Genomic DNA, 57,762 nt, shown 5'->3' on the forward strand with positions numbered 1-57,762 from the left:
GTAAATTGCATTGGGGAAAACAAAATTTAGGCTTAACCAACTAACTATAAATGGCCAATTAAGCTCTGATTACATAACCAGAAAATTTACACACTCAAAGTGGAAATTAAGAAAGTACGTGACTGCCTGTAGTCCCAGCTACTCGGGAGGTTGAGGCAGGAGAATCGCTTGACACCGAGAGGTTGCAGTGAGCCGAGATCGCGCCACTGCACTTCAGCCTGGGTGACAGAGCAAAACTGTCTCAAAAAAAAAAAAACAAAAAAAAGTACGTAACTGTACCTAACCGATTATTGAATTTGTTTTTTTTTTTTAACATGGACCTTATAAAAGTCTTTCCTTCAAGTTCCTCCCATGAACCACAAACTAAAACCCATAGCTGGGTACCCTACAATTTTTGAGCCACTCTTTGATTAAATTCTTTAATATTTTTGCGGTGACTCCATAAATTTTTAATAGATGAAAAGAGGGACTAGGAACCCCACCGACCAAAACTCTTCCCATTCATGAACCCTCACCCGAGTCGGGATTCTCCCCTAACTACCCTCCTGTGGTCCCTGCACAATTGGCCAGAGACAAGGCGCTGTGGCTGCAGAGCTGCCCAGAGAGGCCTCCAGGCCAGGGGACCGTCACTGGGTCACTGCGCCTGGACGCAGTGTGGGGAAAAGACAGGACGCCCAGTGTGGGGAAAAGCAAGAGAGATCAGATTGTTACTGTGTCTGTGTAGAAAGTAGACATAGGAGACTCCATTTTGTTCTGTACTAAGACAAATTCTTCTGCCTTGAGATGCTGTTAATCTATAATCTTACCCCCAACCCTGTGCTCTCTGGAACATGTGCTGTGTCAAACTCAGGGTTAAATGGATTAAGGGTTGTGCAAGATGTGCTTTGTTAAACAGATAAGAGTCATCACCACTCCCTAATCTCAAGTACCCAGGGACACAAACACTGCGGAAGGCCGCAGGGACCTCTGCCTAGGAAAGCCAGGTATTGTCCAAGGTTTCTCCCCATGTGATAGTCTGAAATATGGCCTCGTGGGAAGGGAAAGACCTGACCGACCCCCGGCCTGACACCAATAAAGGGTCTGTGCTGAGGAGGATTAGTATAAGAGGAAGGCATGCCTCTTGCAGTTGAGACAAGAGGAAGGCATCTGTCTCCTGCCCGTCCCTGGACAATGGAATGCCTCGGTATAAAACCCAATTGTACGTTCCATCTACTGAGATAGGGAAAAACCACCTTAGGGCTGGAGGTGGGACATGCGGGCAGCAATATTGCTTTGTGTAAAGCATTGAGATGTTTATGTGTATGCATATCTAAAAGCACAGCACTTGATTCTTTACCTTGTCTATGATGCAAAGACCTTTGTTCACGTGTTTGTCTGCTGACCCTCTCCCCACTATTGTCTTCTGACCCTGACACATCCCCCTCTTGGAGAAACACCCACGAATGATCAATAACTACTAAGGGAACTCAGAGGCTGGCGGGATCCTCCATATGCTGAACGCTGGTTCCCTGGGTCCCCTTATTTCTTTCTCTATACTTTGTCTCTGTGTCTTTTTCTTTTCCAAGTCTCTTGTTCCACCTAACAAGAAACACCCACAGGTGTGGAGGGGCAACCCACCCCTTCAGCCCAGGGTCCTGCTGTCAGCACAGCCACCATGCTATGGCTGAAGAGGACTAAGGCTGAGATGGGCAAGGAGAACTCGGGGCGCAGACTGTGGAGCTGACTGACGGGAGACCCGAGTCCCAACACAGCCGCTTGCCACCAGTTCCAATCAACTCCTTCCCTTTTCTCAGGATGTCGGACCCGGCACTCTCACCATTTCTAGGCTTCCAGGGGGTCCTGGCATCTTAGCTGTGGATCTCCCAATACCTGCAGGTCACAAAGTCACGGAGACTGGGCCTCTGAAGACTAGATGTAGAGCTCCAGCTGCAGCCGGAGACAAAGGCCCCCATATTCCGGAAGCTGTCCTGCCCGATCCAGCTGCCTGCCTGATTGGAGGGTTTCCAGCCCAGTGTTGCTGATTGGATAACGCTTAAATCCCCGCCTCCTCAGATCGTGATTGACAGAAGATTGACCAAACGCTGGGCTGAATGAAGAAAGAGTGACCGCCTAAGCTGCAGCCCGCTCAGAAAGGGCTTCGTCCCTGAGCTGAGCCAGGCCCACCCCAGAGGGTGTTTGCATGTAATCTTGTGTATAAGGTTATATGCATTTATAAATAATATACTGTATGGCTATTCACAAATGAAAATAATATAATAATAACGATTTTGAAATTTCAGGTTTTATAACCTTCCTGGCTTTGAGAAGGCAGCATGAGATTTTTTGTCTTTGTTTTTGTTTTTTGATACGGAGTCACTCTGTCGCCCACGCTGGAGTGCAGTGACGCGATCTCGGCTGACTGAAAGCTCCGCCTCCCAAGTTCACGCCATTCTCCTGCTTCAGTCCCCCGAGTAGCTGGGACTACAGGCGCCTACCACCATGCCTGGCTAATTTTTTGTATTTTTCGTAGAGAAACGTTTCACCGTGTTAGCCAGGATGGCTGGATCTCCTGACCTCATGATACGCCCACCTCGGCCCCCCAAAGTGTTGAGATTACAAGCGTGAGACACCGCATCCGTCTGTTGTAACAATTTAATTAAAGCAATATATCCAAAATATTATTTTAATATGTGAGCAATGTATAATTATGAGTTATATATTTATATATAACATATAATTATGTATCTATATATTGCATTATACTATGTATTTTTATCCATATTATATATATTTTTATCTATATGTTGTATATATTTATATTTATGGAACTAAATCTTTGAAACTAACTCTGCATTTTACCTCTCTTGCAAATTGCAGCTCAGACCAGCCACATTCCAGGCACCCAGGAGCCACACATGGTCAATACCTGCCACATTGAAGTGCAGCTCTGTTGTCAGGTCTGTGAAAGGCCTGAATATCCCTTTTCTTCCTGTTAGGAATAACGCTCAAAATCCTAAGGAAATTGAACACTCGAACAAAGGATTCCTAGCAAAGCAATTTTAGTTCTGCACAGAGGGGTGCGTTCTTGGCCAGTCGCCATGAGAGCACACCTGAACAAAGGGGCACAAGAGCCTTTATTCCTGACACAAGTCCTGCCCCTGTACCCTTTCCCCATTGGCTGGGGTCGGGTCGTACAATCTAAACTAATCCTGGTTGGCTAAACATTTGATTTTTTTAGATAAGGTGGGCATGCAAAAGAACGCAGAGAGGAAGGGGAAGGGGTGTCTGCATTGAGCTAGAAAGTTAGTCCTCTTTCCAGATAAGGGAAGAAATGTGAGCTGGTGCTGATGACGCCTGGTACTGTGGCATGCCTGGGCATCTAACAAAGGCAGAAAGGAAAAAGCAGAAAAAGGAAAAAAAAGGGGTGTGTGTGTGTGTACTATGAATTAAAGAATAAAAGATTGATCAGGCTATTTGAAGAGAAACCTCATCATATCCCACATGCCCGAGATGAGGGAACAGCCTCTTTCTACTAACATCTGTCTTCAGTTCCAAGGGTGGAACAGATAGTGGTCATAGAAAGAGCAGAAGGTAACAAGAACAAAATAACCACAGGTAGACCACTGAAGAATGATGGGGCCACAGGAGAACAAAACTCTATGTCTTCAGACCTGTCCACAGTATTGACCTCCAATTTTTAGATATGAAGAAAATAGATTAAAGGCAAACTTTGGCTATTTGGCCGTGGCCATAATGGTCAGGCTCTCGTTTTTGTTTTTTTCCTGTGGTGCGGGGGACTGTGTGCATATAAGCACCAATCACATGCATACATGTCTACAAGTATTCCTGCATTAGTCAACATTGCCTTACAAGAGATTTAACTTTAAATCGGGAAAAATGTCAGTACCTTTAGGGTGCCCACTGTTAGAAGGTGACTAGTAATCAAACTGTCTTTAAATCTTGGCACCCAATCTGCACTGGGTGCATGTATTAGTTAGGTATGGCAGCATAACAAATCATCCAAAACTTATTAGCTCATAATTGAGATGGTCAGCCATTTAGGCTAGGCTCAGTGGGGCCATTCTGTTCCCAGCTGAGCTCCTTCAGACATGTATTGTCAGCTGTTTGTTGACTAGGCAGCTGTGCTTCTGGGAGTGAGCTTCTGCTTCAAGATCTGTCAACAGGGGCACCTTGCTACTCCTCCTCGTGGTATTTTATCCTCTAGGTGGCTAACATGGACTTTATTTATGGAGACAGCAGCATTCTTAAAGAAAAGCAGAAGCATTCAACACCATTTGAGCCCAGGCCCCAAACTAGCCCACTGTCATGTTCACAAGTATCTAGTGCCTTGAGCAAATAAGGCCAGCCAGATCTAGGGTTGGGAAAACAGATTCTGTATCTCAATGGGAACAGCTGTAAGAGCACCTGCCAATAGGCATGGATAGGAGGGATGAAAAATTGCTACCATTTTTGCAATCAATATCGTTATGCCTTTTTTGCATATGTGGTTTATACAACTCTTTCGCATCAAGAAACTTGTCCAAAGACTCACAGCTACTAAATGGCTGGCCTGAGACTCAGTACCAACTCTTCTGACTCTAAAGCCCATGCATCAAACTCTTGACTGCTGCAGACCCTTGAAATCCTGGAGAGAGATGCTGCTACAATAAAAGCCAGATTTTTAAAAAATGTGTGCCCATATAGTACTATTTATGATTGGGAATAATCCTTTCAAGAAATTGCAGAAGCACAGGGTGCCTCACACCTGTAATCCTAGCATTTTGGGAGGCTGAGATGAAAGAATCACTTGAGTTTAGGAGTTTACGTGCAACCTGGGCAACATAGTAAGATCCTGTGTCCGTGAAAAAAAATTTAAAAATTGGCCAGTCATGATGTTGCATGTCTGTCATCTCAGCTCTTCGGGTGGCTGAGGCAGGAGGATTGGTTGAGCCTGAAATGTTCAGGTTGCAGTGAGACATGATTGGTTGCACCACTGCACTCCACCCAGAGTGATACAGAGAGACACTGTCTCAAAAAAATTGCAGAAGCATTTGAATGGACGTATAATAATTTTGAAAAATAGCTGAGGAATGAGTTTAGAAAATCAAAGCCCAAGAACACATTATTTATTTTCATCATAGAAAAAAAAAGAAACTTTAGAGAAATTAAATTTATCAGAATTTAATTGAGAAAAGAATGATTTGCAAATTGGGTAGCCTGTGTAGGCTCAGAGAGTCTCCAGCATAGCCACATGGTGGTAAAAAATTTATGAACAGAAAAAGCAAATTGACATGCGGAAAATGGAAGCCAGGTACAGAAACAGTCAGATTGATTACAGCTTGGGAGTTGCATTATGGTTTGAACAGTTGACGTCATTTTACTGGCCAAAACACAGTGATTGGTACAAGAATGGGTACAGTCTATTTACATATCCAGGTAGGTTTCAGTTTAGTATTTTAAATAAAAACTATTGACCAAAATTAAACGTGAAAGGGGGCAGCTTTATGGTGTAATTAATTTAATAATTTGTCCTTTTGGTCATCTTAATTTTGAGAGATAGACCAAAACTTTAGACATTGGCCGGGCGTGATGGCTCACGGCTGTTATCCTAGCATTTTGGAAGGCCGAGGTGGGTGGATCACTTGAGGTCAGGAGTTTGAGACCAGCTTGACCAACATGGTGAAACCCCGTCTCTATTAAAAATACAAACCAATTAGCCAGGCCTGTTGGTGAGTGCCTATAATCCCAGCTACTCAGGAGACTGAGGCAGGAGAATTTCTTGAACCCGGGAGGAAGAGGTTGCAGTGGGCTGAGATCGCGACACTGCACTCCAGCATGGGCAACAGAACCAGACTCCATCTAAAAAAAAAAACAAACTTGGATATTGATATTACTCTCTCACTATAAAAAAAGTACTTATTTAGTCTGAAATCCCACTGTGAAATAGCATAACTGTGGATTTTTTAAAGTAGAAACAAGGACTGCAGGTTATTATTTTTTATTATTATTATTTATTTTTAAAAGAGTAGAGGGAAATTCCTTGTGTTGAAATGTGCTGTTTACCAAAACAAACAGACAAACAAACCTCATCTGTTTTAGGATGTACCTATTTTCTTTTTTCTTTCTTTTTGTTTTTGAGATTGAGTTTCACTATTGTTGCCCAGGCTGGAGTGCAATGGCGCCATCTCAGCTCACTGCAACCTCCACCTCCCAAGTTCAAGCAATTCTCCTGTCTCAGCCTCCCAAGTAGCTGGGATTACAGGCATGTGCCACCACGCCCGCCTAATTTTGTATTTTTAGTAGAGATGGGGTTTCACTATGTTGGTCAGGTTGGTCTTGAACTCCAGGCATCAGGTGATCCACCCACCTCAGCCTCCCAAAGTGCTGGGATTACAGGCATGAGCCACTGTGCCCAGCCCTACCTATTTTCTGAAATTTTCAATTTGATTATGTCACATTTAGCATGAGTGACTTACTTTTTTTGTTTTGTTTTTCTGTTTGAACCTATTGCAGAAGTTAAGAATGATGGCCTCCGATAAATTTGTTAAAAATTCTCCCATTTTGGCAAAGTTCTCACATAGATCAGAGTGTAAAAAACTCACGATCTTAGTGCCACTGTCAATTTCCATTATTTTTGGGTTTTGTCCATATTATGTCATTCATAGGTTATGGTGTCTTCATAGTCACATATGTCTCAATTGTTGTCATTCTAGTTAAAGAGAGACCATTTGTCATTCTAGAGATGACTCATGCATGATAACATTTATAACTTTTGAGAGAATACAGTGCAGTAGGGAGACTATTATTTTGAGTATCAGGAGGATAATACCAAGAGTTTGAAACGTGCTTTTTAGCCAGGGTCCCCATAAACAACCAACTAAAATTAAATACATCAAATAATTAGCTAGATAAATGGTCTCTCCATTTCAACCAATCAACCTGTTCATTAATCCCCTACAACTGCATCTCTGTAATAACCGGTGTATTTCTCCATGTGCAACTAAAAGTATTAGCAACTGCACAGATACTTCTCTGTTTATTCAGTATGTAATCTAAAAAAATTATTTAGCACAACTTTAGTAAGAAAATTTAAAATCTATTGTGGGGTGGGCATGATGGCTCACACCTATAATTCCAGCACTTTGGGAGGCCAAGGTGGTTGGATTGCTTGAGGCCAGGAGTTCAAGACCAACCTGGTCAACATGGTGAAACCCCGTCTCTACTAAAAATACAAATCAATTAGCCAGGCATGGTGTGGGCACCTGTAATCCCAGCTACTGGGGAGGCTGAGGCAAAGGAATTGCTTGAGCCTCAGCTGCAGAGGTTGCAGTGAGCTGAGATCACGCCACTGCACTCCAGCCTGGGGGATACAGTGAGACTCTGTCTCAAAAAAAAAAAAAAAAAAAAAAAGTGTATAGTGTAACCATAGGCTTTACAGTGTAATCTGCTATAGAACTCTATTATGAGGAATAAATTTCTAACCATTGCCTAATTTACTCTAAACCAAGGGAAAAAATGATGTAACAAATGATGGTTATTCAGAACAGTAATGGCCTCCTAGTAATGCTCTTTATCCTATTCTGAATAAGTTTTCTTTAACTTACAAAGTAGGTTAAAAACAGTGGATCAGTATTGTTTCTAATATTATGAGGCAACAAATGTCCCATTAAAATTTCTCACCCACTTTGGCCCTTCATCTTTATATGTAATGTTGGCTGCAAATTCTTCTACATATAAGATTACCCCATGAGTGCACACAAGAGACCCCTCTTTTATTTCTGTTTGTAGGACCATTTTAAAAATGTGAGCTAACACTGTCATAACAGCAGAGATGTCTTGATTTTTGATCTTGTGAAAAAAACTATCTACATTAAGGTTTTCATCTGCTTTTGAGGAGAAACTTCCCTGGTTAGCTTTAGCTTAAGATCTCCTATGGGTATACAATTGCAAGAGTTTGGAGGGGCCCTTCTAAGTTGTGAGATTATGAACCCAAAGTTCAAGATCTTGAAGTCTTGCTTCAGTGTAGATGGCAGGCAGACTCAACCTCTGGGTTCTATATTATAAAGAGTTTTACTGTCCTCAGTCAGTAAACTATTAAAGGCTTTCTTCACCTGGTGAAAATATGCATTAAAGCCTTGTTGCATTTAGTAATATTAGACTTCAGTAGCAGAAGATACATGAGGTTCTGTTAGGTGCATAGGCCTTCCAATGACTATTTTATAAGGGCTGACATATTTTTTCCACTCTCAGTGAATCTGATTGTCCTCAATCTGCAATTATGAAAGCAATCCAGTAAATTTAGTTAGCGTTGCACAATAATATTGTATCTGTAATACCTTATTTAACAGTTTCACTACTTGCTTAGTGAAATAAGTATCTTTATCGATGGAGACTTTTTAGAAATGTCCCATGAGGCAAACATATTTCCTTATATCCTTTTACATACTGTTATAACATCAGCCTTCTTGCATGAGAAAGCTTTTACGCTACCAGAGAACATGCACTGAAAATAGCAATTGAATACAATTTCTGTATAAATGCTTAAATAGCCCATCAGGTAGCAGAAGTGTACATGAAGTTTGGATTGTCTTCTCAGGATTATATGTTTGACAAGAAAACATTGGTCTTAACCTATTTTAGTAATTTATTTTATAATAATCACCACACACACACACACACACTTAATTTATATTCTTAATTACCTAGTAGATGGGCCAAGAGATATTTCCCAATGCCCTCTGTAGATAGGGCTCAGAATCATCAAAAGAGTCACATAACCTAGGGGCTAGGCCCAGCTGTATGTCACAATTACCCCAGTTGGCAGAGCCTTGATATGAGAGGGAAGTCACGTCACTTGGGTGCTGTGCACAATGATTTGTCACAATTATCTCTGCAAGAAAAGCCCAGGTGTGGGAGACACACCACCTGGTTGGTGAACCCGGAGATGTGTCACAGTCTTCTGTGCGGGCATGGAGCAGCCAGAAGAGGAGAGTCACACCTCCAAAGTGATGGATGCAGAGATCTGTCTCAAGGTCTCCTGTGGGCAGGGCCTAGGCAAGTAACACAGAGTTACTGATGTCATATCTGGCCAGGCTCGGTGGCTCATGCCTGTAATCCCAGCGGTATGGGAGGCCAAGGTGGGCAGATCAGCTGAGGTCAGGAGTTTGAGACCAGCCTGCAACATGGTGAAACCCCGTCTCTACTGAAAATACAAAAATTAGCTGGGTGTGGTGTCACACAACTGTAGTCCTAGCTTCTTGTGAGGGCTGAGGCAGGAGAATTGCTAGAACCTGGGAGCCGAGATCACGCCACTGCACTCCAGTTTGGATGACAAAGCGAGACTCCATCTGAAAAAAAACAAAACAGTCCTATCTAAAAAAATTTTAGTACTGGCTGATTTAGCATAACATGTCAAAATACGTTGCCCATTGGAATACACATAGAGTATTTTTCTAATACTCAATTAATTCTTGTTTTGCCTGGGTTAACAGTTTTATAAGAGTCAGTTTCTTAATTAGGATTCAAACAATGCTTACCTAGTCCAAACAATATGATCCCAAAATGATCAGAAAGCTGTACTCAACTTGTCTGGGCCCTTTCCATCTTTTCATGAACCTTCTTAGAGACACAGTACTATAGGATTTTGCAAGCTTTTCAGGCTTTTAGAAATGAAATCAGAATTAAACCATTAACTGTGGAAATGACTTAAATGATTATAAAGAAACAATGTAAAAAGTTGTTTGTATTTGTGGCCTATAATAATTTATCATAATAACCATAATTAAAATGACTAGCATATACTCAAGTATATTAGATTTTAAATAATTTCATAGGTTTGAAATCAATATTAATCACATATTTATTAAAATATAAGTTGATTGGGAGGCCGAGGCGGGTGGATCACGAGGTCAGGAGATCGAGACCATCCTGGCTAACATGGTGAAACCCCGTCTCTACTAAAAAATACAAAAAATTAGCCGGGTGCGGTGGCGGGCGCCTGTAGTCCCAGCTACTTGGGAGGCTGAGGCAGGAGAATGGCGTGAACCTGGGAGGCGGAGCTTGCAGTGAGCCGAGATCGTGCCACTGCACTCCAGCCTGGGCGACAGAGCAAGACTCCGTCTCCAAAAAAAAAAAAAATAAGTTGAAGAAAGTCAAACATTTTTATTTTGTATTTTTAAATTTTTTCTATTGTTTGAGATAGAAATTTTTTATTTTTAAAATTATTCATTTAATTTTTTATTATTCTGTCACCCAGGCTGGAGTGCAGTGGTGCAATCTCGGCTCACTGCAACCTCCACATTCCAGGTTCAAGTGATTCTCCTGCCTCAGACTCCCGAGTAGCTGGGACTACAGGTGCATGCCACCACATCTGGCTAATTTTTTTTTTTTTTTTTGGTAGACTTGGGGTTTCACCATGTTGGCCAGGCTGGTCTTTAACTCTTGACCTCAAGCAATCTGTCCCCCTCGGCCTCCCAAAGTGCTGGGATTGCAGGTGTGAGCCACCACGCCTGGCCCAAACATCATTTTTAATTTGACAATGCTTCCTGTGTAATTTAACATATCAAGTTATTCTGTTTATTATTCTTCTAGATGCTGCATTGGCCCTCTGTAGCATCCAAAAGTTAGGAGTTAAAAAAAAAAGACAATTTTTAAGCTGAAAGTTGATTTTGGGAAGCCTGTAAAATATGACAAAGTGTTAAAATACTTTTTGATATTTGTCAGCTGTTTATGATTTTCAACACTGACTAGAACTACTGTGCCTGAAACAACTTTTTACATTGAAATCAAGTGACTATAGACAGATCTGCTAAAAAGACATTTTATTCTGCTTCAATTTAGCAAAATAGCTGAGTATATCTTGAAGTTGTCTCTTTTTCTTATTTTTTGAGACGGAGTCTCACTCTGTCACCCAGGCTGGAGTGCAGTGGCATGATCTTGGCTCACTGAAACCTCCTCCTCCAGGATTCAAACAATTCTGTGACCTCAGGCTCCCAAGTAAATGGGACTACAGGTGCATGCCACCACACCCAGCTAATTTTTGTATTTTTGGTAGAGACAGAGTTTCACCATGTTGGCCAGGATGGTCTCAATCTCTTGACCTTGTGATTTGCCTGCCTTAGCCTCCCAAAGTGCGGGATTACAGGTGTGAGCCACTGTGCCCAGCCATCTTTTGATTTTTACAATGGCAGAGCTGCTTTTCAAGATCCCAAAGTCAGAAGCAGCCATGGGGGACAAATCTTAGCACCACACATGGAAATCTCACATAGTGAATGCATCCCTCACCCTGAACCAATTGTTTTTACCCTAGTTGGCATGTAAAAATCAGCTGGGGGGTGATTTTAAAATCCCCCAAACACAGATTGCCACACACCAATTAAATCAGAATTCCTGGAGTGGAATCCAGGCAACAGTGGGGTGATCTAGGTGATGACAGAGTGCAGCCAAGCTCAAAGCCACTGCTGTAAACCTACTTTTAGGTGACCTAGTTGCAAATTATTTCTCAAATGAATGTAAAAATGTTTGCCGCTAAGTCGTGGCCTTTCAGTCTTACCAGAATTACCAAATTATTATTCTTTGTAGAACCAACCCTGCTATTGGTTTTGTTCCTAAATCAACCCAGCTCCGTATATACTGAGTGCACCCTATGTGCAACGCACTGTGCCAGGTGCCCTGGCATTAGTGATCATTACTGTTACAGAAAAATTTTCTGGATAAAAGATTGCATTTCCCCAAAATTGAAAACATGCCACATACCAAACTGAGGCAAACATGAAAACAGCTATGGTCTCACCCAAAGGTTAGGGCTTTAATACTCCCTTTGAAATATTAAAATCTGTATGATCATGTCCTGAGTGAGTCTGTTCCACCATAAAACAACAAAAACAAAAAATGCTACCAGTATTCTGAGATACTGAATTAGCATTTTGTGCAAATATGTACTATGTAATCTATTATCAATATATATAATGCATACAAAAATAAGTGCACAAAGCATTCGTTCATATAATGCTAAATAAATTGTTTCAAAGAATACACTTGTGTAATCAGAAAATAAAACTAGGCTGGGTGGGGTGGCTCATGTCTGTAGCACTTTGGGAGGCCGAGGAGGGCGGATCACTTGAACTCAGGAGTTTGAGACTAGCCTGTGCAATATGGCAAGATCCTGTCTCTGCTTTACAAAAATACCAGAAAAGAGAGCCAGGCTTGGTGGTACATGCCTGTGGTCCCAGCTGCTCATGAGGCTGAGGTGGGAGGATTACTTGAGCCCAGGGAGTAGAGGTTGCAGTGAGCTGAGATCACACCCCTGCATTCTAGCCTAGCCGACAGAGTGAGATCTTGTCTTTAAAATAAAATAAAATAAAATAAAATAAAATAAAATAAAATAAAATAAGCCTCATTCATGTTCGAACAATTACTTTCTTTTTTCTTCTCCAACAATAACCATAATCTTAAGAGTTAACATTATAGATCAATTTTGTGTTCTTATTCAAGTGTTTTATTACAAAAACTTAAACATATGCAAAACAACAACAACAAAAATAATTTAATAGACCTGTCATGAAGCTTCAACAACTACTAATCTTGTGCCATTCTGGTTTCACCTATTCTTCTCTACTTCAGTCAGCCCTGGTCAACCCATTGCCCACCCTCCATTACTTTCTTCAGTTTTGTTTTTTGTGAGGTCAAACATACATACATTGAAAGGCACAAATCCTAACTAAAGATTTTAAACAAACAAACATACCCATACAACCTTCATATCTTTTAATAATAAATAAAATATTTTCCTTCTCTATTAATAGAACTTATAATAAAATGATAGAATACTTTTATTAGTCCCAGATAATTCCCTCCTACTTTTTTCAGACAATTTTATTCTCTACCAAGGCTATTTGATAATTTTTTTTTAACCATTAGTTCGTTTTTCCAGACATTATACAATTTGTATTATTTTATTTCAAGCTTGTCTCAGCAGGTTTATGAGATTCATCCAGGGTGTGTGCTTCAGTAGTTTGTTTCTTTCTATGGCTGAGTAGCCTTCTCTTGTATGAATGAGCTACAATTTGTTTATTCATCTTCCTAGACATGGACATTTGGGTTGTTTTCTGCTTTAACCAATTATTACTAAAAGGTCTACAAACATTCTTGTACAAATACTTTTTGATATATAATTTAATTTCTTTATTAGCATTTAAGTGACAACTCTTTACATTTTTTAGTGGTTTCTTCAGGGATAACCATATGCATCTTTAACATATCACAATCTACCTAAATACTGTACAATTGTAATAAATATAAAATATGAATTCCTTGCTATTCATGAGCTTGTTACCTCCTTTTATTTTTGTGCTATTCATAAATTTTACATGTACACATTCTATATCTCAAAATAGTTACATTATAACTTTTCCTTTAAATAGTCATAAGTCTTATAATGAAATTAAGAGAAAATGGTATTTATAAATATTTGGAGGCAGATACTTTGAGCTATGTAAATACACTGTGTCTCCTTTAAATTTTACCCACAATTTCTGCATTCTTTTTTTTTAAGATGGAGTCTTGCTCTGTTGCCAGGCTGGAGTGCAGTGGCACGATCTCAGCTCACTGCAAACTCTGACTCCTTGGTTCAAGCGATTCTCCTGCCTCAGCCTTCTGAGTAGCTGGGAATACAGGCATGCGTCACCATGCCCAGCTAATTTTTGTATTTTTAGTAGAGATGGGGTTTCACCATGTTGGCCAGGATGGACTTGATCTCCTGACCTTGTGATCCACCTGCCTTGGCCTCCCAAAGTGCTGGGATTACAGGCATGAGCCATGGTGCCCATCCAATTTCTGCATTCTTCAATACATCTTATATACAGTAATTATTACTGTGGTGTCCTAGTAGTGATTTCGTATTTTGCATTATCCATCTACATTGATTAGTACTTAGAATTCTGTTAAAAAGATTTTTTTCTCTTTCTTCTTTCCTTTATTTCTTATATATTTTGTCTATATCTGCATGGACTCATGTATAGCTCTTTTATTCTCTAGGTTATAATCCAAGGGTATTATTATTTTGTTTCTCACATTGTTTCAGCTTGGGCTGCTGGAAACTCTTTCAGGTTGGCTTCCTCTGACATGTCTCTTTCAGTTGTTCATAAAGCACTTTTTAACTTTCTAGCTTTACAGAATACTCTACCTTAAGTTTGATTTTTCACTCCAGTCCCAGAATTATCTATTTGTCCAAGTAGTGTTGCTGCCTCTTATTAAAGAACAGTACATAGAAACCATAATATGAGAGCTAGCTGTTCTCATTAATAGTGGGGTGTTACTGCTTCTGATACCTCTTAGCAGACAGAGTTTGGAAATGTGCTTATTAATATACACACATATATAAACACATCTCTCTTCCTTTCTCTCTCTTTCTGTGTGTCTCCCTGTCTCTCAAGGAATAAATTATGAGACATGCATTTATCCAAATATTCCTGGCCAGGCATGGTGGCTCATGCCTGTAATCCCAGCATGTTGTTTAGCTCAGAATGATTCATCCTGACCCTCACAGCAGAAGAGTCAGGTGGAAAGGATACATGTAATTATGGTCCCTATTGCTTTTTTTTTTTTTTGGAGACAGAGTCTCTCTCTGTCACCCAGGCTGGAGTGCAGTGGCGCAATCTCGGCTCTTTGCAACCTCTGCTTGCTGGGTTCAAGTGATTCTCCTGCCTCAGCCTCCTGAGTAGCTGGGACTATGAGCACACACTACCACATCCAGCTAATTTTTATATTTTTAGTAGAGGCAGGGTTTTGCCATGCTGGCCAGGATGATATCAAATTCCTGACCTCAGGTGATCCACCCACCTTGGCCTCCCCAACTGCTAGGATTACGGGAGTGAGCTACCACGCCCAGACAGTCCTTATAACATTTCTTGTCTGATTGTTCATTGCTAGTTTAGTTTAAAAAGTTGACCCTCACCCTCACCCTCACCCTCTCTCTCACCCTCTCCCTCTCCCTCTCCCCATGGTCTCCCTCTCCCTCTCTTTCCACGGTCTCCCTCTGATGCCGAGCCAAAGCTGGACTGTACTGCTGCCATCTCGGCTCACTGCAACCTCCCTGCCTGATTCTCCTGCCTCAGCCTGCCGAGTGCCTGCGATTGCAGGTGCGCGCCGCCACGCCTGACTGGTTTTCGTGTTCTTTTGGTGGAGACGGGGTTTCGCTGTGTTGGCCGGGCTGGTCTCCAGCTCCTGACCGCGAGTGACCCACCAGCCTCGGCCTCCTGAGGTGCCGGGATTGCAGACGGAGTCTCGTTCACTCAGTGCTCAATGTTGCCCAGGCTGGAGTGCAGTGGCGTGATCTCGGCTCCCTACAACCTCCACCTCCCAGCCCCCTGCTTTGGCCTCCCAAAGTGCCCAGATTGCAGCCTCTGACCGGCCGCCACCCCATCTGGGAAGTGAGGAGCGTCTCTGCCTGGCCGCCCATCGTTTGGGATGTGAGGAGCCCCTCTGCCTGGCTGCCCAGTCTGGAAAGTGAGGAGTGTCTCTGTCCGCCCGCCATCCCATCTAGGAAGTGAGGAGCATCTCTGCCCGGCCGCCCATCGTCTGAGATGTGGGGAGCGCCTCTGCCCCGTCTGGGATGTGAGGAGCACCTCTGCCCGGCCGAGACCCCGTCTGGGAGGTGAGGAGTGTCTCTGCCCGGCCGCCCCGTCTGAGATGTGAGGAGCCCCTCCGCCCGGCAGCCGCCCCGTCCAGGAGGGAGGTGGGGGCTCAGCCCCCGCCCGGCCAGCCGCCCCGTCCGGGAGGGAGGTGGGGGGTCGGCCCCCCGCCCGGCCAGCCGCCCAGTCCGGGAGGTGAGGGGCGCCTCTGCCTGGCCGCCCCTACTGGGAGGCGGGGAGCCCCTCTGCCCGGCTGCTGCCCCGTCTGGGAGGTGTGCCCAGCAGCTCGTTGAGAGTGGGCCATGATGATGATGGTGGTTTTGTGGAATAGAAAGGGGGGAAAGGTGGGGAAAAGATTGAGAAATCGGATGGTTGCTGTGTCTGTGTAGAAAGAAGTAGACATGGGAGACTTTTCATTTTGTTCTGTACTAAGAAAAATTCTTCTGCCTTGGGATCCTGTTGATCTATGACCTTACCCCCAACCCTGTGCTCTCTGAAACATGTGCTGTGTCCACTCAGGGTTAAATGGATTAAGGGCGGTGCAAGATGTGCTTTGTTAAACAGATGCTTGAAGGCAGCATGCTTGTTAAGAGTCATCACCACTCCCTAATCTCAAGTACCCAGGGACACAAACACTGCGGAAGGCCCCAGGGTCCTCTGCCTAGGAAAACCAGAGACCTTTGTTCACTTGTTTATCTGCTGACCTTCCCTCCACTATAGTCCTATGACCCTGCCAAATCCCCCTCTGCGAGAAACACCCAAGAATGATCAATTAAAAAAAAAAAAAAGTTGACTTTTGTTTATTGAAGCTGTATATAATGAACTTGCTAAATTCTTTATTACACTGGCTGGGATCGCCAATGGAATGTAATAGAATCAATAATAGCAGGCATCCTTGTCTTTTTCCTGATCTTAGAGGAGAAACGTTTAGTAGTTTACAATTGAGAATTATAATACCTGGCAAGGCACAGTAGCTCATGCCTGTAATCCCAGCACTTTGGGATGCCAAGGTGCATGGATCACTTGAGGCCAGAAGTTTGAGACCAGCCTGGCCAACATGGTGAAACCCCATCTCTACTAAAAATACAAACATTAGGCCAGACACGATGACTCACACCTGTAATCCCAGCACTTGGGAGGCCAAGGCGGGCAGATCACAAGGACAGGAGATCAAGACCATCCTGGCTAACTTGGTAAAACCTCATCTCTACTAAAAACACACACACAAAAATTAGCTGGGCATGGTGGCAGGTACCTGTAGTCCCAGTTACTTGGGAGGCTGAGGCAGGAGAATGGCATGAACCCAGGAGACGGAGCTTGCAGTGAGCCAAGATTGCGCCACTGTACTCCAGCCTGGGTGACACAGAGAGACTCTGTCTTAAAAAAACAAACAAAAAAACCCCACAAAAATTAGTGGTACATACCTGTAATCCCAGCTACTTGGGAGTCTGAGGCAGGAGAATCACTTGATCCTGGAGGTGGAGCTTGCAGTGAGCCGAGATCATGCCACTCCACTCCAGCCTGGGTGATACAGCGAGACTGTCTCAAAAAAACAAAAAAACCCCACAAAAATTAGTGGTACATACCTGTAATCCCAGCTACTTGGGAGTTTGAGGCAGAAGAATGACTTGATTCTGGAGGTGGAGGTTGCAGTGAGCTGAGGTCACACCACTGCACTCCAGCCTGGGCAACAGAGTGAGACTCTGCCAAAAAACACACACACAAAATTATGATACTTACTGTAGATAGTCTAAAAGTAGGTACCTTTTATTAAATTAAGTAAGGTGTCTTTCATTCTAGATTGTTACTTTTTAGAAAATTATGAATTGGCATTCAATTTTTTTTTTTTTGAGATGGAGTCTTGCTGTGTTGCCTAGGCTGGAGTGCAGTGGCGTGATCACGGCTCAATGTAGCCTCTGCCTCCCGGGTTTAAGCAATTCTCCTGCGTCAGCCTCCCAAGTAGCTGGGATTACAGATGCTGCTGCCATGCCCAGCTAATTTTTTTTTTTTTTTGTATTTTTAGTAGAGACGGGGTTTCACCATGTTGACCAGGCTGGTCTTGAACTCCTGACCTCATGATCTGCTCACCTTGGCCTCCCAAAGTGCTGGGATTACAGACGCGAGCCACCATGCGCAGTGTTCAATTTTTAAAAATGCTTTTCCTACATCTGTTAAGATAATCTTGTAGATTTTTCTACTTATTCTGTTAATGCAATAATTTCATGAGCGGTTCTCAACCAAGGGTAATTTTTCTCCCTAGAGAGCATTTGGCAATGTCTGGAGACATTTTTGATTGGCTCAGTTGGGTGTGTGTCTGTGCTACTGGCATCTAGTGGGTAGAAGCCAGGGGTGGTGACAAACATTCTACAATGCACAGAATGTCTCCCCACAACAAAGAATATTCAACCAAAATTGTTAATAGTATTGAGGTGTGGAAACCCTAATTCACATAGCTTAATCTTTGAGTGTTAAATGGAACTTTTCTTTTGAAAATAAAAGCAACTTGGTTGTGATATATTCTTTTTATATATCACTGTATCTAATTTTGTAATTTGTTTATAATTTGTATATCTATGTTCATGAGAGAGACGGGCCAATAATTTTTCTTTCATGTAATGTCCTTGTCAAGTTTTGTCATTAAGAGTTCTTTTGTTCTCATAAAATGAATTAGAACATGTTCTCTCTTTTTCAATTCTCTGGAAGAATTTGTGTAAGATAGATGCACTCTCTGCCTTCCTTTACAATCAAACCTGCCTCTGGTGACCTTTTCAACTCCAGAAGTCATTTATGTCCTTTGACCCTAAGACATTTGCTGAACCAAACAGGATTAGTATTTCTTAAAGATCAGAGCTCACTTGAGCCTACTGGATTTCTGCAGGAATGGAGACAGGTAAAGACTCACTTTAGCCTCAGGCTTAAGTATGTTTTTATTTATTTTTATTTTTTTAATTTTTGAGACAGAGTCTCACTCTGTCGCACAGGCTGGAGTGCAGTGGCACGATCTTGGCTCACTGAAACATCCACCTCCCAGGTTCAGGTGATTCTCCTGCCTCAGCCTCCCGACTAGCTGGGACTACAGTCATGTGCCACCATGCCCAGCTAATTTTTTGTATTTTTACTAGAGATAGGGTTTCACCGTGTTACCCAGGATGATCTTGATCTCCTGACCTCAAGATCTACCGTGTAGGCCTCCCCAAGTGCAGGGATTACAGGTGTGAGCCACTGCGCCTGGCAGTATGTTTTTTTTATTTTTTTGAGACAGAGTCTCACTTTGTCACCCAGGCTGGAGAGTAGTGGTGCAATTTTGGCTCACTGTAACCTCCGCCTTCCGGGTTCAAGCGATTCTCCAGCCTCAGCCTCCTGAGTAGCTGGGATTACAGGTGTGTGCCACCACACAGGGCTAATTTTTATATTTTTAGTAGGGACGGGGTTTTGCCATGTTGGCCGGGCTGGTCTTGAACTCCTGACCTCAGGTGGTCTGCCTCCCTTGGCCTCCCAAAGTGCTGGGATTACAGGCATGAGCCACTGTGGCTGGCCAGACCTAAGTTTTATACTCTTGTCTATAGCACCTTGGGTAGGAACCCTATGGGAAGAGCAAGGCAGGATGAAGCCTTCCTTGGGATGCTGGCCATAACACTATCACAGCAGTGATGAAATCTTACCTTCAGCCACTCCCATCCAATGTGTCTTCTGTTGTTAACTAAATATTCAGCTCCTTTCTTGGGGTGGAATGCCTTTTAGTTTATTCTACACCTTGACTGTCACAGGGGGTCATTAATAGGGGAGAACACAGGTTTTTGGATGAGATAAACCTGGGTCAAATTCCAGTTTTGCCACTATTAGTAGAGTTACCCCTAACAAAACATTTAGCTGTTTACTCATCTGTGGAGTGGGAATCATAATGTCTACTTGTGTGGGTTAAGAAGACAAAAATTCATTAACCTATTTCCCATTTGCACTGAGAATACTCATGTTTCTAATCCTAATGTGACATCATATACAATTCTGTTACATTAGGATTAGAGACAAGTTCTGTTTAGAAATAACTTCACAAACAGTTTTTATATTTTATTTTCAAGATAAAAATCATTCAGATTTGCTTCAGCCTCAAAGAGGATGTTCATGTAAAATTAAATGAGCACTGGCAACCAGCTGCACCTTTTCTTCTAAATGGGAAATGTGTTAAGTGGTTTAGATGGCTCACAGCCTCAAAGGGCTGAAGACAGAAACTCTAGGCTCAATTTCCAGAAATGGCTCTCAACACCACACAGAGCTGGTCTATTAGGAGAAGCACTAAATCAGAAGATTGCCTTAGAGTTAGGAAGCCAATGATGAACTCAAGCCCACAAAATATCCTAATCCTGCCTCTTTGCTAGATTCAAAATCCCATTCACGTGCAGCTAATTGGAGAAATAAACATCACATTTGTTTTTTGGTTTTTTGTTTGTTTGTTTTGTGATGGAGTGTCACTCTGTTTCCCAGGCTGGAGTGCAATTGTGCAATTTCAGCTCACTGCAACCTCCACCTCCCGAGTTTAAGCAATTCTCCCACCTCAGCCTCCTGAGTAGCTGGGATTACAGGCGTGTGCCATCATGCCTGGCTAATTTTTGTGTTTTTCTAAAAACAGGGTTTCACCATTTTGGCCAGGCTGGTGTAAAACTCCTGACCATAGGTGATCCGCCCACATCGGCCTCCCAAAGTGTTGGGATTACAGGCGTGAGCCACCGTGCCCAGCCCACATTTGTATCTCTGGCTGTAATCAAGTCTGTAAAACATGTTTTTTTTTTTTTTTTTTTTTCTTTCCAGCCTTTGCATGCTGGGAAGGGGTTGGAATTGTTGATGGGAAAGCCTATCCAAGTATTCACTACAGTTTATCTTATTTTCATTCCTGTTTTCTTCCATAGTTGTTTTGTGCATTTGTATTCTCAGGCCCTGCTAATAAATCCTGATTATTCTTGGTCAGTTATGAAAACTCTCTTCCTCTTACAGCTATTGGTAGTCACACGACCCAGTTCTGACCAGTGAGAGTAAAGGGAAGCCTGCTGGGGAGGCCATGGGTGGAGGATTCTGGGAAGAATTTTGCTTTCCAATAAAATAAACAGTTGCTGCTTATGCCAGCCATTTCCCTTTTGTTCTGCCTTGAATGTCAAGCTGCAACCACCACTATGTCAGCACAAGGCAACAATTATGAGGTTGATTGGCCAAAGAAAAGGCTGGCAGAACAGAAGTATGGAAGATCCTGAGCTCCTGTTGGCAATGGTGATCTGCCGAGCCAACTGGAATAAATGCTTCCTTCTAGACTTATTGTTACACAAGGAAAATACATTTGTATTGATTTAAACAACTGCTAGTTCTCTGTTATGGTAGCTGAAAGCCTTTTTAACTGATAGATAATTCTTCCCATGGCTGGGAGCGGTGCTGTAATCCCAGCACTTTGGGAGGCCGAAGCGGGTGGATCACCTGAGGTCAGGAGTTCAAGACCAGACTCAACATGGAGAAACCCTGTCTCTACTAAAAATACAAAATTACCCGGGCATGGTGGTGCATGCCTGTAATCCCAGCTACTCGGGAGGCTGAGGCAGAATTGCTTGAACCTGGGAGGCAGAGCTTGCGGTGAGCCAAGATTGTGCCATTGCACTCTAGCCTGGGCAACAAAAGTGAAACGCTGTCTCAAAAAAAAAAAAAAAAAAAATTCTTCCCATTAGCAAGGTTATGGCTAAGCTGCTGATAATGTGGTCCATGAACAAGATTATCTAATTCACAAATAGACTTAAAAGTTTTCATATCCTCTCTTGGGGCTTAAAATTCATGAGATTTTCCCTGGGGATAGGAGGGGACATCTCCTGGAGGCTGAGAAGAGGGGCTGGTGGTGTGAGCAGGAGATACCTGTGACTCTCAATCTGATCTGAGAAGGCATCCTCAGGAAAGCAATGCCTCCAAGGCGTGGAAAGGATGAGAAACCAAGGTGTTAAGGATGTCTCTATGGGTCAGTAGAGAAGCTCACAGACATTTAGAAGATAGATAGAGCTGAAGACTGGGGATTTCTGACTGCACAACTGAGAGAGGTAACATTTGAGCAGCTAACATCATTGTGGCTGATCTGGAGGTCCTGGTGGAAGTTTCTAACCAGTAAAGAAAGGTACTGTCAGGCAGGTGGACAAAAGACACCAAAATAGAGAACAGAGTTGTATCCTTGGGACCAGGAAGTGATATTGGGGAGATGGCACTCAAGGGAGGTGACTCAGGTAGAAATGGCGTGTCCAAGTGACTCTGCCTCATACACAAGCTGTTCTCAGTGCTTATCTTATGATCTACAAAGTGGGATGCACTTGGGGTGAGGACAGCTTTGAGAACCAGGGATCAAGTGGAGAACTGTGTAATTTACAAACACCAACCTTCTTATGCTTGTTGTGTGCATCCACTTATTCCTCACTCATCCACATGGGCAGCAAGCACTGGTCCTTACTCTGTGTGAAGCTCTGTGCCAGGTACCAGATAAAGGAGGGGGAAGTTCCCATCTCTAAGGAAGCAAGGCTAGTCCTGGGGAAGCAGAGAGGTGAACTAACTTATTTTTGGGAGCCCAAAAGAGGGGCGCTCCTCGGATCTGAGAAGGCATCCTCAGGAAAATGATGCATCCGAGGTGTGGAAAGGATAAGGTGTGGAAAGGATGAGAAGCCAAGGGACGTATTAGTGGAGGGAGCAGCAATGAACAGGCTCAAGGGCAGGAAATATTCCAGTTCCCAACTGATCATGGCTGAAGCATGGAGTTCAGGGGAGGGTGTGAGGATGTGGACAGCACAAGAATGACAGGGCTGAGCTATAGCCTAGGGCAGGAATCAACATTTTCTATAAAGTTAAATATCTTAGGCTTTGTAGGCCTAAAATATTTACAATTTGGATCTTTATAGAAAATGTTGGCTGACTCTTTTAGGATCTTCAATCTGAGAATCTTGTTTCTATTGGAGTTAAGGATGTGCTCAGGTATCTTTCTATAAAGATACTCCTGCTACAGACCTTGCTGGGCCTTGGCTGCTCAATGCAGGCCTTGAGACATCCCTGTGGAAATGTACCGTGTTCCTAGGCAGGGAACAGAGCAACCCACCATCACATCGCCCATGCTAGCCATGACATGGTGGCCTCCAGTGTGTTGTTTGGAGATGGTGTGGGGGTGAGGACAGGGCATGACATGTCCTTATGTGCCCTCTAGATGCTGTACACAGGGGAGCCAGATATATAAGCAAATAATTAGCATGCATGGGCTATGGAAAGGTGCTCACGATGGATTGTGTTCAATAAAAAAACTGTAGGCTGGGCGCGGTGGCTCATGCCTGTAGTCCCATTACTTTGGGAAGCTGAGGCGGTCAGATCACGAGGTCAAGAGATCAAGACCATCCTGGCCAACATCCTGGTGAAACCCCGCCTCTACTAAAAATACAAAAATTAGCTGGGCGTCGTGGTGCGCACCCGTAGGCCCAACTACTCAGGAGGCTGAGGCAGGAGAATCGCTTGAACCTGGGAGGCGGAGGTTTCAGTGGGCCGAGATCGTGCCACTGCACTCCAGTCTGGTGACAGAGTGAGACTATCTCAAAACAAAAACAAAAAAACTATATGCAATGCATGCTCAGGGTTTTGTAAAATAAACGTATGGAAAAAGTTGTATCAAAAATGTCACAGTGATGGGTGGTCTCTGGGTGCTAATGAGGCTTAAGTCCCTGGAAAAGAACACTGGACCCCTGTCCTAGAGGACGGAGAAAGGATGTTCTTCCAAGATCATGGATTCTCCCATTGCTTCTCTCCTACTAACAGATTTAAAAAAATAATAATACCTAATATCACCATGTACTTATTATGAGCCAAGCACTGTTGCTAAGCATATTATATAACTCATTTAACCCTCATGGCATCTCTACCAGGCCTGATTCCAATGCTTATTGCCCAATGTTTCTCCAAGTGTGGCTGCATTTAGGGGAATGTTTTCCTCCTTTGTAGGGTTTGAAACTGTTCTTTATCTGTGAAGAGATATTTTCTGACTTAACTGACTGATATTTTCTACTTTTTCTGCAATGTCCAGCTATCTTTTTTCCACTTGAAAAAAGAAGGCAGGCTTGCAAGTTTATTTTTGTCATTATGCCAAGAGGTATGATGTACGGACCTGGGAAGTCTTGTGGAAGTGTAGAAGACAGACAGGTTCATACCACTTTAGGAAACTGGAGAAGCCACCCACAGAAGGTGACCTGAATTTTAAAGGAAGTGCATGAGCTCACCAGATGAAGGTAGAACTTTTGTGGCCAAGGTGTGACACTGTACTTGGGACACAGTAAACAGTGAATACAGGAGTCACATGGTGGGGAGTGCAGGAAGTGAGACTAGGAGGGGGCCAGGGACCTGGTCACAAGGGTGTGGATGCTTAGGAGCTGGGGTTTTTCCAAGGGCCAGTTGTGGTGGCTCACGCCTGTAATCCCAGCACTCTGAGAGGCTGAAGCAGGTGGGACCTGAAGTCAGGAGTTCGAGACCAGCCTGGCCAAAATGGCAAAACACTGTCTCTACTAAAAATACAAAAAAATTAACCAGGCATGCTGGTGGTCACCTGTAATACCAGCTACTCACAAGCCTGAGGCAATAGAACTGCTTGAACCCTGGAGTCGGAGGTTGCAGTGAGCCAAGATGGCACCACTACACTCCACCCTGGTCAACAGAGTGGGTCTCCATCTCGAAACAAACAAAAAAAAAGCACAGCCAGGTGAGGGATTGTTTGGGGTGCTGTTTTGGAAGCTCAAGCTGGTGCTTCATGAAGGGCAGGCAGCCTGGGGACAGAGAGGCCAGTGAGAGGCAGGAGCAGCAGCCCAGGCTGTCACTGAGGAGGGGACAATGTGGCAAAAATGGAGAAGTGCATAGGAATCTGGAAGGTCCAGACAGATGTGGGTTTCCCCACCTCCTCTCCCCACTCCCCACTCACTTATTAGCTGTGAACCCTGAGTGAGGCACTTCCCTCTGAGCCTTTATGACTTAGCCAAGGTGACAACTAAATGGGAAAAGTGCCTGAGTGGTGACCCATAGTAAGTAGGTGAAGTGGTAGCTTATTTCCCTGCCCTGTTGAGGTGGAAGCTGGTGACCAAGGGTTCCCTCTGAGTGACCCAGCTGGTGGCAGGGAAAGTCTGAGGCTGCTTGTTCAGAGAGGGTCACCACTATGCATGGGCAGCATGGCAGACTTGCTGCTGGGACAAGTGCTGGAGGTGAGAGACCTGGAGGGCTTGGTCTCTGATGGCTGAACAAAGAAACGAACAAAGAAAAAAGCCAGTTGAGGCAGAGGTTGCGGAGAGCTGATGTTGCGCCATTGCACTCCAGCCTGGGCAACAACAGCGAAACTTTGTCTCAAAAAAAGAAAAAAGAAGAAAGAAAACTAACACAGGAACAGAAAGTCAAACACATGTTCTCACCCGTAAGTGGGAGTTGAACAATGAGAACACGTGGACACAGGGAAGGGAACAACACACACTGGTGCCTCTAGGGGGATACGGGGTAAGGGGAGAAACAGCTAATGCATATGGGGCTTAAAACCTAGATGACGGGTTGACGGGTGCAGCTAACCACCGTGGCACATGTATACCTATGCAACAAACTCGTACATTCTGCATATGCATCCGCAAACTTAAAGCTAAAAGAAAAATAAACTTTTTCACATTCTTCACCATTTGTAGGGTTTATTTTCCAAATGAATTCTTATATTTAGTAAGAGTTGAGTACTGGTTGAAGGCTTTGCCACATTCTTCATGTTTGTCGGGTTTCTTTCCAGCATGATTTCTCATGTTTAGCAAAGGTTGAAGACCAGTTATAAGCTTTGCCACATTCTTCAAATTTGTAGGGTTTCTCTCCAGTATGAATTCTCTTATGTCTAGTAAGGTGTGAGGAACAGTAAAAAGCTTTGCCACATTCTTCACATTTGTAGGGTTTCTCACCAGTATGAATTCTCTTATGTCTAGTAAGGCTTGAAGAGCTTTTATAAGCTTTGCCACATTCTTCACATTTGTAGGGTTTCTCTCCAGTGTGAAGTCTCTTATGTTTATTAAGGGTTGAAGAGCATTTATAAGCTTTGCCACATTCTTCACATTTGTAGGGTTTCTCTCCAGTATGAATTCTCCTATGTTTATTAAGGGTTGAAGAGCAGATATAAGCTTTGCCACATTCTTCACATTTGTAGGGTTTCTCTCCAGTATGAATTCTCCTATGTCTAGTAAGGGCGGAAGAGCATTTATAAGCTTTGCCACATTCTTCACATTGGTAGGGTTTCTCTCCAGTATGAATTCTCTTATGTGCAGCAAGGTGTGAGGACTTCCTAAAGGATCTGCCACATTCTTCACATTTGTAGGGTTTCTCTCCAGTATGAATTCTCTTATGTGCAGTGAGGTGTGAGGATCTCTTAAAGGATTTGCCACATTCTTTACATTTGTAGGGTTTCTCTCCAGTATGAACTCTCTTATGTTGAGTAACGGTTGAGGACACACTAAAGGCTTTCCTACATTCTTGAGATCCGTAGGGTTTCTTTTTAGTATGAATTATCTTATGCCAAGTTAGGTGTGAGGAACAGTTAAACGCTTTGCCACATTCTTCACATTTGTACGGCTTCTCTCCAGGATGAATTCTCTTACATTTAGTAAGGTTTGAGGACACACTACAGGCTTTCCTACATTCTTCAGACTTGTGGGGTTTCTTTTTAGCATGAATTATCTTATGCTGAGTCAGGTGTGAGGAAGAGTTAAACGCTTTGCCACATTCTTCACATATGTAGGGCTTCTCTACAGGATGAATTCTCTCACGTTTAGTAAGGTTTGAGGACACACTAAAGGCTTTCCTACATTCTTCAGATTTGTAGGGTTTCTTTTCAATATTAATTACCTTATGCCGAGTTAGGTGTGAAAGTATACAAAATGATTTGCCACATTCTTTACATTTGAAAGGTTTCTTTCCAGTATGTCTTGTCTTGTGTGTATTTAAATTTGAAAATTTATGAAAGACTTTCTCATCTTCATTACATTGATGAAGTTTGCTCTGGGTAGTTGTCAAACGTTGGTTAAGTCCATTAAAACCTTGTTTGTGCACCTTACACTCATCTACACTTTTACAGACTTTTCTTAATTGTAAGTTCTCATGTTCACATTTATCATATCTCCTCAGTATCACTTCAGGGAAATAATATTTTATGTCTTGTTCCGGGCAGAGGTCTTTGGCAAAATGAGAACAGATAACTAAAAGAAATCAAAATAACAAATTACTTCATTTACTAGATTCAGGCGAATATACTTTACAAATCTACCCTATAAAATTATACAAACTACATAAGCAAGATGGCAGAGCAAATTACCAAAGGCTCTAATTTTTAAAATAAATATACACATGTAACATATACTGACCAAAATACATTTGTGGAAAATTTATAAATGAGTTAAGTGTGTGCAGTGCCCCAGGTGAGTACAATGCAAAGAGCCATAGAGAGAGAAAAAAAAAGTCAGTTACCTTTACCCAAAACAGGTCTTTTAACTCCCCAATATAACATAGTGCCTTTAAAAGTAAATTGCCAACTCCTGGTTTCTGTTTTAAAAGTCAAGAAAAATACTGGCACATACATCCTTATTTCTCATTTCTATGGGTCTTTCCTGACACTGTTTCTTGTCTCCCATGACATAAAGTGCTGAAAGAAATGATGTTGTACTTTGGCATGACAGTTTCAGTCTGATGAGATCGAAGGTAAATGTTACAGCAGCAGAGAGACTGCAGTATCACAGACAGGGAACAGGTGTAACAAATGGGTAGTACTAAGAAGAAACAGGAATAAACTCTTTTAACTAAAATATAAACACACACTTTTAGACAAGAAACATCCTAAGAACATGTTTGAGAGTCTCCTAGAATCTTTAGCAAAGACAATTGGTTTCAGACTATGACAGGAGAAAGCAACATTATAAATATTGTGACAGGTAGCATTTTTATAATGTCCAAATCTCAATCAAAGATTACAGTGTATACAAAATATTAGGGCAACATGGCCCCATCATAAAAATTATCAAATTTTCAGAAAGCAGCCACGAAAAAAGATGTATAGATTAATTTAAGGACTGTAAAATAAAGTGAATAATACTAAATCAGTGAAACAGAAACAGACAACTGTTGAAAATCAGACAAATAATAACACCAAAAATATTGAAAATATCAAAAAGCAAACTGAATAGGTTAAAAATAGAAAAAGAAATAACTGAAAAATTCTAGTAGTGAGAAAAATGATATAAAAAAGTTCAAATAACAAACTAGTATACACAAGATATTTATAACACATATATAAGCACAATTTCAAAAGTCATAGACGAGAATCTTAGAAGCTGCAAGACAAAAGTGATGTATCATTTATAAGCATAGTCTTATATGATAACCTGTGAATTTATCAACATAAATTCTATGGGCCAGAAGGAAACTGTGTGATGTCGTCAAAAGTCCTGGAAAAAAACAAAAACAAAAACCTAACAAGTGAGAATAATACCATCAGCAAAAATGTCCTACCAAAACAAAAAAAGAGGAAGAAAAGACCTTCCTAATCCTGAGAAAGTATGTTGGCACTGCACATACCCTATATATCAAAGATGCAGAAAGGGTTCTTTCCCTGAAAAAAACATGATGCAAAAATACAACACATAATCGTAAGAAAGTACATAACTTTCTGGGAAAGACATGCACACACACAAAAATAAAATTCCTTAGCATTATCATAATGGTGCAGAAAACATCTTATTCTCTAAAATGTGAAAGATAAAAGCATAAAAGTTATTATAAAAATGTGTTAATGAATATACAACACAAAAAGACATAATTAGCAATATGAACAACAAAGTTGAGGGCACATGTAATGAGGAAGAACTTTTGTCTGCAACTGAAGTTAATTTTTTACCAGACTGAAATACATTGTTGTATCTTTTAGAGGTTTTATATAATCCCCGAAGTATCGCAAAGTAAATATCCGTATAGATACACAAAAGAAAGTAAGAAATAAGTGAAAGCATATCAATACAAAAATTAAAAAGACACAAAGGAAGACAAATAGAGAAAATGAGGGACAAAGATATAAGAATTGAAACAACAAAATTAGTAAGTTTTTCTCTTTCATAAAATTATTTAAGTATATATAAAATTAACTTTCCAATCAAAAGACATACTTTTAATAAAAGGATTTTAAGAAAATAAATTGACAAGATACAACTTGCCTTTCTACAAGAGTTAGTTGAGATCTAAGGATAAAAATTACTAAAAGTGGAAAGACAGTAGAAATTCCATGCAAATATTAAAATGAGAACAGAAGAAGTCAAAATAATATTACACAAGCTACATCTTATGTCAAAAACTGTCATATTTTATAAGATGTACTTGAAGTCAAAGCTCCAAAGAGACAAAGAAGGACATTAAACAACGATAGATTCATTCACCTAAGACAAATTTGTATATGCAAGTGTGTGTGTGTGTGTGTGTGTGTGTGTGTATGTGTGTGTGTATCTCACATTAGGGTCCCCTATATAAAGCAAATATTGATAGAACTGAAGAAACACAGAAAGAGCAATAAATTATAGTAGGATATTTTAATACTTCACTTTCTGTTATGACAATAAAACAAGACAAAATATTAGTAAGGAAACAGAGGACTTGAAGGCAGTATAAAACAATTATTCCAAGTAGAAGTATAGAGAACACTCCTCAACAAGATCAGGATACACACCCTTCTCAATAGCTCATACAACATTCTCCTTAATAGAGCACCTGTTAGGCCAAAAGAAAAGTCTTAACACATTTTTTAAAACTGAAATTTTATGGATTACTTTCTCTGACCAAAATGGAATGAGTATTAATAGAAGAAACTGAAAAATTCACAAATATACAGAAATTAAGCAACACACCCTTCAGCATGCTCTTACTGAAAGGTTCAAATAATTAATATTGTGAAGACTTTCATACTGCTCGATGTAATCTACGGATTTTATGCAATGCTTTTCAAATTTCTCATTGCACTTTTGAATAGAAACAGCAACCCCAAAAGTATATGGAATCTCAAGAGACAATAAAATACTCAAGAATCTTCAAAAAAGGACATAATATTGGTGGCATTACAGTTCCTTAAAGTACATTAGAGGCCAGGTGCAGTGGCTCACGCCTGTAATCCAAGCACTTTAGGAGGCCAAGGCAGGCAGATCATGAGGTAACGAGTTGAAGACCAGCCTGACCAACATGGTGAAACCCCATCTCTACTAAAAATACAAAAATTAGCTGGGTGTGGTGGTGAGCACCTGTAATCCCAGCTACTCAGGAGGCTGAGGCAGGAGAATCACTTGAACCTGGGAGGCAGAGGTTGCAGTAAGCCAAGATTGCGTGCCATTGTACTCTTGTACTCTAGCCTGGGTGACAGCTATCTCAAAAAATAAAAGCACGTTGCAAAGCTACAGAATTAAAACAAGGTAGTAGGAGTATCAAAGTGAAAAAGTAGACTAATCAAATATAATGTAGCACATATATAAACATTCATACATATGGTGATATGAAAACTCATTTGCATACCCATAATTATTGAAACACTGTTGCTGAAAGCCAGTAGGTAAAAACAATGCAAATTTTTGTCAGCAAATTATCCAGTAGATATAATTTGAAATATGAAAGTACTAGAATATAACCCAGGTTTTGAAAAGCAGAAAGTATTCTAAAAACTAAAAATAAGGCTCAATGACCTTTTCCAAAAAAAATGAGCCTGCTATGGGTTTGGAGAACATAGACACCCGAATCATATTATAGACCAACTAGGCTTAACAGATGCACACAAAACTTTCCAGTCAAAGAAAAAGGCTCTCTCCAGTCAAAACCACAATATTCTAATTTGTACCTGGTATATTCTGTTCAAACACATACCAGCTCTTATTAAATTTATCGGCTGGGTGCAGTGGCTCATTCCTATAATCCCAACACTTTCAGAAACCAAGGTGGGAGGATCACTTGGGGCCAGAAGTTTGAGACCAGCCTGGGCAACATAGTGAGACCCTGTTTCTACAAATAATAAAAAAATTGGCCTGACCTGGTAGTGCATGTCTGTAGTCCCAGCTGTTTGAGAGGCTGAGATGAAAGAATCACTTAAGCCCAGGAAGTTAAGGCTGCACTGAGCCAAAATAATGCCATTGCACTCCAGCCTGAGTGATGGAGGAAGATCCTGTCTCAAACAACAAATTTAAGATGACCAAAATTATACACTGTGTGTTTTCTGACCAAAACTCAATGAACCTAGAAATTAAAAAGCAAAAGTGAAACAGGTAAATCCAAAAACAAAGGAAAATAAAACACACTCTTCAACATTTTCTTGCTTAGGGTTCAAAACATTTAATTTTTCAAAGATGTCAATAAAACCTACAGTGTTCAAAAAATAATGTTGAAAACTGGATTATTAGCATTAATAAATTTGGATTATTTCCTTGAACAATATACAAAATATATTTTAAATAAAATACTTAATACATTAAAAAATAATTAACAAATCTCTTAGAAAAAATATAGGGGAAACACATGACATTGGGCTTGGCACCATTTTCTTAGATACGACATTAAATGCATAAGCAACAAAGAAAAGAACAGTAAATCTTAACTGCACTGCACTTCAAAATTTCTGCACATCAAAGAAAACATTCAAAGGAGTAATAATGCCTCCTAGGAAATGGGTGAAAATATTTGCAAATCATGTGTGTTAACGGTTAATATTCAGAATATATAAACAACTCTTAAAACAGAACAATAAAGTTGAATAATTTGATTTAGAAATAAAAAATTGAACTAAATTTTCATCAGTAAAGATACACAAATGGGAAAAAGCATTTAAAAGGACATGCAAAGTTAACAATTTGTAGAGAAATGCATAAAAATCAGAACGAAAAACAAAATCACCTCGTAGCCATTAGAATGAAACTATAAATCTTTTAAACTCCAAATCTGTTGATGATGCAATGAAAATGAAACCCATTCTTATTGTTGGTGGAAAACAAGAATGCAACCAATATTTTAAAATGTTATAAATGATCTTCGAATAACTAAAAATGAAATTATTGAATACAGCATCTCATTTATGAATCTATATTTGAAATATGCAACACAGGGCCTGAAAGAAATATCTGAACATCCATGTTTACTGTAGCAGTATTCACAAAAGCTGAAAGGCCGAGGCAACCCAGATCTCTCTTGATTTACAAAAACATGAAAAAATGTAATGTATATACAATAAAATATTATTCAGCCTTAAAAAAAATTGTCACATTTTAAGATAAACTTTAAGTATGTCACCTGAAATAAGCCAGTTACAAAATGATGAATACTGTATGATTTCACTTGTATGAAATATCTTAAGTAGTCACACTTACATAAACAAAAAGTGGAAGGGTGTTTGTCAACAGCTGCTGATAATGTAAAATGGGTTGTTGTTACTTAATGGGTATCGAGTTTTAGTTTCACAGATGTAAAATTTCTAGAAGTCTTTTGCATAACAATGAAAATACACGTAACGTATCTGAAATGTACAGTTTTCTTTTGAGACAGGTTCTCACTCTGTCATCCAAGCTGGAGTACAGTGGCACAATTATGGTTCACTGTAGCCTCAAATTCCCAGGCTCAAGTAATCCTCTCCCCTCAACCTCCCAAGTAGGTGGGACCACAGGTGCAAACCACCATGCCTGGGTTATTTAAAAAACATTTTTTTTTATTAGAGACGGGGTCTTTACATGTTGCCTAGGCTGTTCTCAATATTTTGGGCTCAAGTGAGCTGCCTGTCTTGGCCTCCTCAAAATCCTGGGATTACAGATTTGAGCCACCATGATGCCTGAGCCTGAAATGTACACTTAAATGGATTTCAAATGGTAAATTTTATTTTATGTGTTTTTACAACAATTTTTTCAAACAAACAAACAAAAAAACCCTAAAAACATAGAGAACTATAAGTCTTTTAAAAAATTAACCTCAAATCACAGAAGTATTTCACACAAAAGAAATACATATTCATGGCCAGGTGCGGTGGCTCACGCCTGTAATCCCAGCACTTTGGGAGGCCGAGGCAGGCAGGCAGATCACGAGGTCAGGAGATCGAGACCATCCTGGCTAACATGGTGAAACCCTGTCTCTACTAAAAATAGAAAAAATTAGCCGGGTGTGGTGGTGGGCGCCTGTAGTCCCAGCTGCTCAGGAGGCTGAGGCAGGAGAATGGCATGAACCCGGGAGGTGGAGCTTGCAGTGAGCTGAGATCGTGCCACTGTACTCCAGCCTGGGTGACAGAGCGAGACTCTGTCTCAAAAAAAAAAAAAAAAAAAAAATACACATTCATCATTAAATACAGGGTAAAAATAAGACTATTCTCATGACTACTCACTTAGACAAGATAAACAACCATTGCAAATCAGCTAAGAAAGAATATATACAAGATAAGCCATAACTAAAATTGAGGTTATACTGATAAACACACACACATATATAATCTGATTATGATAAGACATATGGCTGATTTATCTACTATTTAAACCCCACATTGACTTAAAGTGTACAAGTGGAATTGCAAATTGTCTAAAATTATAATACATAAGTAAAACCAAAAAACACAATAAACTGATGTTAAAAAATAAATAAACTACACTGGCAGGGCACAGTGGCTCATGCCTGTAATCCCAGCATGTTGGGAGGCCGAGGCAGGTAGATCACAAGGTCAGGAGTTCAAGACCAACCTGGCCAACACAGTGAATCCCCGTCTCTACTAAAAATACAAAAATTAGCCAGGCAGAGTGGTGCATACCTGTAGTCCCAGCTACTCAGGAGGCTGAGGCAGGAGAATCGCTTGAACCTGGGAGCTGGAGGTTGCAGTGAGCTGAGATCAGGCCACTGCACTCCAGCTTGGGCAACAGAGTGAGACTTCGTCTCAAAAAAAAAAAAACAAAAACAACAACAAAAAAACCCTACAAAACAACAACAGAAAACTAAACTACACTGAAAAACACACTAATATGTAAGTGCCAAATACTACTAGGAGAAATGTTTATTCATAAAATCTAGTAAGCAACATTGGTGTACCATTAAAAAACAATTTAAATACTACTAGGAGAAACGTTTATTCATAAAATCTAGTAAGCAACATTGGTGTACCATTAAGAAACAATTTGTAGAGTTAACTATAATATTTGACTGTAACTGTGTACTCATGAAAGGCAGGTATTTTGAATCATTGGCATGCACTGTATGGAAGCAAAATTTCACAGAAAATGCAGTATAATCATAAATAGAAGATTCTAATGGGAAACTTTTAATAAATAAGCATTTTTAAAAATGAGTTAATTTTTATGTTTTACATATATGCTATACTTAGACAAAATGAAACTGCTGTAAACCAACTTAAGAATAGCCTTACATTATTAAATAAAAATTCTATCTCACAATATAGTTAGAACGCTTGATATATAAAACTCATATTTGGGAATATATTAGGTTATTATTTAGATATAGGCTGAAGAAAGTAGGTGAAAATCCTGTAATTCCTTTTTCCCTGCAGCAAACTTAAATTTATAAATAGCTATTTTAGTAAATATTGAGTGACTACTAGTTATCTAATTTGCTTCAAACATAACATGTAAATGCTGGCATATTGTCCTAAATGTCTGAATCTAAAATTACATACAAATTTAAAACAGAAAACAGAGGTAAAGGCCGGGCACGGCGGCTCACACCTGTAATCCCAGCACTTTGGGAGGTGGAGGTGGGTGAATCACCTGAGGTCAAGAGGTCAAACCCCATCTCTAAATACAAAAATTAGCTGGGCGTGGTTGCAGGCGCCTGTAATCCCAGCTATTTGGGAGGCTGAGGGATGAGAATCCCTTGAACCTGGGAGGCAGTGGTTGCAGTGATCCGAGATGGCAACACTGCACTCCAGCCTGGGCGACAGAGTGAGACTCCGTCTCAAAAAAAAAAGAAATAGAAAAAGAAAAAGAAAATAGAAGTGAAAACATATAGGGAGAGTGACATCAGTAAGATAAAGAAATAAAAATAAAAGGTGCCCTATTTACTTATCCCCCAAAGGCAAGAAAATTTGTCAGCCATCCCTGACAAAAATGCTTTTCTGAAAGAGCCAGGTATCATGGCTCACACCTGTAATGACGACTACATGGTACATTAAGATCAGAGAATTTCTTCAGGCCAGAACTTCAAGACCAGCCTGGGTTATGTAGCAAGATCCCATCTCACAAATAAGTGCCTTTAAGAGAGCTTTGAGATACAGGCAGGGAGTCGTGAAACTCTGCTAAAGCCCAGAATTGAGCAGTGTTCCTTTTCAGAGGGCAGGTCCTAATTCAGGGGGCAATCTCTGGGACCTCTGTTCTTGGCTCCAGATCAGGAAATGGCCCACTCAACTTTGTCCCACTGAGAATTCTGAACTTACTCTGTAATCATCCCAAATTCCTCCCAGCCACAGTCTGGGAGAGGTCCTGTCCTTCCAGAGGCCTGGAGGAAGACACCCATTTATAGCCATACAGCAGGCCTGCAAGACCTTGGCCTTTACTGTGGTCCCTGAAGCAGTTCAATGACTCAGTTCCAGCTCGCTGAGCCACGGTACATGGGCAGTTCTGCCTACGGAGAACCACACAGTGACCTGGGGAAATGCTCTCTGGTTCTTAGTGAAAGCCATACTCTTCCACATCCCAATGTAAGAGGCCCAGCATTTGCAGACCCGACTGCAAAAACCTGCCCTAGTGTCTCCCCTACAGAGCAAAGTCCTGAAGGACAGTCACTCTGTCCAACAATAAAATGAGAATTACAACTACCCAAGCCCCTTGTAATGAGCCAACTAAAGGTGGACCCTAGTGAAGACCCAGCAGCCTTGTGATCAAGCTACAGCCCCTCTATACTACAAACCCAGAGGGCATCCCATCACTCTGAGGGCCCAACAAAGAGGACTTTTACCTCTTGAAAGCAGTTTCTAAAAACTTGAAGGGGTGTTTGCTCCTTCAAATTCGCAGACACCGATGCAAAACTATATTGTGCCCATTGTTAGTGCTTCTATTTTAATATAGCACTGGAAGTGTGTGGCAAAACAATCAGTCAAAAAATAAAAATATTCATTGAAATTGAAGACAAACAAGTAAAAAGTTGCTGTTCATGGACTATATAATGTTAGATATAAAAAACCACCAGCAGTATATTAAAACCTTTCTAAACTAATAAATACACTCAGTAAATTAGCAAAATATAAAATTAAGATACATTTTATGGTTCCATATACATAAAACAAACTGATAAAATTGAGGAAGAAAACAATCTGATATACAATAGCATTGAAATAATAAATTTCTGAAAACAAATTTAATGAAAAAGGTTAAAAATCTTTACAATTAAACATATATTAAAGAAATTAGAAGACACATAAATTAAAAATATTTCATGTCTATGGGATTGAAAGAATACTGTTAAAGTGCCATATTATCCAAAGTGATCTATAGATTCAATAAACTCCCTATCAAAATTCCAGCAGTATTTTTTTCACAGTAATAGAAAATAAAATCCTAAAATTTGCATGAAACTACAATAAACTTTGAATAGCAAAAGCAATCTTGAGAAAAATGAACAAAGCAGAGGGACATCCTACTTTATAATTTCAAACTGTATTTCAGGACTATAGCAATGCAAACAAGATGAAATATGCAGAAAAAATTAAAAACAACAAAAAAACCATAATGGAACCAAAATCACTACTCTCACACATTTCAGACAGGATGCAAAAAGAGAACTTAAAAAACAGTTTAACACAGTTTCTCAAAATTATGCAGATATTTGTGTGTCCCCAAAAATAATGAAGACACGGTCAAATTGGGCAGTCTCTTACATGCCATAAAGAGGACTTTGGCTCTCACTGTAAACTTGAAGGAAGTTCACTGAACGGAAAGTAGAATCCTCAGATAATTTAAAAGCATAAGACAGAATATGCCCCTATGTGACAGAAAAATTTAAAAAACAAAAACAAAAACAAAACAGCTTTCAGAAACTATTTCTTTTGGAATAGAGCTTCCCAAATTACATTTTGAAAACTGGTTTTCAGCCGGGCACAGTGGTTCATGCCTGTAATCCCAGCACTTTGGGAGGCCGAGGTGGGAGGATCACCTGAGGTCAGGAGTTCAGGACCAGCCTGGCCAACGAGGTGAAATCCCATCTTTGCTAAAAATAGAAAAATTAGCCAAGCTTGGTGGCATGCCCCTGTAATCCCAGCTACTCGGGAGGCTGAGGCAGGAGAATCACTTGAACCCAGGAGGCGGAGGTTGTGGTGAGCCGAGATCGTGCCACTGCACTTCAGCCTGGGAATAAGAGTGAAACTCCATCTCAAAAACAAAAAACAAAACAAAAAAAACTGGCTTTCTCCTTGACCTTTGGGCCTCTCATCTGTGCCGTCTGTTGTGTTAACTTTCACCTACCTGGGGATTCATCTACCATCTTGTGTCTCTTCATATTCCAGGGATATTTTTCTTTCTCTAGACAGGTGATTAAATCTGGCTTAGAGACAGCAATACCTGTTTTATTAAAAATAAATAACATAAATCTTGCTCATATTCTGTAATTACCAACTTAGTAATGTGCTCAGTAAAGAGAATGTAATCGAATATTACAGTAAATTAACCCCAAAATACTGATTTATAACAGAAATTTCTAAATATTCAGAAAATATTTTAAATCGTAGGTTTTTAATTTCAGTAACCAGTACTACTAAATCAAAAATTGATGGTGGCAATCAGATTTTAAGGTGTGGGCAACAATATTTTATGCCACTAAATTTCTGGAATTACCACTAATCTAGATTGAAGGATACAGATCAGCTCAGGAATGTAGAAAGCTCAGGTCAAGATGAAAACATAATGAAGAAATTCTTTTTTACATGGACAAATCCCCAAGATTTTCTTGAAAACAAGGATCTGAAACTCATTTGTGCAAAGCAAAAATTACAAAAAAAATTCTACAAAGAAATGAAACATTTAGGGTATATTAGAAATTATTACCCTCACCTAGGAAGACCAGGTTTCCGTAGTTTTCTAACATCACATTTCTATACAAATTCTGCTGTGCTGTGTTCAGGCATTGCCACTCTTCCAGAGAGAATTCTATGGCCACATCCCTAAATGTCAATGGTCTCTGAAAACAAATCACACACAATACACACACACACTTTTAGCAAGTGACCATGGGCAGAATTTCAAATTTGACTCAAGGGGAAATGACAGAGTAAAGAGAACTGGTTCTGACTTACAGGAGTGACTAAACTTATCCAATAAAATAATTTTCAACACAGAAATATTCCCTAATGTATTCTCTAATCTGAGAAAAAACAATGGCATAAGATCCACAACATCGGTGTATATATGATATTTTTCTGAATAATAAAGTTTTAAATTAGAGGCATGAACACAAACATGTACATTTTTTAGTGCTATATTTACACCACACAGAATAAATTGTGTGTATTTTTCAGATCAAAGAGACGTGCTGAGTTAGCAGGTACCTCTCAAATTTTAATGTGTACAATAAAACTGAAAATCTTGTTAATGCCCATTATTTTCTCAGAGGATCTGGAATGAAGTTTGAGTTTCTGAATTTCTAACAAGCCCATCAGTAATGCCACATGTTTTTGGCCCAAAAATACTACTTTGTCAAATATCCAGTAAGTATTTTTCCCGGTTTTTCTGGCCTGTAAACAAAGATGAGAGCCTTCATTTTCTAAAGACAGATATAAGCAAAGAAAACCTAAGAAGGCCAGCCACGAGATTAAATATGATGATTCATGCACATCAGCTGCATAAAGATACTTAATGATAAAAGAAACATAATTAACTCTACAGTGAAAAAATCTGTGAGAGAGCTCTTTAAGCAAGTCAATCATTAACATCAAGTGCACTAGGACAAATTTTTATGATGTGCTGATACACGCAGAAAGACACAGCATCACTGCTGTGATACTGCCACCCCAAAAGCAAATTATAGTCTGAATTTAATCATAAAGAACCAACAGTTTTATGCGAAGTTCAAGATACAGATATCTCCCATGTTCTGTAAATTTTAATAGTGATTTTAAGTAGTCATTCTAAAGTACTCTAGAGAGCAGGTATCTCCTAATATTTTTTTCTAGAACTTTCTGGGTAATAAATGCCATCCAGTTTAAATAAGCATTTTCTTAATACTGTTCCACATAGAGCTAACAGAAAACACAGATCAAACCTTAACATTAAACGTCCTCCACCTTTACTAAGAACCCCAGCTTTTACCAATAGGAATATTGAGTATCCAAACCTTCCCATGTTCAATAGCAACGAAGGGAACATTTTTAATGATTTTAAAAAGTAGTTAAACTCACTAGAGAGGAAAAGCACAAGTAGAAAAGTAAAAGTTTGTCTGGGCGTGGTGGCTCATGCCTGTCCCAGCACTTTGGGAGACCGAGGCGGGGGGATCACCTGAGGTCAGGAGTTCGAGACCAGCCTGGCCAACGTGGCAAAACCCTAACTCTACTGAAAACATAAAAATTAGCTAGGCATGGTGGCAGGTGCCTGTAATCCCAGCTACTCGGGAGGCTGCGGCAGGAAGAATTACTTGAACCCAGGAGACGGAGGTTGCAGTGAGCCAAGATTACACCACTGCACTCCAGCCTGGGTGACAGAGTGAGATCTTGTCTCCAAAAAAAAAAAAAAAAGGCACAGCACAGAGTCCCTTACACTCAGCACTCCTGTCTGTCACAACACAAATATTTCTGGTATAAATAAAGACAAGCAATCTCCATCCTAAACTTTCATATTATTTGCTGGCTCTTTAAAGTTTACAGAGGAAACAGAAGGCAGCAATGTCTCAATGAGTCTGCATTAGAAAAACAACATGTAGGCTGGGTGGTGGCTTATGCCTGAAATCCCAGCACTTTGGGAGGCTGAGGCGGGCAGATCACAAGGTCAGGAGTTCCAGACCAGCCTGGCCAACATGGTGAAACCCCATCTCTACTAAAAATACAAAAATTAGCTGGGCGTGGTGGTGGGCGCCTGTAATCCCAGCTACTTGGAACTTGGGAGGCTAAGGCAGGAGAATCGTTTGAACCCAGGAGGTGGAGGCTGCATTGAGCTGAGATCGCACCATTGCACTGCAGCCTGGGCAACAGTGCAAGACTACGTCAAAAAAGAAAAAAGAAAAAAGAAAAAAAAAACACATACACATGTACTAATGCAATGTTTTCTTAGGAGGTAGTATGTGCTCAAGAGTATGTTACAAAGCACTGTGTTGGGAATAACACATTATATGATTTAATCCTCATAACACCCTGAAAATTGGTACTAAGAGATGAACAATTCCCAAAATTTAGATAAAGAGCCTGGCATTTTTATTTCTTCTTCTGTTTCTCTATTATTGGTTTTTAAAAAACTGTAGAGAATAAAAGCTAAATATAGAAAAGATAGGGGAATACAGAAAGGAAAAGTTTAATGTAGTTTAGAAAAATTTTTATTGTGTTTATATTTAATTTTTGTGACTTGTGGAACAACTACTGGATCTGCAGGAATAGAAAATAAGTTGCTAAATGGAATGTCTCTGCAAGCACTAGTTTTAATAGAAATTAAGACCCTAAAATACGTACTTTATTTTTCCTATTTATCTGCTTTTGGGTTTCAGGAAATCGTGAGCACCAGCTCCAGAAAGATATCAGAATTCCCGAGAGATGAGCCAAACTCATCTCTTCTAACCAGCTCTGTGAGGCAAGACTCCAGGGCTGGGTCAGATCTAATAAGGCCTCCAAAAAGGGTGAATCCGAACAGAACTGGAGTACACAGTGGACCCTATATGGAATTCTGTTCTCTATGCCACAGGGGTATTTCCAGTTAGCTACAATAGCCAAGTCTCTGGATCTGCTCTTGAATTCTTGGACATCTGAATTTCAGTAGACATGGGATTCACACATTTAAATAGTAACCTCGGGCACCCTGTGTGCACTTAAAAGAATGTTTATGAAGAAAAAAGCAGAAGAGAGAAAGTGTTTTAAAAAATCTATGGGTGCACATGAATTTTAAAGCAAGTCCTTAGAGACCTATGAAGAGACTTCGATTCTGACACAGTAATACAACACCCCACAGACACTATTAGACAAATCATTGAGGCAGAAAATTAACAAAGACATAGGACCTAAACTCAACACTTGACCAAATAGTCCTAATAGACATTTTAAAAACTCTCTATCTAAAATCAACATAGTATACATTCTTCTCATTACCACATGTCACATACTCTAAAGTTGACCACACAATCAGAAATACAACAATTCTCAGCAAATTCAATAATCCCCAAATCATACCAAATGCTCACTTAGACCACAGCTTCATAAAGATATAATTCAATACAAAGAAAAACACTTGAAAACACACAATTACATGAAAACTAAACAACTTTCATCTGAATGACTTTTGGGTAAATAATGAAATTAAGGCACAAATCAAGAAGTTCTTTAAAACAAAAGGGAACAGTGATACATAGACTCTTTCCAACACAGGTAATGTGGTGTTAAAAGGGGAATTTATAGCACTAAATGCTCACATCAAAAAGTTAGAAAGATCTCGATTTAACAACCTAACATCAAAAATAAAAGAATGAGAGAAGCAGGAGCAAACCAACCCCTAAGCTAGCAGAAGACAATAACCAAAGTCAGATCAGAACTGAAGGAGACTTAGACATAAAAAGTCATATAAAAGATCAAGAAATCCAGGAGTTAAATCTTTTAAATAAATTAATAAGATAAACCACTAGCAAGATTAGTGAAGTAAGAAGAGAAGATTCAAATAAACACAATAAGAAATGACAATGGGATATTACCACTGACCACACAAAAATACAATTAACTATTGAAGTCTACTATGAACACCTCTATGCACACAAACTAAAAAATCTAAAAGAAATGGATAAATTTCTGGACAAACACATCCTCCCAATATTAAACAAAAAGAAATTGAAGCCCAGAATAGAACAATAACAAGCTCCAAAATTGAATTAGTAGTAAATAGCCTACCAGCCAAAAAAAGCCCAGGACCACACAGATTCACAGCTGAATTCCACCAGATGTACAAAGAAAAGCTGGTATTATACTTCCTAAAACTATTACAAAAAATTGAGGAGGGACTCCTCCCCAGCTCATTATATAATAAGAGCCATCATTCCGATACCAAAACCTGGTAAAGATAAAGCAAAAAAAGAAAACTTCAGGCCAAAATCCTTCATGAACACTGATTCAAAAAAAACCAAATGCAGCAGCACATCAACAAGCTAATCCACTATGATCAAGTAGGCTTTATTCCTGGAGTCAAGGTTGGTTCAACATAAACAAATCAATAAATGTGATTCATCACTTAAACAGAACTAAAGACAAAATCCGCAAGATTATCTCAACAGATGCTGAAAAAGCTTTCAATAAAAATTAATATCCTTCATGTATAAAACCCTCAACAAACTAGGCATTGAAGGTACATACTTCAAAATAATAAGTTATCTGTGACAAATCCACACCCAGCATACTGAATGGATGCAAGCTGGAAGCATTCCTTCTTAAAAACTGGCACAAGACAAGGATGTCTTCTCTCACCACTTTTATTCAACAGAGAATTGGAAGTCCTGGCCAGAGCAGTCAGGCAAAAGAAACAAAAGGTCCAAACAGGAAGACAGGAAATAAAACTAACGCTGTTGGCAGATGACATCATTCTGTATCTAGAAAACCTTCTAGTCTTGGTGGAAAAGCTCTTTAAACCAACAACTTCAGCCAAGTTTCAGGATACAAAAGAAAAGTATAAAAATCAGTAGCATTCCTGTACTTCAACAACATCCAAGCCAAAAACCAAATAAAAAACACATTCTCATTCACAATTGACACAAAAAGAATAAAATATCTAGAAATACAGCTAACTAGGGAGGTGAAAGATCTCTGTGACAAGAGTGGTCATACTGGCCTGGCAGACTGGCCCTCATCTACAATCCCAGCACCTTGGGAGGTGGAGATGGGTAGGTAACTTGAGGTCAGGAGGTGAGTACTGGCGTGGCCAACATAGTGAAACCCTGTCTCCACCAAAAAAAATACAAAAATTAGACGGGCATCTTGGTGCACGTCTGTAGTCCCAACTACATGGGAGTCTAAGGTGGCAGAATCACTTGAACCAGGGAGACGAAGGTTGGGGTTAGCCGAGATGGGGCAACTGAGCTCTAGCCTGAGTGACAGAGTAGAACCTTGTTAAAAAAAAAAAAAATGGCCATGAGGCCCAATGAAATTTAATTTCATTGATTTTATGCTATTTCTATCAAACTACCAAAACATTTTCTTTTTTTTGAGACAGAGTCTCGCTCTGCCTCCAGGTTGCAGTGCAGTGGCAGGATCTTGGCTCACTGTAACCTCTGCCTCCCTGGTTCAAGTGATTCTCCTGCCTCAGCCTCCCAAGTAGCTGGGATTACAGGTGCCTGTCACCACGCCCAACTAATTTTTATATTTTTAGTAGAGATGGGGTTTCACCATGTTGGCCAGGATGGTCTTGATCTCCTGACCTTGTGATCCGCCCACCTCAGCTTCCCAAAGTGTTGGGATTACAGTCATGAGCCACCGCACCTGGCCCCAAAACATTCTTAACAGAACTAAAAAACACTATTTTAAAATTTACGTGGAACAAAAAAATGCCCAAATAGCCAACCAATCCTAAGCAAAAAGAACAAAACTGGAGGCATTACATTATCTGACTTCAAACTATATTACAAGGCTATAGAAACCCAAAGCAGCATGGTACTAGTACAAAAGCAGACTCATATACCGGTGCAAAACAACAGAGAGACCAAAAATAATGCCACCCATTTGCAACCATCTGATTTTTGACAAAGCTGACAAGAGGAATGTGGGAAGAATTCCCTATTTAATAAATGGTGCTGGGATAGCTAGCTAGCACTGTGTAGAAGATTGAAACTGGACTGCTTCCTTACACCATATACAAAAATCAACTCAAGATAAATTAAAGACTTAAATGTAAAATTTAAAATTATCAAAAAAAAAAAATAGGCCGGGTGTTGGGGCTCACACCTGTAATCCCAGCACTACAGGAGGCCAAGGCGGGTGGATCAACTGAGGTCAGGAGTTTGCGACCAGCCTGGCCAACATGGTGAACCTCTGTCTCTACTAAAAATACAAAAATTAGCCTGGCGAAGTGTTGGGTGCCTGAAATCCTAGCTACTCGGGAGGCTGAGGCTGGAGAATTGCTTGAACCCAGGAGACAGGGGTTTTAGTGAGCCGAGATTGCACCATTGCACTCCAGCCTGGGCGACAGCGCGAGACTCCATCTCAAAAAATAAGATAAAATAACTTAAATTTATAAGAAAAAACTACCTTATTAAAAAGTAGGCAAAGGACATGAACAGATGCTTTTTAAAAAAATACACATACGTGTGGCTAAAAGCATATGTAAAAAATGCTCATCACTAATCTGTAGAGATATGCAAAGAAAAACGACAATGAAATACTATCTCACACCAGTCAGAATGGCTATTACTACAAAGTTAGAAAATGACAGATACTGTCAAGATTGTAGAGAAAAGGGAATGCTTATTCTCTGCTGGTGCTTAGTTCAACAACTGTAAAAAGCAGTGTGGCGATTCCTCACAGAACTAAAAACAGAATTACCACTTGACCCACCAACCTCATAAATGAGTATATGCCCAAAGAAATATAAGTTATTCTGTCATAAAGACACATGCATGTTCACTGCCCCACACTATTCACGTAGCAAAGACACGGAATCAACCTAAATGCCTATCAATGGTAGACCGGATAAAGACAATATGGTATGGCTGGGCGAGGTGGCTCATGCCTATAATTCCAGCACTGTGGGAGGTCAAAACAGGTGGACTGCCTGAGTTCGAGTTTGAGACCAGCCAAGGCAACATTGGGAAACCCCATTTCTACAAAAAATACAGAAAGACAAATTACCCAGGCATGGTGGCATGCACCTGTAGTCCCATCTACTTGGGGAGAGGAGGTAGGATTGCACGAATGCAGAATGTTTTGGCTTCAGTGAGCCAAGATTGTGCCACTGCACTCCAGCCTGGGTCTCCTCCCACAATAAAATAAAATAAAAATTTAAAAGAAAATATGGTACATAAACATTATAGAATACTGTGTGGCCATAAAAAAAGAACAAGATTATGTCCCTTGCAGCGACACGAATGGAGCTGAAGCCCATTATCCTTAGAAAACTAATGCAGAAAGAGAAAACCAAATGCATGTTCTCATTTATAAGTTAAGAGCTAATAAAGAAGAAACAAGAAACAAGAAAACATGGACACAGACAGGGCATGGTGGCTCACGCCTGTAATCCCAGCACTTTGGGAGGCCGAAGTGGGCAGATCACCAGAGGTCAGGAGTTCAAGACCAGTCTATCCAACATGGCGAAACCCCGTCTCTACTAAAAATACAAAAATTAGCCGGGCATGGTGGTGCATGCCTGTAATCCCAGCTACTTGGGAGGCTGAGGCAGGAGAATCACTTGAACGAGGAGGCAGAGGTTGCAGTGAGTTAAGATCGCACCACTGCATTCCAGCCTGGGTGACAGAGTGAGACTCTGTCTCAAAAAAACAGAAAGGAAAAGAAAACATGGACACAAAGAGAAGAATAACAGACACTGAGGCCTAGTTTAGAGTGGAGAGTGGAAGGATAAAGAAGATCAGAAAAAGTTGGGTGCTATGCTTAGTACTTCTGTGATAAAATAATATACACCAAATTTCCATGACACAATTTAATCTATATAATAAACTATATAATAAACTTGCACGTGTACCCCTGAATCAAAAATAAATGTTAAAAGGTAAAAACTCCATTAGTGGGGGAAAGTGCAATGTAGGTGGAAGAACTGGTTTGTGCTATTTATTTCTGGGTCCATGCAGACCAATGAGATTATGAACAGGAGGCCCAGAATCCTAGGTTGGTGGAGAAAACAGGTTGCTGCTGCAGATTCAGTGTCTGTGTGTGGCGATATGCCAGGAGACTTATAGACACTTTGTGAGTTTTTGGCAAGAAACACTAGAGTCAAAAATGCCGTGGTGAAGTTCGTGACAGTGGTGCCTAGTCCTGAGAGGGATGTGGACATGTCAATGTCTAGGATGTGTGTTTGTGAGTGGGTGGGACGCCTGTGGTGGCAGCTATGGGAAAAGGGGGACTGTCATCAGAGCTCCTTTCCTTTAAGTTTTCATCCTCTCTCACCCTGGGAGAAGACCTGGAATCACAGGAAAATGGGCAATAGGACAGCCTGTGTACAGGAGAGCAGAGCCTTCATTTTCAGACACCCAGAGTTTGGTCCAGGACAGGATTGCATGATATCTTTTCTCTGGCACCAAATCTGTAGTTTGCTGAACACCAAGCAATTCTGCAACACCAACTCATTGTCTAACATTTGAATTCTGACACTATCCAGAGTCAGCACAGATCCTGATTCCAGGCTTGGTCTCAATACACTGTCCTCACTGCAGATGCCAGTTACAAACCCCTTGTTCCCATCTGTGTTTGTAAGCTACTGTTTAAAAATTCAGAACTCATATAAGCTACCGCGAAGTTCAATAATTTGATAAAGTTACTCACAGACCTCAGCATGTTTACCAGTTTATTATAAAAGCTACAACCCAGGAAAAGTCAAATGGAAAAAACGTATAGGACCAAGAAAAGAGCTAGGAAAAAATGAAGGTCATAGATAACCCTGGAAAATAGTTGTGATTAATAAAATTATCCATCCATCGTGTGCTCCAGGAACAGCTTATGGAAAGAAACACCCTTCCCATTATGACTTAGATGGTGCTCTCTTTTCTTACCTATCACATAGCCAGACAAACACTCCACATTTTCTCCTTGTTCTCATAAAAAAAGGGGCCAGGCGTGGGTGGTAATCCCAACACTTTGGGAGGCCGAGGCGGGCGGATCACCTGAGGTTGGGAGTTAGAGATGAGCCTGAACAACATGGAGAAACACCATCTCTACTAAAAATACAAAATTAGTCAGGCGTGGTGGTGCATGCCTGTAATCCCAGCTAGTTGGGAGGCTGAGGCAGGAGAATCGCTTGAACCCGGGAGGCGCAGGTTGCAGTGAGCTGAGATCACACCATTGCACTCCAGCCTGGGCTACAAGAGCGAAACTCGGTCTTAAAAACAAACAAACAAACAAACAAACAAAAAAAACCTGAATTTGTCTTCAGTGGTCGAAAGAAAACACTTATAAATCGAACTTCACTTAAGTTTATCTACTTCCCACAGCCTCCTGAACTTTTAGCTACCTTCAGTTTGAGTGAACATATAACCCCATTTTATATCCCTCCTAAGAACATGCTGACTTCAGGGTAAAACATTCTCTGATCTAAAATCTGATTTTTTTACCCTCCACTTGCCATTGCCATCCCAACTTCTTTTTTTTTGAGATGGAGTCTCGCTCTGTCACCCAGGCTGGAGTGCAGTGGTGCGATCTTGGCTCACTGCAAGCTCCACCTCCTGGGTTCATGCCATTCTCCTGCCTTAGCTTCCCAAGTAGCTGGGACTATAGGCGCCCGCCACCACACCTGGCTAATTTTTTGGGTTTTCAGTAGAGATGGGGCTTCACTGTGTTAGCCAAGATGGTCTCAATCTCCTGACCTCGTGATCCGCCTGCCTCGGCCTCCCAAAGCCTCCCAACTTCTTTATAATTTTGTTTGCTCCTCCCTATGAAGAAAGCCCTTGTCTGCCTAAACTTTGCAATCCTTAAAGATCTTATACTTTACTTTCTCCTGTTGCAATACCCCTTTGGACACTGAATTTTCTTACATAAATCTAACTTTATTTTTAAAAGTCTAGAAACTGCCTCAAAACAGTAATAACTTCATCTTCAGTAAGATCCTCCCAGTACCCTTTTATCTTAACCTTACTAGCATCTGCCTGTGGGCCCCCAGCTTTCCAGGGCTCTGTAGCTTCCCTTAGGATTAAGGCTTCTTTTATGGCTGGGGTGAGCAGGCTGGGACTTCTGCAGGGGAGATTCCCCAGAAAGAACTAACTGGGCCTTTAATAACCTCCTTTTGCAGGCTCAATATTAGCCTTTTCTCGGAGTCACTGGGCTCAAGCTTTAATTTCCACGTCAGAGTTACACACTTGATTTTTGAAACTAAGTGTTTGAAATATTCAGCAAAACTACTCAAACATAGTGTTCATATAAGGGAAAGAAATTATAAGGTGCTTATTTTTTTTTTGTTGTTTGAGACAGAGTCTCACTCTGTCACCCAGGCTGGAGTGCAATGGTGTGGTCTTGGTTCACTGCAACCTCTGCCTCCCAGGTTCAGGCAATTCTCCTGCCTCAGCCTCCCGAGTAGCTGGAGCTACAGGTTCGCGCCACGACACCTGGCCAATTTTTGTGTTTTTTGTAGAGACGGGGTTTCACTATGTTGGCCAGGCTGGTCTTGGACTCCTGACCTCATGATACGCCTGCCTCCGCCTCCCAAAGTGCTGGGATTACAGGCGTGAGCTACCAGCCCGGCGTACATTTTACTCCTCAATGAGAACAGCAAAAGTATCTATTCCTTTCAGATAATGTTTATTGTTGTATTATTTCTACTAAAAATAATATAGTAAACAATTAGTCATAGGGAAACACTTGTAGGAGGTACCAAGTTTCAATTCATGAAATTTATCATGAAACTCAGAAATCAAGATAACAAGATATAGAACAGAGAGAGCTAATGTCACAAATTTACCCTGCAGAAAGATGAACTGACGTTTTTATCAATCTATGTAACTCACCAATTATCTAAAACATTTTTCTCGTCGAAATGTACTCATTTTCTACAGCCAAAATCGAAGAGAGATTTTCCCTATTATTTTCCTTGGTAGCACTCTAAAACCTGAGCCATGGAATTCTGTTTGAAATCACCCAGTCACAAAAAACACACCTAAGAAAATTTCTAAACTCACTCTGGGAAAGAATAAGGCAAATAAGAATTTTTAACATATAAAATATATGATTAGATATTAATATTTTTTTGAAACCCACCACTTTTATATCCTTTGTAAATATTTTTGAACCTTTCAAGCTCTACTAATAAAATGTAATTTACAGTTAAAAAAATTGAAATCGGCAGGGCATGGTGGCTCATGCCTGTAATCCCAGCACTTTGGGAGGCCGAGGCGGGTGGATCACCTGAGGTCAGGAGTTCAAAACCAGGCTGGACAACATGGTGAAACCCCGTCTCTTCTAAAAACACAAAAAAATTAGCTGGGCGTGGTAGAGGGCACCTGTAATCCCAGCTTGAACCCGGGAGGCGGAGGTTGTGGTGAGCCGAGATCACACCACTGCACTCCAGCCTTGGCGACAGAGTGAGACTTAGTTTAAAAAAAAAAAACAAAAAAACTAATATATATATAAAATTGAAGTCAATATAAGTGAATAAATCTTTTCAAGGTGACAAATCCAACGAGTGGCGGTGCTGATCAAAAAACAGATGTGTCTGACTCATGTGTCAAGTCATGTCATTCAATCACATCAGAGATTTTCCCACCCATCCTGCTCACTTAAGTGCTCAATAACCAACCTTCAGGAGACACTGCACTATGTTCCAGTGAGTACCCCAGGAGCATTTTACTTTTGCAAATTCTTGCAGCGACTCTCTGGTGTCAGTTTTTGTTTTGTTTTGGATACTATTTTTTTCTTTCATAAATCTTAGAAAATCCAGGGGACACAAATTGTTTGTTTTCCCCTTAATACCAGCATCTGATTGGCTGACCAGCAATGTGTCTCCAAGATATGAAAGCTGGGTTGGGTGAAGACAATGTTAATGTCTCAAGGGGTTACTTTTTTAAAGGAAGAGCACACCAGGAGATTCCTGTCAGCCCCAGGGCATCCACCTGCTTCCTTGAGAGGCTACACTCCATACCTCAGGCTGTCCTATGAAAGAAAATGACCCAGGACCTGAGATTCCCTAGACACTCTAGTAGACATAGCCGTGGCTGATATCTTGGTTTATTCACAGGCAGTACTGAAACCCAGGACCAAGAAAAAAACTAAAGGGTGGTTGAGGACACATCACCCAATAAAGCTTCCCACCACCAAAAAAAAAAAACCTTTACCCCAAAGCATTCTCGTAAGAGCTCTGTGCGTAGGGAAGATAAAAGAAAAAGAGGCACAGAGACTTTTCACAACACAGTGTCAGGGGTTATTCTTTGCTGTCTTCTCATGGGAAATATTTACAAACAGAAAACGAATCTTTTAAAATGTGCCATCCAATGGTTTGTAAAAAAATAATTAAAATACAGTATTGAAAATATACACTAAACGACAAATAGGTGACAATGTGAACTAGGGAAAGGAGGCTGGCATTTGGGATTGTCAGAAGGAACTGGAAATTTAGTATTTTACTTCAAGCCTGAGTTAGGCTGGAAGAATGGGGGATGAGGGGTAGACTTGAGACCGCACTTGGGACACATTTAAAAAATTCAGGGGAAAAAAAATCAGTCTCCTGTGGAGTGTGTATGCTCAAATGTATATATTTTTTTGTGTGTAAATTTTTGTAAATTGCATTGGGGAAAACAAAATTAAGGCTTAATCAACTAACTGTAAATGGTCAATTAAGCTCTGATTACATAACCAGAAAATTTACACGCTCAAAGTGGAAATTAAGAAAGTACGTGACTGCCTATAGTCCCAGCTACTCGGGAGGTTGAGGCAGGAGAATCGCTTGACAACGAGAGATTGCAGTGAGCCGAGATCGCGCCACTGCACTTCAGCCTGAGTGACAGAGCAAAACTGTCTCAAAAAAAAAAAACAAACAAAAAAAAGAAAGTACGTAACTGTACCTAACCGATTATTGAATTTGTTTTTTTTTTTTAACATGGACCTTATAAAAGTCTTTCCTTCAAGTTCCTCCCATGAACCACAAACTAAAACCCATAGCTGGGTACTCTACAATTTTTGAGCCACTCTTTGATTAAATTCTTTAATATTTTTGCGGTGACTCCATAAATTTTTAATAGATGAAAAGAGGGACTAGGAACCCCACCGACCAAAACTCTTCCCATTCATGAACCCTCACCCGAGTCGGGATTCTCCCCTGACTACCCTCCCGTGATCACTGCACAATCGGCCAGAGACAAGGCGCTGCGGCCTGCAGAGCTGCCCAGAGAGGCCTCCAGGCCAGGGGACCGTCACTGGGTCACTGCGCAGGAAAGAGACAGAACGCCCAGGGTCCTGCTGTCAGCGCAGCCGCCATGTTATGGCGGAAGGGGACTGAGACCGAGTTGGGCAAGAAGTCGGGGCGCAGACTGTGGAGCTGACTGACGGGAGACCCGAGTCCCAACACAGCCGCTTCCCACCAGTTCCAATCAACTCCTTCCCTTTTCTCAGGATGTCGGACCCGGCACTCTCACCATTTCTAGGCTTCCAGGGGGTCCTGGCATCTTAGCTGTGGATCTCCCAATACCTGCAGGTCACAAGGTCACGGAGACTGGGCCTCTGAAGACTAGACTTAGAGCTCCAGGGGCAGCGGGAGACAAAGGCCCCCATATTCCGGAAGCTGTCCTGCCCGCTCCAGCTGAGTGCCTGATTGGAGGGTTTCCAGCCCAGTGTTGCTGATTGGATGACGCTTAAATCCCCGCCTCCTCAGTTCGTGATTGACAGAAGATGTGACCAAACGCTGGGCTGAATGAAGAAAGAGTGACCGCCTAAGCTGCAGCCTGCTCAGGAAGGGCTTCCTCCCTGAGCTGAGCCAGGCCCGCCCCAGAGGGTGTTTGCATGTAATCTTGTGTATAAGGTTATATGCATTTATAAATAATATACTGTGTGGCTATTCACAAATGAAACGTTATAATAATAATGATTTTGAAATTTCAGGTTTTATAACCTTCCTGGCTTTGAGAAGGCAGCATGAGGTTTTTTGTTTTTCTTTGTTTTTGTTTTTTAAGACGGAGTCGCTCTGTTGACCAGGCTGGAGTGCAGTGACGCGATCTCGGCTGACTGCAAGCTCCGCCTCCCGAGTTCAGCCATTCTCCTGCCTCAGCCCCCGGAGTAGCTGGTACTGCAGGCGCCCGCCACCGCGCCCAGCTAATTTTTTGTATTTTTAGTAGAGATGGGGTTTCACCCGTGTTAGCCAGAATGGTCTCATCACCTGACCTCGTGATCTGCCGGCCTTGGCCTCCCAAAGTGCTGGGATTACAGTTGTGAGCCACAGCGCCTGGCCGAAGGCAGCCTGAGATTTTTAAAAGGCCATCTTCTGAAATAAAACGTGAGCCACATATGATTTTAAATTTTCTAGTAGCCAAACTTTAAAAACAAACAAGAAACAGGTGGAATTGTGACTTTTTTTTTTTTTTTTGAGACGGATTGTCACTCTGTCGCCCAGGCTGTAGTGCAATGGCGCCATCTCGGCTGACTGAAAGCTCCGCCTCCCAGGTTCACTCCATTCTCCTGCCTCAGCCTCCTGAGTAGCTGGGACTACAGGCGCGTGCCACCATGTCTGTCTAATTTTTTGTATTTTTAGTAGAGACGCGTTTCACCGTGTTAGTCAGGATGGTCTCGATCTCCTGACCTCGTGATACGCCCGCTTCAGCCTCCCAAAGTGTTGAGATTACAGGCGTGAGACACCGCATCTGTCTGTTGTAACAATTTAATTAAAGCAATATATCCAAAATATTATTTTAATATGTGAGCAATGTATAATTATGAATGAGATATTTATTTATATATAACATATAATTATGTATCTATATATTGCATTATTCTATGTATTTTTATCCATATTATATATAGATATTTTTATCTATATGTTGTATATATTTATATTTATGGAACTAAATCTTTGAAACTAACTCTGCATTTTACCTCTCTTGCAAATTGCAGCTCAGACCAGCCACATTCCAGGCACCCAGGAGCCACACATGGTCAATACCTGCCACATTGAAGTGCAGCTCTGTTGTCAGGTCTGTGAAAGGCCTGAATATCCCTTTTCTTCCTGTTAGGAATAACGCTCAAAATCCTAAGGAAATTGAACACTCGAACAAAGGATTCCTAGCAAAACAATTTTAGTTCTGCACAGAGGGGTGCGTTCTTGGCCAGTCGCCATGAGAGCACACCTGAACAAAGGGGCACAAGAGCCTTTATTCCTGACACAAGTCCTGCCCCTGTACCCTTTCCCCATTGGCCAGGGTCGAGTCGTACAATCTAAACTAATCCTGGTTGGCTAAACATTTGATTTTTTTAGATAAGGTGGGCATGCAAAAGAACGCAGAGAGGAAGGGGAAGGGGTGTCTGCATTGAGCTAGAAAGTTAGTCCGTCCTCTTTCCAGATAAGGGAAGAAATGTGAGCTGGTACTGATAATGCCTGGTACTGTGGTGTGCCTGGGCATCTAACAAAGGCAGAAAGGAAAAAGGAGAAAAAGGAAAAAAAGGAGTGTGTGTGTGGGTACTATGAATTAAAGAATAAAAGATTGATCAGGCTATTTGAAGAGAAACCTCATCATATCCCACATGCCCGACATGAGGGAACAGCCTCTTTCTACTAACATCTGTCTTCAGTTCCAAGGGTGGAACAGATAGTGGTCATAGAAAGAGCAGAAGGTAACAAGAATAAAATAACCACAGGTAGACCACTGAAGAATGATGGGGCCACAGGAGAACAAAATTCTATGTCTTCAGACCTGTCCACAGTATTGACCTCCAATTTTTAGATATGAAGAAAATAGATTAAAGGCAAACTTTGGCTATTTGGCCTTGGCCATCATGGTCAGGCTCTGGTTATTGGTTTTTTCCTGTGGTGCGGGGGACTGTGTGCATATAAGCACCAATCACATGCATACATGTCTACAAGTATTCCTGCATTGGTCAACATTGCCTTACAAGAGATTTAACTTTAAATCGGGAAAAATGTCAGTACCTTTAGGGTGCCCACTGTTAGAAGGTGACTAGTAATCAAACTGTCTTTAAATCTTGGCACCCAATCTGCACTGGGTGCATGTATTAGTTAGGTATGGCAGCATAACAAATCATCCAAAACTTATTAGCTCATAATTGAGATGGTCAGCCATTTAGGCTAGACTCAGTGGGGCCATTCTTCTGTTCCCAGCTGAGCTCCTTCAGACATGTATTGTCAGCTGTTTGTTGACTAGGCAGCTGTGCTTCTGGGAGTGAGCTTCTGCTTCAGGATCTGTCAACAGGGGCACCTTGCCACTCCTCCTTGTGGTATCTTATCCTCTAGGTGGCTAACGTGGGCTTTATTTATGGAGACAGCAGCATTCTTAAAGAAAAGCAGAAGCATTCAACAGCATTTGAGCCCAGGCCCCAAACTAGCCCACTGTCATGTTCACAAGTATCTAATGCCTTGAGCAAATAGGGCCAGCCAGATCTAGGGTTGGGAAAACAGATTCTGTATCTCAATGGGAACAGCTGTAAGAGCACCTGGAAATAGGCATGGATAGGAGGGATGAAAAATTGCTACCATTTTTGCAATCAATATCATTATGCCTTTTTGCATATGTGGTTTATACAACTCTTTCGCATCAAGAAGCTTGTCCAAAGACTCACAGCTACTAAATGGCTGGCCTGAGACTCAGTATCAACTCTTCTGACTCTAAAGCCCATGCATCAAACTCTTGGCTGCTGCAGACCCTTGAAATCCTGGAGAGAGATGCTGCTACAGTAAAAGCAAGTTTTTAAAAAATTTGTGTCCATATAGTACTGTTTATGATTGGGAATAATCCTTCCAAGAAATTGCAGAAGCACAGGGTGCCTCACACCTGTAATCCTAGCACTTTGGGAGGCTGAGATGAAAGAATCACTTGAGTTCAGGAACTTACGTGCAACCTGGGCAATATAGAAAGATCCTGTGTCCATGAAAAAAATTAAAAAGTTAGCCAGGCATGATGTTGCATGTCTGTCGTCTCAGCTCCTCGGGTGGCTGAGGCAGGAGGATTGGTTGAGCCTGAAATGTTAAGATTGCAGTGAGACATGATTGGTTGCACCACTACACTCCACCCAGAGTGATACAGAGAGACACTGTCTCAAAAAAATTGCAGAAGCATTTGAATGGACATATAATAATTTTGGAAAATAGCTGAGGAATGAGTTTAGAAAATCAAAGCCCAAGAACACATTATTTATTTTCATCATAGAAAAAAGAAAAAGAAACTTTAGAGAAATTAAATTTATCAGAGTTTAATTGAGAAAAGAATGATTTGCAAATTGGGTAGCCTGTGGATCCAGAGTAGGCTCAGAGAGTCTCCAGCATAGTCACATGGTGGTAAAAAATATATGAACAGAAAAAGCAAATTGACATGTGGAAAATAGAAGCCAGGTACAGAAACAGTCAGATTGATTACCGCTTGGGAGTTGCCTTATGGTTTGAACAGTTGACGTCCTTTTACTGGCCAAAACACAGTGATTGGTACAAGAATGGGTACAGTCTGTTTACATATCCAGGTAGGTTTCAGTTTAGTATTTTAAATAAAAACTATTGACCGAAATTAAACATGAAAGGGGGCAGCTTTATGGTGTAATTAATTTAATAATTTGTCCCTTTGGTCATCTTCTTAATTTTGAGAGATAGACCAAAACTTTAGACGTTGACTGGGCATGATGGCTCACGGCTGTTATCCTAGCATTTTGGAAGGCTGAGGTGGGTGGATCACTTGAGGTCAGGAGTTTGAGACCAGCCTGACCAACATGGTGAAACCCCGTCTCTACTAAAAATACAAACCAATTAGCTGAGCCTGTTGGCGAGTGCCTGTAATCCCAGCTACTCGGGAGGCTGAGGCAGGAGAATTTCTTAAATCCAGGAGGCAGAGGTTGCAGTGGGCTGAGATCGCGACACTGCACTCCAGCATGGGCAACAGAGCCAGACTCCATCTAAAAAAAAAAAAAAACTTGGACATTGATATTACTCTCTCACCATTAAAAAAAGTACTTATTTAGTCTGAAATCCCACTGTGAAATAGCATAACTGTGGATTTTTTAAATTAGAAACAAGGACTTCAGGTTATTATTATTTTATTATTATTATTTATTTTTAAAAGAGTAGAGGGAAACTCGTTGTGTTGAAATGTGCTGTTTACAGAAAAAAAAAAAAAAAAAACACCTGGTCTGTTTTAGGATGTACCTATTTTCTTTTTTCTTTCTTTTTTTTTTCTTGAGATGGAGTTCCACTATTGTTGCCCAGGCTGGAGTGCAATGGTGCCACCTCTGCTGACTGCAACCTCCACCACCCGAGTTCAAGTAGTTCTCCTGTCTCAGCCTTCCAAGTAGCTGGTATTATAGGCATGTGCCACCACGCCCGCCTAATTTTGTATTTTTAGTAGAGATGGGGTTTCACTATGTTGGTCAGGTTGGTCTGGAACTCCTGATGTCAGGTGATCCACCCACCTCGGCCTCCCAAAGTGCTGGGATTACAGGCGTGAGCCACTGCGCCCAGCCCTACCTATTTTCTGAAATTTTCAATTTGATTATGTCACATTTAGCACGAGTGACTCACTTTTTTTGTTTGTTTTGTTTTTCTGTTTGAACCTAGTGCACAAGTTAAGAATGACAGCCTCCGATAATTTTGGTTAAAAAATTCTCCCATTTTGGCAAAGTTCTCGTGTAGATCAGAGTGTGATAAAAACTCAGGATATTTGTGCCACTGTCAATTTCCATTATTTTTGGATTTTGTCCATGTTATGTAATTCATAGCTTATGGTATCTTCATAGTCACATGTCTGTGATGTTGTCATTCTAGTTAAAGAGACACCATTTGTCATTCTAGAGATGATTCATGCATGATAACCTTTATAACTTTTGAGAGAATACAGTGCAGTAGGGAGACTAGTATTTTGAGTATCAGGAGGATAATACCAAGAGTTTGAAACGTGCTGTTTAGCCAGGGTCCCCATAAACAACCAACTAAAATTAAATAGATCAAATAATTAGCTAGATAAATGGTCTCTCCATTTCAACCAATCAGCCTATTCATTAATCCCCTACAACTGCATCTCTGTAATAACCAATGTATTTCTCTATGTGCAACTAAGTATTAGCAACTGCACAGATACTTCTCTGTTTATTCAGTATGTAATCTAAAAAAATTATTTAGCACAACTTTAGTAAGAAAATTTAAAATCTATTGTGGGGTGGGCATGATGGCTCACACCTATAGTTCCAGCACTTTGGGAGGCCCAGGTGGTTGGATTGCTTGAGGCCAGGAGTTCGAGACCAACCTGGTCAACATGGTGAAACCCCGTCTCTACTAAAAATACAAATCAATTAGCCAGGCATGGTGTGGGCACCTGTAATCCAGCTACTGGGGTGGCTGAGGGAGGAGAATTGCTTGAGCCTAGGCTGCAGAGGTTGCAGCGAGCTGAGATCATGCCACTGCACTCCAGCCTGGGGGACACAGTGAGACTCCGTCTCAAAAAAAAAAAGTGTATAGTGTAACCATAGCCTTTACAGTGTAATCTGCTATAGAACCCTATTATGAGGAAAAAATTTCTAACCATTGCCTAATTTACTCTAAACCAAGGGAAAAAATGATGTAACAAATGATGGTTATTCAGAACAGTAATGGCCTCCTAGCAATGCTCTTTATCCTATTCTGAGTAAGTTTTCTTTAACTTACAAAGTAGGTTAAAAACAGTGGATCAGTATTCTGTTTCTAATATTATGAGGCAACAAATGTCCCATTAAAATTTCTCACCCACTTTGGCCCTTCATCTTTTACCTTTCAAGACTTAATTTTGTTCATATATAATGTTGGCTGCAAAATCTTCTACATATAAGATTACCCCATGAGTGCACACAAGAGACCCCTCTTTTATATCTGTTTGTAGGAGCATTTTAAAAATGTGAGCTAACACTGTCATAACAGCAGAGATGTCTTGATTTTTGATCTTGTGAAAAAAGCTATCTACATTAAGGTTTTCATCTGCTTTTGAGGAGAAGCTTCCCTAGTTAGCTTTACCTTAAGATCTCCTATGGGTATACAATTGCAAGAGTTTGGAGGGGCCCTTCTAAGTTGTGAGATTATGAACCCAAGGTTCAAGATCTTGAAGTCTTGCTTCAGTGTAGATGGCAGGCAGACTCAACCTCTGG

General features: G+C 40.9%; 1 protein-coding gene across 2 annotated transcripts; it reads right to left on the bottom strand.

Annotated features, from left to right (window-relative positions):
• Window positions 1-25,280: 25,280 nt before the first annotated feature.
• LOC468794 (zinc finger protein 737) lies at window positions 25,281-51,634 on the bottom strand. Of its 2 annotated transcripts, XM_009435148.4 has the most exons (4): window positions 51,081-51,634; window positions 37,685-37,811; window positions 37,100-37,195; window positions 25,281-26,851 (listed from the first exon to the last, which is right to left on the bottom strand). In XM_009435148.4, exons 1-4 carry the CDS (start codon window positions 51,108-51,110, stop codon window positions 25,377-25,379), a joined length of 1,728 nt encoding a protein of 575 aa, XP_009433423.2. In that variant the 5' UTR covers window positions 51,111-51,634; the 3' UTR covers window positions 25,281-25,376. The 2 variants fall into 2 exon arrangements, with proteins under 2 accessions (XP_009433423.2, XP_024207559.1); XM_024351791.3 differs by lacking the exon at window positions 37,100-37,195 and having other exon boundaries at window positions 51,081-51,237.
• Window positions 51,635-57,762: the final 6,128 nt, after the last annotated feature.

This window comes from Pan troglodytes, chromosome 20, assembly GCF_028858775.2.
Source record: "Pan troglodytes isolate AG18354 chromosome 20, NHGRI_mPanTro3-v2.0_pri, whole genome shotgun sequence".
Classification (NCBI taxonomy): Eukaryota; Metazoa; Chordata; class Mammalia; order Primates; family Hominidae; genus Pan; species Pan troglodytes.

Coding starts and splice junctions, on each gene's coding strand:
- LOC468794 (XM_009435148.4), bottom strand. CDS start 51,110: ATGCCAGGACCCCCTGGAAGCCTAGAAATG. Junction 37,812..51,080: donor CCCCTGGAAGCCTAGAAATG/GTGAGAGTGCCG, acceptor ATTTGTTTTCAG/AGACCATTGACATTTAGGGA. Junction 37,196..37,684: donor CGGAAACCTGGTCTTCCTAG/GTGAGGGTAATA, acceptor TTAATAAAACAG/GTATTGCTGTCTCTAAGCCA.